Source organism: Triticum urartu, chromosome 2A, assembly GCF_056163025.1.
Source record: "Triticum urartu cultivar PI428250 chromosome 2A, HENAU_Tu73, whole genome shotgun sequence".
Lineage (NCBI taxonomy): Eukaryota > Viridiplantae > Streptophyta > Magnoliopsida > Poales > Poaceae > Triticum > Triticum urartu.
This window is the reverse complement of record NC_141874.1, coordinates 633,854,414-633,926,502: the sequence shown is the minus strand read 5'-3', so window position 1 is coordinate 633,926,502 and position 72,089 is coordinate 633,854,414. Positions and strand designations below refer to the sequence as shown.

Genomic DNA, 72,089 nt, shown 5'->3' with positions numbered 1-72,089 from the left:
TCAACTATGCCAGAGCCCATAATGGCTTGTGGCTGCACACGGAAGTTACTAGCATGAATGATCTTATGATCCCTTTGAGCCTGGGTGGCGGTCCGAAATAAAAACAGGCAAGTCCTGATAGACATCAGGTGCCTCAATCCACCCAGATGTGTGTTGAAGTTGCCACCTTAGGTAAACCATTAAATTATCAATCTCACATCTGTCATGGATATCACTCACCCAATCCACGTCTACTAGCATAGCATGGCATAATAAGCAAGCGTAGAAGCAACTCCCAAAGGTTTCATAATAATACAGGTAATAGGTACTACCTCATCTACTTCCCATCCCACAATTTAATTAGATCCTAATCATGCAATGTGAGAGGATTGATCTAATGCAATAAAACATGGGTTGTAGAAAAGGTATGATCAAAGTGTTACTTGCCTTGCTGAGAATCCGCGAGTCCTAGGGTTTCGAAGTAACAAGCGGCGCAATCCGGGTGATCTATCGCAGACAAACAACAAGCACACAATAAGTACTCATCTAATGCACAGGAAAAACTTGAACAAGAGAACGAACCAGAAAGTTCAACTTAAGAACTCCGGTTGCAAAGAAAGAACGAACCGAACAAAGAAACGGAAAACAAACGGCGGAAGAAAACAACTCGGTTCTAGCAGGTTGAAACTAGGTCAAATTTTATTGTGGAAAAAACTTGTTCAAGTTGATTAGTCGGAACGGCGGTTTCCAAACGAAACTCCAGGCGCTTGAATCACCTGATTCCGATAAACGAGCGAGAAGAAAGACTAGAACGAAGATCAGATCTGAGATCACGATCGCGGAATAAATCCGATGAAAAGAAAGAGACGAATGGTTAAACGAACGGACGTTCGTTAACCAGGAATAATCGGTGATCACGTTCGTTGAGACGAATGGTCCGAAAGAAGAACGAAAACCGATCTAGGGTTTTCGGAAAAGAAACCGAAAGGAAAAACCGGAAAGAAAACGGAAAAGAAACGGAACGGTTCTTTTAAGAAAAACCGAACCGGGGAAAGAAAAAGAGGCGCGGCGCGGGGCTACCTCCGGCGAGGCTCCGGTGAGGGGCTCCGGCGGCGGCGGCGCGGCTATAGGCGGCGGCGGCTATAGGCGGCGGCGGCTAAGGGCTTGGGGTGGTGTGGGGAGAGGGTGGGGGGTTATGGGGGTATTTATATAGGTGGTGGGGGGGTTTCTTGGGGGAGGGGGCAAGCAATAGGAGGGGGGGTTAGAGTCCTACTAGGACTCGGCCTAGGGGCGGCGCAAGGCAGGCGGCGGGGCTGGCGGCTGCGCCTGGTGCACGGGGCGGCTGGGCCCTTGGCCCAGGCGGGCGCTGCGGTCTCCTTTTTTTTAAACGGTTACGCGCGCAGAAAAACAAAAGAAAAGAAAACTAAACGAACTCCGAAAAAATCTAAAGTAAATTTTCCCCGACTCCTAAAATGAGTCGAACAAAATGAGCTTTTCTCCGGGCCAAAAAAATGCAATTTTTGAAAACGCGCATTTTTCCCTATCCAAATAAAAAGCAAACAAAACTCTGGCAAAACCAAAATTTGATTTATTCATTAGATCTTCATTTTTCCTAACTTTGGGAAAGTCATATTATTCCCTCTCTCATTTTTTTGATATTGGAAAAATAATTGAAAATGAAATAAATAAATCAAATGATCCTCTTTTCAAATTTGAGAAAACTCTCACATATGAAAATAACGAAATCTCCAACTCTCTCCGAAGGTCCTTGAGTTGCGTGAAATTTCTAGGATCGACCAAAATGCAAGAAAATATGCTATGCATGATGATCTAGTGTATAACATTCCAAATTGCAAATTTGGGATGTTACATTAGTTATTATTATATTTCCTTGTTCATGATAATCATTTATTATCCATGCTAGAATTGTATTGATAGGAAACTCAGATACATGTGAGGATACATAGACAACACCATGTCCCTAGTAAGCCTCTAGTTGACTAGCTCGTTGATCAATGGATGGTCACGGTTTCCTGACCATGGACATTGGATGTCGTTGATAACAGGATCACATCATTAGGAGAATGATGTGATGGAAAAGACCCAATCCTAAGCCTAGCACAAGATCGTGTAGTTCGTATGCTAAAAGCTTTTCTAATGTCAAGTATCATTTCCTTAGACCATGAGATTGTGCAACTCCCGGATACTGTAGGAATGCTTTGGGTGTACCAAACATCACAACGTAACTGGGTGGATATAAAGGTGCACTGCGGGTATCTCCGAAAGTGTCTGTTGGGTTGGCACGAATCGAGACTGGGATTTGTCACTCCGTGTAAACGGAGAGGTATCTTAGGGCCCACTCGGTAGGACATCATAATAATGTGCACAATGTGACCAAGGAGTTGATCAAGGGATGATCCCTTGATGTGTTACGGAACGAGTAAAGAGACTTGCCGGTAACGAGATTGAACAAGGTATCGGGATACCGACGATCGAATCTCAGGCAAGTATCGTACCGATAGACAAAGGGAATTGTATACGGGATTGATTGAATCCTTGACATCGTGGTTCATCCGATGAGATCATCGTGGAGCATGTGGGAGACAACATGGATATCCAGATCCCGCTGTTGGTTATTGACCGGAGAGTTGTCTCGACCATGTCTGCATGACTCCCGAGCCCGTAGGGTCTACACACTTAAGGTTCGATGACGCTATGGTTATAGGGAAAGTATGTACGCGGTTACCGAATGTGTTCGCAGTCCCGGATGAGATCCCGGATGTCATGAGGAGTTCCAGAATGGTCCGGAGGTAAAGATTTATATACGAGAAGTCCCGTTTTGGTCACCGGAAAAGTTTCGGGTGCTATCAGTAACGTACCGGGACCACCGGGAGGGTCCCGGGGGTCCACCAGGTGGGGCCACCAGCCCCTAAAGGCTGTGTGGGCCAAGTGTGGGAGGGGAACAGCCCCAGGTGGGCTGGTGCGCCCCCCCCCCCCCACCAAGGCCCAAGGCGCGTGGAGAGTGGGAAGGGGGCAAACCCTAGGTCCAGATGGGCCTTAAGGCCCACCCTAGGGTGCCCCCTCTCTTCCCCCCCTTGGCCGCAATCCTAGATGGGTTTTGGGGCTGCCTCCACCCCTAGGGAGGGAACCCTAGATGGGGGCACAGCCCCTCCCCTTCCCCTATATATACTTGAGGTATTGAGGGCTTCCCAACACATGATTTGATCTTCCTCTTGGCGCAGCCCTACCTCTCTCCCTCCTCGTCTCTCGTAGTGCTTGGCGAAGCCCTGCTGGAGTACCGCGCTCCTCCACCATCACCACGCCGCCGTGCTGCTGCTGGATGGAGTCTTCCCCAACCTCTCCCTTTCTCCTTGTTGGATCAAGGCGTGGGAGACGTCACCGGGCTGTACGTGTGTTGAACGCGGAGGTGCCGTCCGTTCGGCGCTAGGATCATCGGTGATTTGGATCATGACGAGTACGACTCCATAAACCCCGTTCTCTTGAACGCTTCCACTTAGCGATCTTCAAGGGTATGAAGATGCACTCCCTCTCTCTCGTTGCTAGATGACTCCATAGATTGATCTTGGTGATGCGTAGAAAATTTTAAATTTCTGCTACGATCCCCAACACATAGCACGGCGGTAAAACCAGTCTCGCATAAGCGTACGCATAATGTCGGTCCGGGCCGCTTCATCCAACAATACCGCCGAACCAAAGTGTGACATGCTGGTAAGCAGTATGACTTATATCGCCCACAACTCACTTGTGTTCTACTCGTGCATAACATCAACGCATAAAACCTGGCTCTAATACCACTGTTGGGGAACGTAGTAATTTCAAAAAAAATTCCTACGCACACGCAAGATCATGGTGATGCATAGCAACAAGAGGGGAGAGTGTTGTCTACGTACCCTCGTTGACCGGCAACGGAATCGTTGACACAACATAGAGTAAGTAGTCGTACGTCTTCCTGATCCGACCGATCCAAGTACCGAACATACGACACCTCCGAGTTCTGCACACGTTCAACTCGGTGACGTCCCTCGAGCTCTGATCCAGCCGAGTTTTGAGGGAGAGTTTCATCAGCACGACAGCGTGATGGCGGTGATGATGTTCTACCGACACAGGGCTTTGCCTAAGCACCGCTACAATACGACCGAGGAGGAATATGGTGGAAGGGGGCACCGCACACGGCTAAGGAACGATCACGAAGATCAACTTGTGTGTCATGGGGTGCCCCCTTGCCCCCGTATATAAAGGAGGGAGGGGGAGGTGCGGCCGGGCCCTAGGGGTGCGCCTGGAGGAGTGCTACTCCCACCGGGAGTAGGACTCCCCCTCTTGCCTTGTTGGAGAAGGAAAGGGGAAGGGGAAAAGAGGAAAGGGGGGCGCCGCCCCCTTCCTTGTCCTATTCGAACTAGGGGGGAGGGGGCGCGCGGCCTGCCTCGGCCGGCCCTCCTCTTCTCCCTTAGGGCCCATGTAGGCCCATTAACCCCCGAGGGGGTTCCGGTAACCCCCCGGTACTCCGGTAAAATCCCGATTTCACCCGGAACGATTCCGATATCCAAATATAGGCTTCCAATATATCAATATTTATGTCTCGACCATTTCGAGACTCCTCGTCATGTCCGTGATCACATCGGGGACTTCGAACAATCTTTGGTACATCAAAACACAACGATCGTCACCAAACTTTAAGCGTGCGGACCCTACGGGTTCGAGAACTATGGAGACATGACCGAGACACGTCTCCGGTCAGTAACCAATAGCGGAACCTGGATGCTCATATTGGTTCCTACATATTCTACGAAGATCTTCATCGGTCAAACCGCATAACAACATACGTTGTTCCCTTTGTCATCGGTATGTTACCTGCCCGAGATTCGATCGTCGGTATTCCAATACCTAGTTCAATCTCGTTACCAGCAAGTCTCTTTACTCGTTCCGTAATACATCATTCCGCAACTAACTCATTAGTTGCAATGCATGCAAGTCTTAAGTGATGTGCATTACCGAGAGGGCCCAGAGATACCTCTCCGACAATCGGAGTGACAAATCCTAATCTCGAAATACGCCAACCCAACAAGTACCTTTGGAGACACCTGTAGAGCACCTTTATAATCACCCAGTTACGTTGTGACGTTTGGTAGCACACAAAGTGTTCCTCTGGTAAACGGGAGTTGCATAATCTCATAGTCATAGGAACATGTATAAGTCATGAAGAAAGCAATAGCAACAAAATAAACGATCAAGTGCTAAGCTAACCGAATGGGTCAAGTCAATCACATCATTCTCCTAATGATGTGATCCCGTTAATCAAATGACAACTCATGTCTATGGTTAGGAAACATAACCATCTTTGATCAACAAGCTAGTCAAGTAGAGGCATACTAGTGACACTCTGTTTGTCTATCTATTCACACATGTATTATGTTTCCAGTTAATACAATTCTAGCATGAATAATAAACATTTACCATGATGTGGCCTGTGAAGCATATTTCCTTCACAGGCCACACCTCTTTAAAAATTAATTTGCGTAAATTAATTATGCAAGGATTTTTGATATATTTATATTATTATTTTTTGGACTGCACCATTTTACACGTGTAGGTAATTGACTTCAACTGCGTCATGCGGTCACTTTGGCAAGCCGATGTCGTTGTCTCAATCGGCATAAATCGGCTTGCGTGATCACCTTGTTGGTCGAATTGCCATACTGACATGTTCGGTTGCCTCGGGGATTTCGGCATCGCTGAGAGAGCTCTACCTCATCGAGTGTTCAGCACACGGGCCATATTTCTTTTATTACTCGCTTTGCATAAATTATTAATTATGCAACGGATTTTTTAAATTTATTATTACTACTATTATCTTCGGCTTGCACTTTTTTCTGTGCATATGTAAATGATCCAGGTTGGCAACACTGTCACCTCGTACGTACCGACGTACCACGCCACCTCGGTTGGACCAGTGGCTTCGTCATCACTTCATTAAACCACGTCGGGGACTTCGGTGTCATATTGCCGGTCTGCTCCGTCGCCTCGGTCGGACTCGGGGTTCGACCTCACCACATTGGTCGTGGTATGTCACCACTTCAGAATGCCGAGCTCTTTGCTCCGCCACCTCGGGACCGGCTTGGGGGCTGAGACCTCGTCCCACCGTACTCTCGGGTTGCGCATCGACACCGAGCTCATTAACCAGCTAAGTCGCTTTCATGCTCAGTTTTTTTAATTCTCGTTCGGTTCAACCAAACTTTATATTTATGTTAAACAAAAAGCTTAGTTTGTTAAAAACGTTATTTGTTTAAAACGCTTCCTTTACCCAAGTTAACTGGGGGCTCTTAAATTTGTACGAGCCGTTCTATAATAATTGTTTTCTTCCTAGTCATTGCAAAGTCTTTTTCTACCACTCCTTTCTCTACTCGAGTGTGTGGTCAATAGCCGGATAGCCTGTTTTCTCTTTGAGGCCGCTTGAGTTTAGTTCGCTAAACTGGCCTAACGAGCAGTACCCCGCCTTCAGGATAGGAGGTTGCAGCCATAGGCTGACCCGCTTGAAGTCTTGAGATCGGATGTGTCATATTAATGCACGACCGAAGCACAAAAATAAGATCAATTTTTGTATTGGCACCAAATGACTTGATTTAGTTCGGGTGTAAAGTTTTTACTGAAGTTTTTGGTTTTCCAAGCCTATTGCACTTTTAAACTATTTGTGTGTTTCCAGCATAAGTCTTGCTGTGCAACGCCGGACACCTTTAGAGATTCGACAAAAACACTCTCGGATATTGCTATATATGCACCGGTTTTGAATTGTGTCTTCGGTCAATAGTTGGGTTGTCCGGCTCCTGTGCTTGCCTCCTACGCTTCACTTTGTTCGGCTAGGTGTGCAAAGGGAGAACCACTGCGATTGCGCTTCCACCTCGAATGGTTAAGCACCTCAGTGGAGAAAGCCGAAAACTGGCTGTCACAATGGGCGTAAACTGGTCAGCGATCCGATGACGGTGTCAAACTATAGATCGATACCGATTACCCCGTGTTAAAGATGGGCCTTTCATAACATTAGCCGAAGTGTTAACGGCTAGACTTCGGTCGGTGCCGAACACTAATCGGGGGCTCGTAGCTAGCTTCCCCAGTTTAAAGCTCCTATGACTAAGTGAAAGTTATAAAGCCCGCATATCTAATTGCCTGGTTTCCTCTAACACAACCGGCTTCGGGCACCGAGACGTCGGCTAAGGGTTGTCTTGTTACTATAGAAACATCCTGCATAGTATCTACAAAGGGGTAGAAGCCGGCGATGGGCCTCTTTCAACTGATAAACAATCGCAACAGTGTCAAAATAAACATATATCATCAGTGTTTGTATTCAGTATACAAGCGTTGCCTTCCGTAATTATTGTTATAAATCCATAAATATGCATTAATTTGACTTAAGATTTTGGCCAAGCTGGGTTGCCTGGCTCCTGTGCTTACCCCTACGTTCTCGATTGTTCGGCTAGGCAGTAACGGGAGCACCTCTGTGATTGTTACTACCGGGTCATCCGAGTTAGTACCTCAGACTGCAGGGGTGGAGCTAGAAAATTTGGCCATTGGGTTCACTCCATGACTCGTTGTGAGAACTTGGTACTAATATGTGACATGCAAAATCTAATTTTAAATTATCCTACAACAAAATTATTGCACCCCAAAAAATATAATGAATAAAAAAATGGTGCATTAAAAACTAAAAAGTGCAAGACATACTGGTTCAATAAAATTATAAAATCACGTATTTACATACTATAAATAGAGTAGTATGAAATAACTTTGTAGCTCCAGCTGTAGCTTATATCTTCCTAGAACATTGGAAAAATGGCAAGTTAGTTTGACAAGTTTGGAATAAATACTATCAAGCAAAAGAATTTTGTAAAGGCACTCACATTTTAGAGTGTCCCCTTCCGATCTTTCATCGCCTTAAAAAGATTAAACACTGCATTATTAGTAATGGTAGAAAATTTATCTTTCTCGACATAGACAATCACTCATGAACTGATCACCCATTTTGTAGCACAACTTTTCTTTTGACAACATCTCGGTAATGTTGAAGTTGCCAATCAATAACATAATTAAGACACTCAATTCGGTAATGTTGAAAGTTCTGTCTTATTGTTTTTTTGGCCACCACCATATTCATCAAACAAATCTCGATTAAATCTCCGTTGATTATCTCCAATCTCCCTTTGTGGGTAATCAAAATTAAACGGTGGCCTGTAAGGTCCCTGTTGAATATCTGCGCCGAATCTCATCTTGCTTCTTTGGATTTCTTGTGTACTTTGAAATTATCTTCCGATCAGCCGGATCATACATAAGGCAACTCATTTTAGTTAATTTATGTATGAATAGTAGCTTTCAGAAGACTAGCTGCGGGGACATTTGATGCACTTAGCCTATGTCTTATGGGTGACCTTGATATGCCTGCATCATTATCTGGATCTAGTGACCGAGATTTCTTCGAAAATACCGATCCATAGCCTAGAACAATCAAAGTCCCTGGAGAATAACAAATCAAAAAATTAGGGCAAAAAAATCACTATCGTACAAGGCTATTAGACTAAATAGAACATACATAAGAGAGAGGGAGAAGATGAGGAAATGTAATCTAATTACCTCAAATTTTGGGGTACAATTGTTGCCGCTGTCGATCTGGCTGTGGCCGGTAGAGGCGGCCTCGCGGCGAGGCACTAGGAACACGAACAGACGAAGGAGAGATCAGATGCGAATTGGAAAAGGGAAAGACGATGAGGCGTACGGGCGTGCGGCTGCATAGGTAACAAATCACGGTGATTGTGTTAAAAAATCACGGTGATTAATTACGGCAAGGAGTCAAGGACCTCTCGTGGGCTGTTCACTTTTGGCCCTTTTACTTAGTCGCTAACGTGACAACCTTTCATTGATGGGGTCAGTCACAAGTTTTTAATGGGTTCACATCAAGTAAACATGCACGTACGGAGCAAAATCTGTTGGGTTCAGTTGAACCCAATGCTTGTATGTTGGCTCCGCCGCTGTCAGACTGGGTGAAGCCGAAAGCTAGCGATCTTAAAGGATATAATTGGTTGGCAATGACGGAAGTGAAAATTTATGTTCACTAAAGACCACATAGTTCGGGAACTTTGCCCAAACTAAATCCTCAATATTTTTCTCCCTCATTGATCGGAGGTGAGGTTTCATGATCATGGTCGGCATGACAACCCAAAGAAAGGAACCGATAGAGAGACTATTTTCTTTGGAAGAAGTTTTTTTACATTACATAGTAATATAACATTCTCTCCGCATACCTTTGTTTATAAAACTGTATGGCCGATTACCTTGTTTGTCGTAAATCTTTGCCCTCATAAAGGCTTTATAAAGTGCGACAAACACTGCCCGGCTACTGGCCAAGGATGTTGAAGCCGATGGTCGGTCAACAAAGTTTTGTACAATGTGGATCCGAGCATTAATAATGTAGAGTACATGGATATGTAGAATCATTACACATAATTTGTGATTTTACTCCGGATATCGATCCTTAATTTGGCCACCCGTGCCCACATTAAGGCTCGGGGGCTACTGGGCTTCGGGCTTATCATTTACTAGTATTAAAGGGGCACATTGATCCCCTGATTTGGTGTTGCCACCCGACCAGTATCTCAGGGGCTACTGCATTGCCTATTCAATACGGAAATTTCAAAGTGCTCAGTGTTCAGCTTGACTGAACTATGGGCAAACGTGTCTTCGAACAACAATAGGTACCATCTGGGACTTAGCTGGCATCAAGCTAATATATTACAGCGACTTCTCAAAACCCTCTCTCAATGGCCCGTTCGCCGATCACTGTATCCTCTAATATATTACACCATGTTTCTATTCCTAAGTATGTTGCCGAGCTGGGAATTGATCCTCGGGCCGATTTCACGAATCGACCCGAGTCTCCGGGGCTACTGGGGTCAGCGTTTGATTTTATCCTTCAGGTGCATCCCCAATATTAGGCCAACATGCACCTTGAGGGCTACTAGCTATACATCCCGGCAGAGAATACATTGCACAAATTGGAATTAAATTCATATAAATTAGCCCATGGCCGAGGTGGTGCACCCGATGTTGGAGCCGGATACGGTCCGGCGTTGGTGCTCGACTGCAAAAGATACCTCAGAAGCAGTCCCGCATAAAGCTCGGTTGCAAGTGGTTGGCTCCATAGAGGGCATCTCCAGCATTAAGCTCGGTTCTACCCTTTTAACTTTTTCAAGACTGAGGTAATCTATGACATTTCGGATACAGTCCGGCATTAGAGCTCGGATACATTCCGACGTTGGAGCTCGGAAGCGGTCCGGCGTTGGTGCTTGGCTGCAAAAGATATCTCGGATGTAGTGTGGCGTTGGAGCTCGGACGCAAGAGGACACTGCCGCACGGGAACAACTTCAAACCCGAGGTGTGGCGTAAAAAAATAACAAGGCATTGCTAAAGGCCGAAAACTTAAAGGGGCTCCTTGGATACCCAATGTGTAGACTCTTCAAATTCACTTTGGCGATCCTCAAGATCGAAGATGAGAAGATTTGTTGAACCAGATTTCAAGACCTACGACCAAAGATGAAGAATAGTTCAGAAGAATCGAGGAGCATCCCCAACTTGAAGACCGGTTCGGGGGGCTAGTGACGGTGTCCTGGACTAGGGGGTACTCACCACGTCGTCTCCCGACAAGATGGATCGGGCCAAGGATCCCCATGAAGGTTCACTTATGGGCCACTTCGGGCAGCCCATGCCGCATACAAGGAGGATTCCATAAGACTTGGTGCCCAAGACAAGGACTCCTCTAAATCCTAGGCCTCTGGTGTGTTATATAAACTGAGGCTAGGCTAGTCAATAGAACATCTCATATTCATTACTACAATCTCATGATAGATACCTATACTATGTACTATCCTCGTATCAATACAATCAAAAGCAGGACGTAGGGTATTATCTCTGCAAGAGAGCCCAAACCTGGGTAAAATCCTGTGTCCATGTTACCATCGCTCCAAGACGCCTAGCTTAGGACCCCTACTACGAGATATGCCGGATATAGAACCGACAATAATCTATGCATAGGGATTGATGCACGTTTTTGTCCTTGTATCTCCGGTAGGAATCTCGGGGCACTATTTGAGGTTCTTTGTGTTGGATTGAATATTATGAATCTGAAGTTGTTTGATGCATATCGTATAATTGACCCACGGATACTTGTGGTTACATTGGAGTATCTAGGTGACATTAGGGTTGATTGATGTGTATCATATGGTGTTATTTTACTACGAACTCTAGGGCTGTTTGTGACACTTATAGGAATAGCTTAATGGATTTATCAAAAATAATAACTTTGAGGCGGTTTTGTACCCTACAAGCAATTTCATCTTATGTTCTCCGCGATAAGAACTTTGGAGTGATTCTTTGTCGCACGTTGAGGGATGATATCGCTTGAAGCTACGTCGGTATTTCCCCAAAGAGGAAGGGATGTTGCAGCACAACGACGATAGGTATTTCCCTCAGATATGAAACCAAGTTTATCGAACTAGTAGGAGAACCAAGCAACACAACATAAACAACACCTGCACACAAATAACAAGTACTTGCAACTCGACGTGTAAAAGGGGTTATCAATCCCTTTCGGGTGACAGTGCCAGAAATTAGCAAAGGACGCGAGAGAGTTGTAAATGTTGATAGATCGAACACCAAATAAAATAAATTGCATAAAGGTATTTTTGTATTTTTGGTTTAGTAGATCTTAACATAAAAGGCAAATAAAATAGATCACGAAGGCAAATAATATGAGAAATAGACCCGGGGGCCGTAGGTTTCACTAGTGGCTTCTCTCGCGAAAAATAGCAAACGGTGGGTAAAAAAATTAGCATTGGGCAATTTATAGAACTTCAAATACTCATGACGATATTCAGGCAATGATCATTATATTGGCATCACGTCCAAGATTACTAGACCGACTCCTGCCTGCATCTACTACTATTACTTCACACATCGACCGCTATCCAACATGCATCTAGTGTATTAAGTTCATGGAGAAACGGAGGAATGCAATAAGAACGATGACATGATGTAGACAAGATCTATCTATGTAGAGATAGACCCCATCATTTTATCCTTAGTAGCAACGATACATACGTGTCGGTTCCCTTTCTGTCACTGGGATCAAGCACCGTAAGATCGAACCCACTACAAAGCACATCTTCCCATTGCAAGATAAATAGATCAAGTTGGACAAACTAAACCCAAATATCGGAGAAGAAATACGAGGCTATAAGAAATCATGCATATAAGAGATCAAAGAAACTCAAATAACTATCATGGATAAAAAAGAGATATATCTGATCATAAACTCAAAGTTCATCGGATCCCAACAAACACACCGCAAAACAATTACATCATATGGATCTCCAAGAGACCATTGTATTGAGAATCAAATGAGAGAGAGGAAGCCATCTAACAACTAACTATGGACCCGAAGGTCTACAAAGAACTACTCACACATCATCGGAGAGGCACCAATGGAAGTGGTGAACCCCTCCGTGATGGTGTCTAGATTGGATCTGGTGGTTCTGAACTCTGCGGCGGCTAGAATTGATTTTCATCGACTCCCATAGGGTTTCTCGAATATTGGGGTATTTCTAGAGCAAAGAGGCGGTCCGGGGGCACCCTAGGTGGGCACAACCCACCAGGGCGCACCTAGGCCTCTAGGCACGCCCTGGTGGGTTGTGCTCCCCTCGGAGCACCCCAGGCGCCGCCTTGGCCCATTGGGTGTCTTCTGGTCCATAAAAAATCTCTGTAAAGTTTCATTGCGTTTGGACTCCGTTTGGTATTGATTTTATGCGATGTAAAAAACATGCAAAAAGCATCAACTGGCACTTGGCACTATGGTAATAGGTTAGTACCAAAAAATGATATAAAATGATTATAAAACATCCAAGACTGATAATATAACAGTACGAAACAATCAAAAATTATAGATACGTTGGAGATGTATCAAGGGATTGCCATATGATTTAATTATGTTATCATTGTTGAGAGACTTTGCACTAGTGAAAGTATGAACCCTAGGCCTTGTTTCCTAGCATTGCAATACCATTTTTGCTCATTTTTACTACTTTCTACCATGCTGTTTTTATATTTTCAGATTACAAAAACATATATCCACCATCCATATTACACTTGTATCATCATCTCTTCGCCGAACTAGTGAACCTATACAATTTACCATTGTATTCGGTGTGTTGGGGACACAAGAGACTCTTTGTTATTTGATTACATTGTTGTTTGAGAGAGACCATCTTCATCCTACGCCTCCCACATATTGATAAACCTTAGGTCATCAACTTGAGGGAAAATTGCTACTGTCCTACACAACTTCATGCTTGGAGGCCCAACACGAGTCTATAAGAAGAAAGGTCGCGTAGTAGACATCAAGCTCTTTTCTGGCGCCGTTGCCGGGGAGGTGAGTGCTCGAAGGTATATCTTTAGATCTTGAAATTGAACATTTTAGTTTATTGGTTTATCACTTGTTTAGTTTATAAAAGAAATTTACAAAAAAATGGAATTGAGGTTGCCTCATATGCTTCATCTTTTTATGTCTTTCGTGAAAATGATAGAAAGGAAAATATTGCTCAAGTGTTAGAAGAAGAAGTCAATAAAATGTTTGGCCCTAAATCTTTGAATGATGAACATGATTGCAATGTTGTTAGTGTGCTTGCTATGAATCTTCATAATACTAATGATGATTGCACTAGTCATGATAAAGAAGTTTCTTATAAGCTTGTCAATTTTTGTGGAGTGAATAGAGTTTGTGAAGACATGCCTTATAGGGATGATAGATTTTGTAGGAAGCATACACATGATGAAACCAACCGGTGGCTTAAGGTGATAGATAAATTTGCTACAAAATTATGCTCTGTTCATGCCATTACTTGTGAACTTTGCAATAGAGTTGGTTGATATGTCTCCAATGTATCTATAATTTTTGATTGTTCAATGTTATTATATTACCAACCTCGGATGTTTTATATGCATTTATATGCTATTTTATATGATTTTTGGGACTAACCTATTAACCTAGAGCCCAGTGCCAGTTTTTGTTTTTTTCCTTGTTTTAGAGTATCGCAGAAAAGGAAAATCAAACGGAGTCCAATTGACCTGTAACTTCACGGAACTTATTTTTGGACCAAAAGAAGTCCACCGAGTATCGGAGATGGACCGGGAGAGTCCCGGGCTGTCCACGAGGGTGGGGGGTGCGCCCATCCCCTGGGCGCGCCCCCTGCCTCGTGGACAGCCTGAAGGTCCACCGACGTACTTCTTCCTCCCATATATACACATATACCCTAAAAACTTCGGGGAGCACAATAGATCGGGAGTTCCGCTGCCAGAAGCCTCCATAGCCACCGAAACTAATCTAGACCCGTTCCGGCACCCTGCCAGAGGGGGAATTCCTCTCCGGTGGCCATCTTCATCATCCCGGTGCTCTCCATGACAAGGATGGAGTAGTTATCCCTCAGGGCTGAGGGTATGTACCAGTAGCTATGTGTTAGATCTCTCTCTCGTGTTCTTGAGGTGGTACGATCTTGATGTATCGCGAGCTTTGCTGTTATATTTGGATCTTATGATGTTTCTCCCCCTCTACTCTCTTGTAGGATTGAGTTTTCCCTTTGAAGTTATCTTATCAGATTGAGTCTTTAAGGATTTGAGAACACTTGATGTATGTCTTGAGTGGGATACCCGTGGTGACAATGGGGTATTCTATTGATCCACTTGATGTATGTTTTGGTGATCAACTTGCGGGTTCCGCCCATGAACCTATGCATAGGGGTTGGCACACGTTTTCGTCTTGACTCTCTGGTAGAAACATTGGGGCACTCTTTGAAGTACTTTGTGTTGGTTGAATAGATGAATCTGAGATTGTGTGATGCATATCGTATAATCATACCCATGGATACTTGAGGCGACATTGGAGTATCTAGGTGACATTAGGGTTTTGGTTGATTTGTGTCTTAAGGTGTTATTTTACTACGAACTCTAGGGTTGTTTGTGACTCTTATAGGAATAGCCTACTGGATTGATCGGAAATAATAACTTTGAGGTGGTTGCATACCCTACCATAATCTCTTCGTTTGTTCTCCGCTATTAGTGACTTTGGAGTGACTCTTTGTTGCATGTTGAGGGATAGTTATGTGATCCAATTATGTTATTATTGTTGGGAGGACTTGCACTAGTGAAAGTATGAACCCTAGGCCTTGTTTCAACGCATTGCAATACCGTTTACGCTCACTATTATCGTTAGTTACCTTGCTGTTTTTATATTTTCAGATTACAAAAACCATTATCTACTATCCATATTGCACTTGTATCACCATCTCGTCGCCGAACTAGTGCACCTATACAATTTACCATTGTATTGGGTGTGTTGGGGACACAAGAGACTCTTTGTTATTTGGTTGCAGGGTTGCTTGAGAGAGACCATCTTCATCCTACGCCTCCTACGGATTGATAAACCTTAGGTCATCCTCTTGAGGGAAATTTGCTACTGTCCTACAAACCTCTGCACTTGGAGGCCCAACAGCGTCTACAAGAAGAAGGTTGTGTAGTAGACATCAAGCTCTTTTCTGGCGCTGTTGCCGGGGAGGTTAGCACTTGAAGGTATATCTTTAGATCTTGCAATCAAATCTTTTTGTTTCTTGTTTAAGCACTAGTTTAGTTTATAAAAGAAAACTACAAAAAAATGGAATTGAGTTTGTCTCATACTCTTCATCTTTTAATATCTTTCGTAAGTATGATGAAAAGGAAAACTGTGCTCAAGTGCTAGAAGAAGAAGTCTATAAAATGTTTGGCACTAAATCTTTGAATGATGAGCATGATTGCAATGTTGTTAGTATGAACTCCTTGAATATCCATAGTACTAATGATGATTGCACTAGTTATGATGAAAATGTCTCCTATAAACATGTCAATTTTTGTGGAGTGCATTGGGTTTGCAAGTACAGACCAAATAGGGAAGATAGATATTGCAAGAGGCATAAGCATTTAGAAACGAAATTGTTGCTAGAAAGGCTAGAAGTTTGTGCTGAAAATTTAAATTTTCTTAGCCGTACTTGTGAACTTTGCAATGAACATGATCATTTCAGTACCCAATGCAAATTGTTTCATGATCGTATCATGTCCAAAAATTGTGATGACTTGATTTCCCTTGCACATCATAATGAACTTAGTTTGCTCTTGGGTTATGAAGAAATGAAACGTATAACTAAGGTTATTCCATAATTTGCCCTTGATAGAGTTCTTCATTTTGATCTAGAGGAAATTTATATGTATTGTGCGGTGAATTGTATTGAAAATCCTTATATTGCCAATTACTTAAAGAAAAGAAAACAAATAGAAGAGGAAGATAATACTAATGAAAGGGAAGAGACCTCCCAATATCCTCTTATTATTTCTTATGATGAATCAGGTAACGAGGAGGATACTTCTATTCAACCAATCTCATTAATAAGGAGCTCCAAAAAGAGGATTGAACCCACACATGATGCGGTGAAGAAGAAGAAAAGAAAAAGGAAGAGAGGTAAAAAGATATCTCTCCCAAATAATGCTGCTCCTATTATTGTTGTGCCTCATGAAAATATAATTGTGGAAGATGATGCACTTGATGATGATCTCGTTATGCCTATTGCTTGTTGTGATGCTTATGATTGTGAAGATAATGATACTTCGTATGATCTTGAAAATCTTTTTGGCACTTGCTTGGAAGAATATGATAATTGCTATACTATTGGTGCTATCCATACTATTAATGATGAGAGTGATTATGCTTATGATATGAAAAGGCCCAAGCTTGGGGATGCTATGTTTCATGACGATGATGTTTTTGAGAATATATTTGCTGCAATTAATGTTTGTCCCAAGCTTGGGGATGCTACGTTTAATAAAGATGTTATTTTTAGTCTCCCAAGTTTTGATATGCAAATTTATAATGATAATAGCATGCCTCCTACTTATGATGATTATGTTGATGAAAGTGGGTTTGGAAGAGTGTCAACTTTATAAAGAAATGATCCCACTATTTTCGAGGATGTTAAATCTTATAATATTTATGAAAGTGGATTTGTAGAGGTCATGACTTTATTTAGTGAGGTATCCACTATTTCAGAAGAGGTTTCAATTGATTATGATGAGAACAAAGTTGCTACTTATGATGATTATTGTGATGAAACTTATGCTATAAAAAGTAGTGATGATTATATTTATAAAACTTTTCATGATTATGATTACCCTTTTCTGAACATTACTCTTTTAATGTGGAAACAATCTATAGCATTCAAGTCTCTTATGATACTCCCACTATCCCGAATGAGAAGAATTTTGCTTATATGGAGAGTAGTAAAATTTCTATGCAAGTAGATCATGAAAAGAATGATTTATGTGATGGTTATATTGTTGAATTCATTCATGATGCTACTCAAAATTATTATGAGGGAGGAATATATGCTTGTAGGAATTGCAATAATACTAAGTTTCCTCTCTATGTGCTTAAAATTTTAAAGTTATGCTTGTTTCGCCTCCCTATGCTAGTTGATTATTGCTCCCATAAGTTGTTTGCTCACAAAATCCCTATGCATAGGAAGTGGGTTAGACTTAAATGTTCTAGTCATATTCTTCATGATGCTCTCTTTATGTTTCAATTCTTATCTCTTATGTGAGCATCATTGGAATCATCATGCCTAGCTAGGGGCGTTAAACGATAGCGCTTGTTGGGAGGCAACCCAATTTTATTTTAGATCCTTGCTTTTTATTACTGTTTAGTAATAAATAATCAATCTATCCTCTGTTTAGATGTGGTTTTATGCTTTTAATTAGTGTTTGTGCCAAGTAGAACCTTTGGGAAGACTTGGGGAAACTCTTTGAGATCTTGCTGTAAAAAACAGAAACTTTAGCGCTCACGAGATTAGCTGCTATTTTTTATTGGAGAGTCCTATTTATTTAATTATTTTTTAAGATTATTAATATATAAATTTCTCACGTCCATAAATTTATTTTAGAATTTTTGGGGTTCCAAACTATACGTTTGATCCAGATTACTACAGACTGTTCTGTTTTTAACAGATTCTGTTTTCTATGTGTTGTTTACTTATTTTGATGAATCTATGGCTAGTAAAAGAGTTTATAAACCATAGAGAAGTTGTAATATAGTAGTTTTAACACCAATATAAATCAATAATGAGTTCATTACAGTACCTTGAAGTGGTGTTTTGTTTTCTTTCACTAACGGAGCTTACGAGTTTTCTGTTAAGTTTTGTGTTGTGAAGTTTTCAAGTTTTGGGTAAAGATTCGATGGACTATGGAATAAGGAGTGGCAAGAGCCTAAGCTTGGGGATGACCAAGGAACCCCAAGGTAAAATTCAAGGACAACCAAAAGCCTAAGCTTGGGGATGCCCCAGAAGGCATCCCCTCTTTCGTCTTCGTTCATCGGTAACTTTACTTGGAGCTATATTTTTATTCGCCACATGATATGTGTTTTGCTTGGAGCGTCATTTTATTTCATTTTGTTTTGATTGCTTTTTGAATAAAATATCAAGATATGGAATTATTAAATGTTAGAGAGTCTTCACATAGTTGCATAATTATTCGACTACTCATTGATCTTCACTTATATCTTTCGGAGTAGTTTGTCATTTTCTCTAGTGCTTCACTTATATCTTTTTAGAGCACGGTGGTAGTTTTATTTTGAAGAAATAATTGATCTCTCATGCTTCACTTATATTATTTTGAGAGTCATTAGAACAGCATGGTAATTTGCTTTGGTTATGAATTTAGTCCTAATATGATGGGCATCCAAGAGGGATATAATAAAAACTTTCATATGAAGTGTATTGAATACTAAGAGAAGTTTGATACTTGATAATTGTTTTGAGATTTGGAGATGGTGATATTAGAGTCGTGCTAGTTGAGTAGTTGTGAATTTGAGAAATGCTTGTGTTGAAGTTTGTGATTCTCGTAACATGCACGTATGGTGAACCGTTATGTTAAGAAGTTGGAGCATGATGTATTTATTGATTGTCCTCCTTATGAGTGGCGGTCGGGGATGAGCGATGGTCTTTTCCTACCAATCTATCCCCCTAGGAGCATGCGCGTAGTACTTTGCTTCGATAAGTATGTGAGTATGTGAGTATGTGAGTTCTTTATGAGTAATGTTGAGTCCATGGATTATACGCACTCTCACCCTTCCACCATTGCTAGCCTCTCTAATACCGCGCACCTTTCGCCGGTATCATATACCCACCATATACCTTCCTCAAAACAGCCACCATACCTACCTATTATGGCATTTCCATAGCCATTCTGAGATATATTGCCATGCAACTTTCCACCGTTCCGTTTACTATGACATGCTCCATCAATGTCATATTGCTTTGCATGATCATGTAGTTGACATTTTAGTTGTGGCAAAGCCACCGTTCATAATTCTTTCATATACCTTCCTCAAAATAGCCACCATACCTACCTATTATGGCATTTCCATAGCCATTCCGAGATATATTGCCATGCAACTCTCCACCGTTCCGTTTACTATGACACGCTCCATCATTGTCATATTGCTTTGCATGATCATGTAGTTGACATTTTAGTTGTGGCAAAGCCACCGTTCATAATTCTTTCATACTTGTCACTCATGAGTCATTGCAAATCCCGGTACACCACCGGAGGCATTCATATAGAGTCATACTTTGTTCTAGTATCGAGTTTTAATCATTGAGTTGTAAACAAATAGAAGTGTGATGATCATCATTAATAGATCATTGTACCAAAAAAAGGCCAAAAAAAGAGAAAGGCCAAATAAAAAAAAGGAAAGGCCAAATAAAAAACAAAAAAACAAAAAAAAATAAAAGGGACAATGCTACTATCCTTTTTTTCCACACGTGTGCTTCAAAGTAGCACCATGATCTTCATGATAGAGAGTCTCTTGTTTTGTCACTTTCATATACTAGTGGGAAATTTTCATTATAGAACTTGGCTTGTATATTCCAACAATGGGCTTCCTCAAATGCCCTAGGTCTTCGTGAGCAAGCAAGTTGGATGCACACCCACTTAGTTCCTTTTGTTGAGCTTTCATATACTTATAACTCTAGTGCATCCGTTGCATGGCAATCCCTACTCACTCACATTGATATCTATTGATGGGCATCTCCATAGCCCGTTGATACGCCTAGTTGATGTGAGACTATCTTCTCCCTTTTTGTCTTCTCCACAACCACCCTTCTATTCCACCTATAGTGCTATGTCCATGTCTCACGCTCATGTATTGCGTGAAGATTGAAAAAGTTTGAGAACATCAAAAGTATGAAACAATTGCTTGGCTTGTCATCGGGGTTGTGCATGATTTAAATATGTTGTGTGGTGAAGATGGAGCATAGCCAGACTATATGATTTTGTAGGGATAGCTTTCTTTGGCCATGTTATTTTGAGAAGACATGATTGCTTTGTTAGTATGCTTGAAGTATTATTATTTTTATGTCAATATTAAACTTTCGTCTTGAATCTTATGGATCTGAATATTCTTGCCACAATAAAGAGAATTACATGGATAAATATGTTAGGTAGCATTCCACATCAAAAATTCTGTTTTTATCATTTACCTACTCGAGGACGAGCAGGAATTAAGCTTGGGGATGCTGATACGTCTCCAATGTATCTATAATTTTTGATTGTTCCATGCTATTATATTATCAACCTTGGATGTTTTATATGCATTTATATGCTATTTTATATGGTTTTTGGGACTAACCTATTAACCTAGAGCCTAGTGCCAGTTTCTGTTTTTTCCTTGTTTTAGAGATCGCAGAAAAGGAAAATCAAACGGAGTCCAATTAACCTAAAACTACACGAAACTTATTTTTGGACCAAAAGAAGCCCACCGAGTATCGGAGATGGACCAGGAGAGTCCCGGGCTGCCCACGAGGGTGGGGGGCACGCCCCCGTGCCTCGTGGACAGCCCGGAGGTCCACCGACGTACTTCTTCCTCCTATATATACCCATATACCCTAAAAACTTCGGGGAGCACAATAGACCGGGAGTTCCGCCGCCAGAAGCCTCCGTAGCCACCAAAAACCAATCTAGACCTGTTCCGGCACCCTACCGGAGGGGGAATCCCTCTCCGGTGGCCATCTTCATCATCCCAGTGCTCTCCATGATGAGGAGGGAGTAGTTCTCCCTCGGTGCTAAGGGTATGTACCAGTAGCTATGTGTTTGATCTCTCTCTCTCTCTCTCTCTCTCTCTCTCGTGTTCTTGAGGTGGTACGATCTTGATGTATCGCGAGCTTTGCTATTATATTTGGATCTTATGATGTTTCTCCCCATCTACTCTCTTGTAATGGATTGAGTTTTCCCTTTGAAGTTATCTTATCAGATTGAGTCTTTAAGGATTTGAGAACACTTGATGTATATCTTGCGTGGGATACGTGTGGTGACAATGGGGTATTTTATTGATCCAGTTGATGTATGTTTTGGTGATCAAATTGCGGGTTCTGCCCATGAACCTATGCATAGGGGTTGGCACACGTTTTCGTCTTGAGTCTCCGGTAGAAACTTTGGGGCACTCTTTGAAGTACTTTGTGTTGGTTGAATAGATGAATCTGAGATTGTGTGATGCATATCGTATAATCATACCCACGGATACTTGAGGTGACGTTGGAGTATCTATGTGAAATTAGGGTTTTGGTTGATTTTGTGTCTTAAGGTGTTATTTTACTACGAACTCTAGGGCTGTTTGTGACACTTATAGGTATAGCCCAATGGATTGATCGGAAAGAATAACTTTGAGGCGGTTTCGTGCCCTACCATAATCTCTTCGTTCGTTCTCCGCTATTAGTGACTTTGGAGTGACTCTTTGTTGCATGTTGAGGGATAGTTATGTTATCCAATTATGTTGCAGAAGGTTTTGTCAATCCTAAAGGTGTTAACAAAGTGTGCAGGCTCCAGCGATCCATCTATGGGCTGGTGCAAGTATCTCGGAGTTGGAATATACACTTTGATGAATTGATCAAAGCATATAGTTTTATACAGACTTGCGGTGAAGCCTGTATTTACAAGAAAGTGAGTGGGAGCACTACAGCCTTTCTAATAAGTATATGTGAATGACATATTGTTGATCGAAAATGATGTATAATTTTCTGGAAAGCATAAAGGAGAATTTGAAAGGAGTTTTTCAAAGAAAGAATTACCTGTAAAGCTCCTTACATATTGGGCATCAAGATCTATAAAGATAGATCAAGACGCTTGATAAGACTTTCGATGAATACATACCTTGATAAGATTTTGAAGGAGTTCAAAATGGATCAGTCAAAGAAGGAGTTCTTGCCTGAGTTGTAAGGTGTGAAATTGAGTAAAGACTCAAAACTTGGCCACGGCAGAAAATAGAAAGAGAATGAAAATTCATTCCCTATGCCGCAGTCATAGGTTCTATAAAGTATGCTATGCTGTGTACCAGACCTATTGTATACCTTAGCATGATTTTGGCAAGGGAGTACAATAGTGATCTAGGAGTAGATCACTGGACAGCGGTCAAAATTATCCTTAGAGGACTAAGGAAATATTTCTCGGTTATGGAGGTGATAAAATAGTTCGTCCTAAAGAGTAACGTCGATGCAATCTTTTTACACCAATCTAGATGACTCTAAGTCTCGATTAGATACATATTGAAAGTGGGAGCAATTAGCTAGAGTAGCTCCGTGCAGAGTATTGTAGACATAGAAATTTGCAAAATACATACAGATCTGAATGTTGCAGACCCGTAGACTAAACTTCTCTCACAAGCAAAACATGATCACTCTTTAGTTGTTAATCACATAGCGATTTGAACTAGATTATTGACTCTAGCAAACCCTTTGGGTATTAGTCACATGAAGTTGTGAACTAATCACATAAAGATGTGAACTATTGGTGTGAAATCACATGACGATGTGAACTAGATTATGGACTCTAGTGCAAGTGGGAGACTGAAGGAAATATGCCCTAGAGGCAATAATAAAGTTGTTATTTTTATTTCCTTATATCTGCTAGAATTGTATTAACCGGAAACTTAGTACATGTGTGAATACATAGACAAATAGAGTGTCCCTAGTATGCCTCTACTTGACTAGCTCGTTAATCAAAGATGGTTACGTTTCCTAGCCATGGACATGTGTTGTCATTTGATGAATGGGATCACATCATTAGTGAATGATGTGGTGGACTAGACCCATCCGTTAGCTTAGCACTATGATCGTTTAGTTTATTGTTATTGCTTTCTTCATGACTTATACGTGTTCCTATGACTATGAGATTATGCAACTCCCGAATACCGGAGGAACACTTCGTGTGCTAGCAAACATCACAAACATAACTGGGTGATTATAAAGATGCTCTACAGGTATGTTCGATGGTGTTTGTTGAGTTGGCATAGATCGAGATTAGCATTTTTCACTCAGATTGTCGGAGAGGTATCTCTGGGCCCTCTCGGTAATGCACATCACTATAAGCCTTGCAAGCAATTTGAATAATGAGTTAGTTGCGGGATGATGCATTACACAATGAGTAAAGACTTGCTGGTGACGAGATTGAACTAGGTATGATCATACGGACAATCGAATCTCGTGCAAGTAACATACCAATGACAAAGGGAACAACGCATGTTGTTATGCGGTTTGACCAATAAAGATCTTCGTAGAATATGTAGGAGCCAATATGAGCATCCAGGTTCCGTTATTGGTTATTGACCGGAGATGTGTCTCGGTCATGTCTACATAGTTCTCGAACCCGTAGGGTCCTCACGCTTAACGTTCGATGATGATTTGTATTATGAGTTATGTGATTTGATGAACAAAGTTTATTCGGAGTCCCGAATGAGATCACGGACATGACGAGGAGTCTCGAAATGGTCGAGAGGTAAAGATTCATATATTGGAAGGCTATGTTCGGACATAGGAAAGGTTCCGAGTGATTCGGGTATTTTTCGAAGAACCGGGGAGTTACGGGTATTCACCGGGGGAATTATTGGGCCTTATTGGGCTTTATTGGAAAGGAGAGAAGGGCCGCAAGGGGAGGCAGTGCCCCCCCCATGGGCTGGTCTGAATTGGACTAGGAGGGGGCGGCGCCCCCCTCTTTCCTTCTCCCTCTCCCTCTCCTTCCTTCTTCTCCTACTTGGACTAGGAGACGGGGAAACCTACTCCTACTAGGAGTAGGAATCCCCCCTTGGTGCGCCCCTTGATATCGGCCCTCCTCCTCCTCCCATCCTTTATATACAGGGGAGGGGGGCACCCCATAGACACACAAGTTGATCTTTTAGCCTTGTGCAGTGCCCCCCTCCATAGATTTCCACCTCAGTCATATTGTCGTAGTCCTTAGGCGAAGCCCTGCGTTGGTAACTTCATCATCACTGTCACCACGCCGTCGTGCTGATGAAACTCTCCCTCGGCCTCAGCTGGATCTAGAGTTCGAGGCACATCACCGATCTGAATGTGTGCAGATCGCGGACGTGTCGTGCGTTCGGTACTTGATCAGTTGGATCGCGAAGACGTTCGACTACATCAACTGCGTTACTTAAAGCTTCCGCTTTCGGTCTACGAGGGTACGTAGACACACTCTTCCCTCTCGTTGCTATGCATCTCCTAGATATATCTTGCATGATCATAGGATTTTTTTTGAAATACCGCGTTCCCCAACAGCTCCCCCCTAGGGCGCGCCCCCCGTACTTGTCGTTGCCTCGTGGCCCCCCCTGACTTGTTCCCGACGCCAACACCTCCTATAAATCCCCAAACCTCCAGAACAGAACCTAGATCAGGAGTTCCCCCGCCGCAAGCCTCTGTAGCCACGAAAAACCAATCGGGAGCCCGTTCCAGCACCCTATCGGAGGGGGAAACCATCGCCATCTTCATCATCTCAGTGCTCTCCATGACGAGGAGGGAGTAGTTCACCCTCGGGGATGAGGGTATGTACCAGTAGCTATGTGTTTGATCTCTCTCTCTCTCTCGTGTTATTGATTTGGCACGATCTTGATGTACCGCAAGCTTTGTTACTATAGTTGGATCTTATGATGTTTCTCCCCATCTACCTTCTTGTAATGGATTGAGTATTCCCTTTGAAGTTATCTTATTGGATTGAGTCTTTAAGGATTTGAGACACTTGATGTATGTCTTGCATGTGCTTATCTGTGGTGACAATGGGATATTCACGTGGTCTACTTGATGTCTGTTTTGGTGATCAACTTGCGGGTTCTGTGTGACCTTGTGAACTTATGGATAGGGGTTGGCACACGTTTTCGTGTTGAATCTCCGGTGGAAACTTTGGGGAACTCTTTGAAGTTTTTTGTGTTGGTTTGAATAGATGAATCTGAGATAGTGTGCTGCATATCGTATAATCAAACCCGTGGATACTTGTGGTGAAATAGGGGTATCTAGGTGATATTAGGGTTTTGGTTGATGTGTGTCTTAAGGTGTTATTTTAGTACGAACTCTAGGGCTGTTTTGTCACTTATAGGAATAGCCCAATAGATCGATCAGAAAGAATAACTTTGAGGTGGTTTCTAACCCTACAATAATCTCTTCGTTTATTCTCCGCTATTAGTGACTTTGGAGTGACTCTTTGTGACGCCCCGAGACCGATGCGCCAAGTGTCTTCCAGTTATTCGCTGACGTTGCCATGTCTTTCGCTTGCGTGTTGCATCTTGTCATGTCATCATGTGCATTGCATTCATCATTGCATCATGTCATCATGCCATCATGTCATTTCTTTTTCTTAACTCAACTAAATAAATGGCATAGATCTTCGATCCATTTAAACCGAGGGAATTCACATGATGATTCTCTTTACAACATATCCTCTCGATATTTAGAGAGCTATAGTAAATATTCCAATTATTTGGATTTACCGCAAACACACTTGCAATTTAAAACTCTCAGGTCTTTTCTGCTTCGAGTTGCTCCTCAAACCTTGCCATATATTCTTTCATCATTTTCCGGAGCTCCACCTAAATTCTCAACATTTATGGACCTTCCTTTTACCTAGTCTTAGTTCAAACACATTTGAATTAAATTCAAATGAGTTTGAATTTATACCTTTCAATCTTGGCCATTTCTATTTTCTTCGAACGAGCATATTTTTGTGAGTCCAAGAAAATTAACCCCATGCCCTAATTCTTCTTCCAACCTTCTCTTGTCTTCTTTCCTTTCTTTTAGTTCTCTGTTAATGGAAAGAGAAGAGAGAGAGAGCACCAGGCCCAGCCAGGGGTCGGCAGCCCAGCCAGGCCAACCGGCCTCCCAGGCCCATATGCCCCTCCTAAGCCCACCATTCCTAACCCTAGGCCGACCGCCCCTTGCCCGATTCCCTTCGCCTCCCTCGATCCCCCTCGTCCTTCCTCCAGCGCCGCCAGCGCTCCTCCCTCCTCTCGATCTCTCCCTCTCCCTCGCTCTTGTCGCCACCCGCAGAGAAAGGGAGAGGAGCTTCTCTGCCTTCTCCCTCCTCGCCGCACCTTGCCGCCGGCCGGCCACCAGCGAGGTTCCGCGCCCGCCTCCCTTCTCCCACGCCCGCCTTAGCCCCTCTGCTCACGGATCCCGTGCCTCCTTGCACCGCTCAAACCAGACCCCCGCGCCGTGGGCTGAAGCCGGCCATGGAGCCGCCATGCTTCTCATCCCCTCTGCTCCGCCCCCTCCTCTGCTTCGCCTCCATCGTGCCAGGCCGAAGTCGTCCACTTCGCCTCTCACCGTCGCTCGACCTCGACCCCGCCAGCTACGCTCTTCGCAGCGACACGACCTCGCGGACTGGTCACCGGAGCAGTCCCGCCGGAGCAGCTCTTCTCCCGCGCGCTTCTCCTGCCGTTTCTCCTTGTCGCCACCAAGTACCTCGCCGCCGGTAGCAGCAGCAGCTACTGCACCCTCTCGACACGCCCCTGGCCCGGCTTCTCCTCCGCACGCCATGGCCTTGGCCCCTCTGCTCCGCCCGTCGCCTCTGCTGCCCTCCTCGACGTCCAGCTCGACCTCTCCGTGGGCCACACATGTGTGATGTAGCCTGCCTTGCTGCTGCCCACCCGAGGCCTCCTTGGTCTGGCTTCAATTTGGTTCTGACCGGCAAGTTCGTCTTCACTGAACGTCCACACGACCGCAACCGGGGCCTTGTTCTGCTACGTTTTGGACACGCCGAGTTCCTCGAAGGCACCGATGCCTAGTGTGTCTCAAGACCCAGTATGTCGACAAGTACCACGACGTCCGGAGCCCTCGGATCCGTCAAGTTCGTCTACCCTCGTGCGTACCACTACCGTCGCCCCGAAGACGTTGGAGTCTTCAAGTGCCTCTCTGAACGAACGTGAATGACTACCATCGCAAGAACGGGACCGGCAAGTCCGAAGACCACAAGTATCACGACATCGATGACATGAACATCTACGGAATATGTACGTCTACGCGTTGTGATGCCAAGTTCGTCTACGAAAACGTGTACCACTACCCCCACCCGAACATCTTCAGAACATGTACCGTCAACCCTCGAAGACCCGTGGACGGCAAGTTCCTTGTTGACCCCAAACACCTACGGAGTGTGAACATCTACGAAGCGAGAACGACTACTTCCACTACCGCCGTCACGAGAACCCTACTTCCCTCTATGAACTTGATCCGTTCCGATAATGCACGCGTCGAAAGGTATAACCTCGAGACGACGCCCATGAACGAAAAAATGCAGTTGTATGAGATGCACCCTTGTTCGCCTCGAGTCCGAACTGTCGGTGCACGTTGCCCCTCTTTTGCCTTGCCACCGACATGTGGGACACCCGGTATCCGGGATCACTCCCCGTCACTCTTGCATGTTTCGCTCACCCACACTTGTTCCTTTGCACTAGCATCTCATTTGAGTTGCCGGATCATCGGAATGTTGCCATGGTAACTTTCCTGTTTCGCCGCCGTGGCACCCCTTTTTCCTTCCGCCATGGCGACAAATGCCTCATATCTTATAATGTCAACTTTTCCATAAAAACTGCATAAAACTTGCACATGTCATCCGCATCATGATAATGACATTAAAAATGTTTAAAAATTGTTGTTGCATTAAATTACTAATGCACATGAGGATTTACCGAAATTGTTCTTTGATGTTTCCGGCCTCATTTAAAATGCCTAACTGTGTATTTTACTCCCGTTTCACCTCTTGCCATGTTTAACAACATTTAATATTGTTGGGTACATAAACGAGAGAGAACTAAATAATTGATGTGGTGTTCCGTCAATATGCAACTCATTGCATATTGAGCTCCACTTAACTTGTAGTTTTGTTTGTGCCCTTTGCCATGCCATGCATATTTAAACCGCACATGCATCATACTTGGGTGTGCATCATGCCATGTGTAGGTGGTGGTTGTTTACTATGTTGTTTGCTTCTTTCCAGTGTTGCTTCTTCGGGTTAGTTCCGATAACGTCGCGTTTGTAAGGATCCGTTCGACTACGTCCGTTTATCTTCTTCATGGACTCGTTCTTCTTCCTTGCGGGATCTCAGGCAAGATGACCATACCCTCGAATCACTTCTATCTTTGCTTGCTAGTTGTTCGCTATATTGCTATGCCGCGATACCTACCACTTGATATATCATGCCTCCCATATTGCCATGTCAAGCCTCTAACCCACCTTGTCCTAGCAAACTGTTGTTTGGCTATGTTACCGCTTTGCTCAGCCCCTCTTATAGCGTTGTTAGTTGCAGGTGAAGATGGAGTTTGTTCCATGTTGGAACATGGGTTTTCTTGGGATATCACAATATCTCTTATTTTAATTAATGCATCTATATACTTGGTAAAGGGTGGAAGGCTCGGCCTTATGCCTGGTGTCTTGTTCCACTCTTGCCGCCCTAGTTTTCGTCATACCGGTGTTATGTTCCTTGATTTTGCGTTCCTTACGCGGTTGGGTTATAATGGGAAACCCTTGACAGTTCGCCTTGAATAAAACTCTTCTAGCAAGGCCCAACCTTGGTTTTACCATTTGCCACCTAAGCCTTTTTCCCTTGGGTTCTGCAGACTCAAGGGTCATCTTTATTTTAAACCCCCGGGCCAGTGCTCCTCTGAGTGTTGGTCCAACCTGTCAGCCGCCGGTGGCCACCAGGGGCAACTCTGGGCTAGCCTACCAAAAGTTTGGACAATCCGGTGTGCCCTGAGAACGAGATATGTGCAGCTCCTATCGGGATTTGTCGGCACATCTGGGAGGCTTTGCTGGTCTTGTTTTACCATTGTCAAAATGTCTTGTAACTGGGATTCCGAGTCTGATCGGGTCTTCCTGGGAGAAGGAATATCCTTCGTTGACCGTGAGAGCTTGTGATGGGATAAGTTGGGACACCCCTGTAGGGTTTTGAACTTTCGAAAGTCGTGCCTGCAGTTATGGGCAGATGGGAATTTGTTAATGTCCGGTTGTAGAAAACTTGACACTTAACTTAATTAAAATGCATCAACCGCGTGTGTAGCCGTGATGGTCTCTTTCCGGTGAAGTCCAGGAAGTGAACACGGTCCTTGTGTTATGCTTGAACGTAAGTAGCTTTCAGGATCACTTCTTGATCACTTCTAGTTCACGACCGAGCTTTGCTTCTCTTCTCGCTCTCATTTGTGTAAGTTAGCCACCATATATGCTAGTGCTTGCTGCAAATCCACTTCACTACCTTTTCCCTACCCATAAGCTTAAATAGTCTTGATCTCGCGGGTGTGAGATTGCTGAGTCCCTGTGACTCACAGATTACTTCCAAAACCAGTTGCAGGTGCCGATGATACCAGTGTAGGTGACGTAACCCATCTCAAGTGGGAGCTTGATGAAGATCGTGTTCGTTGTGTTGTTTCGTTTCCAGTTGATCAGTAGTGGAGCCCAGTCGGGGTGATCGGGGATCTAGCATTAGGGGTGGTCTTCTTTTATTTTGGTTTCGTAGTCGGACCTTGATTGTATTCTGGATGATGTAATGCTATATTTATGTATTGTGTGAAGTGGCGATTGTAAGTCAACTCTTTATCCCTTTCTTATTCAGTACATGGGATGTGCAAAGATTACCCCTCTTGCGACATGCATACTATGCGGTTATGCCTCTAAGTCGTGCTCCGACACGTGGGAGATATAGCCGCATCATGGGTGTGACAAGTTGGTAATCAGAGCCTTCCCCGACTTAGGAGCCCCCTGCTTGATCCAATCGTTGGCGTTGTTGAGTCTAGAAAAATGTTTTGAGTCTTATAGGATTATATATATCGGAGAGTAGGATTCTTTTTACTCCTCAGTCCCTTCGTCGCTCTGGTGAGGTCTCTTGACGTAGAGTTTTGACTCTTCTCTCCTCAAATTTCACTAAAAAAATTTAGGATCACGCGGGTATCTTGGAATCGTTCCGATGGTTTTGTGAAGAGAACATTGTTCTTGGTGCCTCCTGACATTTAGGGGTTCTGGCAGTGTCCTGGGGAGTTGAGCTCCGAGGTGTTGTCGTCACAATTTTATCGTTGCAGTTCTAGAATGCCTGAGTTCGCCGACATCGAAAATCTCTTTTATGCAGTTGTTGGTGAGATAACCTCGACGCCACCCAGTACTAGGGCCGGAGTTCGGGAGTATTGCCATAACTCGTATAATAGATGCTTTTTGAAGGTTGAGGTAAATGATTTCCGAAGGTTTCTTGGTTATGTGTTGAAGGATGGATATAGCTGGATGTAGGATTTGCTAGTTTTGGGTGAGATATTATGCTTCCCCTGTATCCCCAACACCTGATTGCATAACCAGAAAGTTTCGGGAGTTTATAAGTGGGAATTCAAGTAGCTCTTAGGATATCTTTCCGACAGATGCATGATATGAGATTGGGGTTCGACGTCTAGTGGTCCGCCTATCCACGGTTGGTTTTACAGTGGTCTCGTTGTGTCTTAAAGAGTCCTTTGCTATGCTGACTCGGAGACGCTTCGTATGTCATGTGCACTGCCTTGTACATGATGGTGCTGTACGATCGAGCCCGTGTGGGCCCCACCATGAAAACTTCGGACGAAATCTCTATCATATGTTTGTTCCCGGTTATGCTGCAAGCCAATCCTTTGTTTTGTTTTCATTGTGGTATTCGAGTTGCTTCGAAGTCAAATGTGGAATCCATACCTTTCTTAAGCGGTGTTCTCATATTCCTATGTGAATACAAATCCTTCTTGATCATCGAGCTTGTCATCTAAATTTCTTCTCAACCGGTGTGCTCCTCCTCAAGTGGATCCGATCATGTCAACATTCGCAAGACCACCTTTCAGTTCTTCTCAACGGTGTTCGTTTCATCCGTCTCCAAGTTGACTTTGTTTTCCCACCCTCCCACCCTTTTTCTTCAAGGACTCAGATTTCTTATTCAAGTATCCTTTTATTGATGGGAAGTCTCTCCATTCTTTTCTTTCAATGTTCTTATCCGGTGATTCTCATGAAGATTCTAACGGAGCTTCTAGTTTATCATTCTTCGTTCTCTTTTCTTCTCTGGTGGATCCAATTCAAGCTTTGTTGATCATATCCTTTTCCTCGTTTCAAATACCTTCTCATGCCGGTGCACCTCATATTCATTCATTTCTCGCTATTCAATATTTCCGGAGTGCTCAAGATATCTTGAAGATTCGTGTTTCCACTCTGCATTCGTTCAAGATCTTTCGAGGATGTTATCTCATTCAAGCCATTTTATTCAACCGGTGCAATATGTCTTTTCAAGCAATCTTTTCAACGATGTTTCTTTTGAGTGGGCCCTAACCCACAGGTCTTTTCCCAGGATCTTACCTGACTCTTCTAATCTTTCCGGAGTGATTCTCAAATCCTTTTCAAAGTTTGACGTAAGAATGATTCATCATCAGTCAGATGGTTTCTCCCAGATCGGTTAAATTCTTTTCATCATTGGTTCAACCTTTCTAATTTCATTCCGGAGTGCCTCAACAATTCAAGGTGGTGTTTCTTATCATCATTATCAACATGTGAAGACCGAATAAGAGTTTTTTTCCTCCAAATCTTACTCGTTCTCTCAGGGTTCATGGTTCTAGCTTGCTGCCATCCTCTCATAATTGTTTCCGATTGTGAAAATTCTGTTCACCCATCCGGAGCAGTTCAGGAGTCTTTTCAGTTTGATTCTCCGAATGCCGTCATTTCGGGTTTATTCATTCTCAGCTTTCAGCTCTCATTCTCCAAATCTTACCGGTGCATCATTCAAGTATTCTCTAATCAGTTCGCGATCTCTTCGTTCTCTTGCATCTTGATTCACTCAAGTATCTTCGTTCATTTTTAATTCTTACGGTGGTTCATTCAAGAGTTTTCCCTTCCTTGGTTATCATATCAATTCACTCGTTTTTTTTCAATCCTTCCAGCGGTTTGTTATATCTATCTTAATCCTTTCTACGAGAATAAGTAGTATGCCAAATCCGTTGCTTGTCATCAATTTAAATTGGTGAAGGATAAGCATAATGTAATTCTTATTTTTGTTTCATCGAGTAAATTCAATGCCTTATTCCGGAGGTTCATAAAATTCTTGTTTCTCTTTTGTTGATCTTTCTTTTCCGGAGTTCCAGGTCTTCCGCATTATCTCGTCGCGAAGCTCCATCTAAATCATCGCAAGGCTTCACCTTGTGTTTTCAACTTCTCTTTCCTTTCGTTTGATCATTCTTTTATTACCGGGGTTCTTCATGGAGGCTCTACATGATGGTTCATCAAGGATTTAATTCCTTCTCAAAGTGTTCATTGAGATTCTTTTCAGAGGAGCTCAAGTATTCTTCATCTCGCATTCCAAAGCGCAATTCTTTAATATCTCATCTTTTGAGGTGGTGTTATGTCATTGTTGATAATTTCCCTTCGTGTTTCATGATTCACAAGTTTTCAATAGTGACATATCTTAAATCCATCATTTTCAGTTCATTCAGGACATCTTTTCAATACATCAATCTCTTCATTGGAGTATATTGGGTTATATTTCGCCTAAAGCCTTCCATAAGGATTGTCGCTATTTATGGTGCTTATAAATGACCCAAGTTCTTCTTTTATCCTCCCGGTGAAATAAGCTTCTCGTCTCCTTGCTCATATAAAATCCAAGCTGTTGTTTTCGTTAGTGGCAGAATTTCACCTGATAATTTTGAGATGTCTTCCATAAGCCCACATCAAGCTTATCCTTTCGTTGTTGATAATCCAACAACTCCGTTCTAGCATTTGTTGTAAGCGTGCTCTCTCAAGATCTTGTTTCCCTCCGTTCATTCCATTCAATTCTTACATTTGTTCTGGATGCATTGTGATGTTGCTCTTTTTGACCCATCATCTTGTTTTGTCAAGATCATGTTCAAGTCCTTCCATTTACAGTCGGAGTGTTGTCCAAATTATATCATTCTTATTCCTTCTCTATCTTGTTTTAACTGGAGTGTTGTCATAATTGATCTATATCGTTCATTGTAATTCTCGTTTCAACTGGAGTGCTTGCATGTACTTCTTGTACATTGCAACCCATTTTTTTCTTATGTCTTTCAACCTCTCAAGATCTAGTAATGTTCCTTGTTCCTTTTTTCTAACTTAGTGTTTTCAACTTTGTTCATCTCCGTTATACTCTTCTTGCAAATTGTTTAACCTCTCAAGGTTCTTTGGTTTCACTCGTTTGTCAAAGAAGCAACTTAGGTTTACCTCTTCTATTCCTCTTCCGTTTCCCTCCGGTGCCATCCTAGATCTCGAGATGAGATCCTCTCGTAGTGGTGGAGTGTTGTGACGCCCCAAGACCGATGCGCCAGGTGTCTTCCAGTTATTCGCTGACGTTGCCATGTCTTTCGCTTGCGTGTTGCATCTTGTCATGTCATCATGTGCATTGCATTCATCATTGCATCATGCCATCATGTCATTTCTTTTTCTTAACTCAACTAAATAAATGGCATGGATCTTTGATCCATTTAAACCGAGGGAATTCACATGGTGATTCTCTTTACAACATATCCTCTCGATATTTAGAGAGCTATAGTAAATATTCCAATTATTTGGATTTACCGCAAACACACTTGCAATTTAAAACTCTCAGGTCTTTCTACTTCGAGTTGCTTCTCAAACCTTGCCATATATTCTTTCATCATTTTCCGGAGCTCCACCTAAGTTCCCGACATTTATGGACCTTCCTTGTACCGAGTCTTAGTTCAAACACATTTGAATTAAATTCAAATGAGTTTGAATTTATATCTTTCAATCTTGGCCATTTCTGTTTTCTTTGAACGAGTATATTTTTGCGAGTCCAAGAAAATTAACCCCATGCCCTAATTCTTCTTCCAACCTTCTCTTGTCTTCTTTCCTTTCTTTTAGTTCTCTGTTAATGAAAAGAGAAGAGAGAGAGAGAGAGTACCAGGCCCAGCCGGGGGTCGGCAGCACAGCCAGGCCGATCGGCCTCCCAGGCCCATATGCCCCTCCTAAGCCCACCATTCCTAACCCTAGGCCGACCGCCCCTTGCCCGATTCCCTTCGCCTCTCTCGATACCCCTCGTCCTTCCTCCAGCGCCGCCAGCGCTCCTCCCTCCTCTCGATCTCTCCCTCTCCCTCGCTCTTGTCACCACCCGCAGAGAAAGGGAGACGAGCTTCCCTGCCTTCTCCCTCCTCGCCGCACCTTGCCGCCGGCCGGCCACCAGCGAGGTTCCGCGCCCGCCTCCCTTCTCCCACACCCGCCTTAGCCCCTCTGCTCACGGATCCTGTGCCTCCTTGCACCGCTCAAACCAGACCCCCGCGCCGTGGGCTGAAGCCGGCCATGGAGCCGCCATGCTTCTCATCCCCTCTGCTCCGCCCCCTCCTCTGCTTTGCCTCCGTCGTGCCAGGCCGAAGTCGTCCACTTCGCCTCTCAACGTCGCTCGACCTCGACCCCGCCAGCTACGCTCTTCGCAGCGACACGACCTTGCGGACTGGTCACCGGAGCAGTCCCGCCGGAGCAGCTCTTCTCCTGCGCGCTTCTCCTCCCGTTCCTCCTCATCGCCACCAAGTACCTCGCCGCCGGTAGCAGCAGCAGCTACTGCACCCTCTCGACGCGCCCCTGGCCCTACTTCTCCTCCGCACGCCATGGCCTTGGCCCCTCTGCTCCGCCCGTCGCCTCTGCTGCCCTCCTCGACGTCTAGCTCGTCCTCTCCGTGGGCAACAGATGTGTGCTGTAGCATGCCTTGCTGCTGCCCACCCGAGGCCTCCTTGGTCTGGCTTCAATTTGGTTCTGACCGGCAAGTTCGTCTTCACTGAACGTCCACACGACGGTAACCGGGGCCTTGTTCTGCTATGTTTTGGACACGCCGAGTTCCTCAAATGCACCGATGCCTAGTATGTCTCAAGACCCGGATCGACAAGTACCACGACGTCCGGAGCCCTCGGGTCCGTCAAGTTCGTCTACCCTCGTGTGTACCACTACCGTCGCCCCGAAGATGTTGGAGTCATCAAGTACCTCTCCGAACGAACGTGAACGACTACCATCGCAAGAATGGGACCGGCAAGTCCGAAGACCCCAAGTACCACGACACCGATGACATGAACATCTACAGAATACGTACATCTATGCGTTGTGATGTCAAGTTCGTCTACGAAAACGTGTACCACTACCCCCACCCGAATGTCTTCAGAACATGTACCGTCAACCCTCGAAGACCCGTGGACGGCAAGTTCCTTGTTGACCCCAAACACCTACGGAGTGTGAACATCTACGGAGCGAGAACGACTACTTCCACTACCACCGTCGCGAGAACGCCTACTTCCCTCTATGAACTTGATCCGTTCCGATAATGCACGCGTCGAAAGGTATAACCCCATGACGACACCCATGAACGAATAAATGCATGTTGTATGAGGTGCACCCTTGTTCGCCTCGAGTCCGAACTGTCGGTGCACGTTGCCCCTCTTTTGCCTTGCCACCGACATGTGGGACACCCGGTATCCGGGATCACTCCCCGTCACTCTTGCACGTTTCGCGCACCCACACTTGTTCCTTTGCACTAGCATCTCATTTGAGTTGCCGGATCATCGGAATGTTGCCATGATAACATTTCCATTTCGCCGCCGTGGCACCCCTTTTTCCTTCCGCCATGGCGACAAATGCCTCATATCTTATAATGTCAACTTTTCCATAAAAACTGCATAAAACTTGCACATGTCATCCGCATCATGATAATGACATTAAAAATGTTTAAAAATTGTTGTTGCGTTAAATTACTAATGCACATGAGGATTTACCGGAATTGTTCTTTGATGTTTCCGGCCTCATTTAAAATGGCTAACTATGTATTTTACTCATGTTTCACCTCTTGCCATGTTTAACAACATTTAATATTGTTGGGTACATAAATGAGAGAGAACTAAATAATTGATGTGCCCTTTGCCATGCCATGCATATTTAAACCAGACATGCATCATACTTGGTTGTGCATTATGCCATGTGTAGGTGGTGGTTGTTTACTATGTTGTTTGCTTCTTTCCGGTGTTGCTTCTTCGGGTTAGTTCCGATAACGTCGCGTTTGTGAGGATCCGTTCGGCTACGTCCGTTTGTCTTCTTCATGGACTCGTTCTTCTTCCTTGCGGGATCTCAGGCAAGATGACCATACCCTCGAAATCACTTCTATCTTTGCTTGCTAGTTGTTTGCTCTATTGCTATGCCGCGATACCTACCACTTGCTATATCATGCCTCCCATATTGCCATGTCAAGCCTCTAACCCACCTTGTCCTAGTAAACCGTTGTTTGACTATGTTACCGCTTTGCTCAGCCCTCTTATAGCGTTGTTTGTTGCAGGTGAAGATGGAGTTTGTTCCATGTTGGAACATGGGTTTCCTTGGGATATCATAATATCTCTTATTTTAATTAATGCATCTATATACTTGGTAAAGGGTGGAAGGCTCGGCCTTATGCCTGGTATTTTGTTCCACTCTTGCCGCCCTAGTTTCCGTCATACCGGTGTTATGTTCCTTGATTTTACGTTCCTTACGCGGTTGGGTTATAATGGGAACCCCTTGACAGTTCGCCTTGAATAAAACTCCTCCCACAAGGCCCAACCTTGGTTTTACCATTTGCCACCTAAGCCTTTTTCCCTTGGGTTCTGCAGACTCAAGGGTCATCTTTATTTTAAACCCCCGGGCCAGTGCTCCTCTGAGTGTTGGTCCAACCTGTCAGCCGCTGGTGACCACCAGGGGCAACTCTGGGCTAGCCTACCAGAAGTTTGGACAATCCGGTGTGCCCTGAGAACGAGATATGTGCAGCTCCTATCGGGATTTGTCGGCACATCCGGGTGGCTTTGCTGGTCTTGTTTTACCATTGTCAAAATGTCTTGTAACTGGGATTCCGAGTCTGATCGGGTCTTCCTGGGAGAAGGAATATCCTTCATTGACCGTGAGAGCTTGTGATGGGCTAAGTTGGGACTCCCCTGCAGGGTTTTGAACTTTCGAAAGCCGTGCCCGCAGTTATGGGCAGATGGGAATTTGTTAATATCCGGTTGTAGACAACCTGACACTTAACTTAATTAAAATGCATCAACCGCGTGTGTAGCCGTGATGGTATCTTTCCGGTGGAGTCAGGAAAGTGAACACGGTCCTTGTGTTATGCTTGAATGTAAGTAGCTTTCAGGATCACTTCTTGATCACTTCTAGTTCACGACCGAGCTTTGCTTCTCTTCTCGCTCTCATTTGCGTAAGTTAGCCACCATATATGCTAGTGCTTGCTGCAGCTCCACTTCACTACCTTTTCCCTACCCATAAGCTTAAATAGTCCTGATCTCGCGGGTGTGAGATTGCTGAGTCCCCGTGACTCACAGATTACTTCCAAAACCAGTTGCAGGTGCCGATGATACCAGTGCAGGTGACGTAACCCAGCTCAAGTGGGAGCTCGATGAAGATCGTGTTCGTTGTGTTGTTTCGTTTCCAGTTGATCAGTGGTGGAGCCTAGTCGGGGCGATCGGGGATCTAGCATTAGGGGTGGTCTTCTTTTATTTTGGTTCCGTAGTCGGACCTTGATTGTATTCTGGATGATGTAATGCTATATTTATGTATTGTGTGAAGTGGCCATTGTAAGCCAACTCTTTATCCTTTTCTTATTCAGTACATGGGATGTGTAAAGATTACCCCTCTTGCGACATGCCTACTATGCGGTTATGCCTCTAAGTCGTGCTCTGACACGTGGGAGATATAGCCGCATCGTGGGTGTGACACTCTTTGTTGCATGTTGAGGGATTGTTATATGATCCAATTATGTTAGGATTGTCGAGAGAACTTGCACTAGTGAAAGTATGAACCCTAGGCCTTGTTTCCAAGCATTGCAGCACCGTTTTCGCTCACTTTTGCTACTAGTTACCTTGCTGTTTTTATATTTTCAGATTACAAAAACCTATATCTACTATCCATATTGCACTTGTATCACCATCTCTTCACCGAACTAGTGCACCTATACAATTTACAATCGTATTGGGTGTGTTGGGGACACAAGAGACTCTTTGTTATTTGGTTGCAGGGTTGTTTGAGAGAGACCATCTTCATCCTACGCCTCCCACAGATTGATAAACCTTAGGTCATCCACTTGAGGGAAATTTGCTACTGTCCCACAAAACTCTGCGCTTGGAGGCCCAACACGAGTCTACAAGAAGAAGGTTGCGTAGTAGACATCAAGGCCCTTCTTAGAGGGAAGCAAGGATTCGCAGAGGTGCCAGAGCTCGAAGCTTTTAAAACAGAGATGAATATAATTTTGAGAGGCATGCTTTCATTATCAACACAACAACCGAGAGATCTCACTATCCTCCATGTTAGACACATTATAGGCGGTTCCCAAACAGAATGGTAAAGTTTTACCCCCCCTCCACCAACAAACACAATCCACGGGTAGCCGAATCTACGGGTACTGTCCATACCAAGAACAGTCCAGGGGAGTTTTGTTTCATTATTATATTTTGGTTTTGATTTTGATCATGGAACTGACCATCGCAATTACCAGCCACTTTCTCATGAATGAAAAGTGAATAAACACTCATCATGAGAATAACCCACCTAACATGGAAGATACAGACAGTCCGCAGTCGCTACATGAGTGATCCGGGCGTACAAAACAGATTATTATTTGAAGGTTTAGAGTTTGGCTCATGCAAATTTACTTGGAACGCCAGGTAAATACCGCATATAGGTAGGTATAGTGGACTCATATGGGACAACTTTGGGTTTAAGGAAGTGGATGCACAAACAGTATTCATGCTTAGTACAAGTGAAGGCTAGCAAAAACATTGAGGAGCGACCAACTAGAGAGCAACAATGGTCATAAACATGCATTGAGATTAATCAACAACGAATGCAAGTGTAGGATCGAAAGTAGGTCTAGAAGGGGGTGATTAGACTACTTGACCAAATAAAAATCTAGCCTTTTCCCAATTTTAAGTCTTGGCAGATTTTAGCAACTTAGCATAAGTCAAGCAATCAGCCTACACATGCAATTCTAAGAGTGTAGCAGCAGAAAGTAAAACATTGCATATGAAAGTAAAGGGAAGGGTTTGGAGAAGGCAAACTCAATGTAGACACGGTGATTTTTGGCGTGGTTCCGATAGGTGGTGCTATCTGATAATCCACAAGTATAGGGGATCGCAACAGTTTTTGAGGGTAGAGTATTCAACCCAAATTTATAGATACAACACAAGGGGACCCAAATAATATTTTAAGGTATTAGCAGCTGAGTTGTTAATTTAACCACACATGGAGATTAATTATCTGTAGCAAAGCAATTAGTAGCAAAGTAATATGATAGTTCTAATAATAGTAGCAGCGGTAACGCTAACGATAACAGTGATAGCAGTAATTTTGTAGCAAGTGTTATAGTGATGATAGCAGTAGTAACTTAGCAAGAACAATATAAGATAAATTTGTTGGCATTGGATCGGTGACTTTTTGGATGATATTCATCATGAGACAGTTATAACCTAGGGCGATACGGCACTAGCTCCAGTTCGTCAATATAATGTAGGCATGTATTCCGTAAATAGTCATACGTGCTTATGGAAAGAACTTGCATGACATCTTTTGTCCTACCCTCCCGTGGCAATAGGGTCCATATTGGAAAGTAAGGGATATTAAGGCCTCCTTTTAATAGAGAAACAGAACGAAGCATTAACACATAGTGAATACATGAACTCCTCAAACTACGGTCACCACCGGGAGTGGTCCTGACTATTGTCACTCCGGGGTTGCCGGATCATTACACATAGTAGGTGACTATAACTTGCAAGATCGGATCTAAAACATGGATATAATGATGATAACATAAACGGTTCAGATCTGAGTTCATGGCACCCGGGCCCAAAGTGACAAGCATTAAGCATGGCAAAGTCATAGCAACATCAATCTTAGAACATAGTGGATACTAGGGATCAAGCCCTAACAAAACTAACTCGATTACATGATGAATCTCATCCAACTCCTCACCGACCAGCGAGCCTATGAAGAAATTACTCACTCGTGGTGGGGAGCTTCATGGAATTGGCGATGGAGAAGGGTTGGTGATGACGAAGAACGAAGATCCCCCTCTTCGGAGCCCCAAACGGACTCCAGATCTGGCCTCCCGATGGAGAATAGGAGGTGACGGTGGTTCGTCTCGTGGATCGCAATAATTATTTCTCCCTGATTTTTTCTGGAAAAATAGGATTTTATAGCGTCGGTTTAAGGGTCTGCGCGGCCACCAGATGGGGACAACCCACGTGGGCGTGCCAGGAGAGGGGGCGCGCCTTGGTGGGTTTGTGCCCACCCTGGTGCCTGATACGTCTCCAACGTATTTATAATTTTTGATTGTTCCATGCTGTTATATTATCAATCTTGGATGTTTTCTAATCATTTATGGTCATTTTATATCATTTTTTGGTACGAACCTATTGACATAGTTCCAAGTGCCAATTCCTTTTTTCCGTGTTTTTACATCGCAGAAAATCAATATCAGACGGAGTCCAAATGCCACAAAAATTTACGGAGATTTTTTATGGACCAGAAGGAACAAGTTGGGCCCTGGTTGCACCTGGGGGAGTCCCGAGGAGAGGACAACCCACCAGGGCACGCCAGGAGGCCCAGGTGCGCCCTGGTGGGTTGTGCCCACCTGGGTACCCTTAGACCGCCTCTTTGCTCTATAAATACCCCAAAAATACCAGAACCCTAGGGGAATCGACGAAATATTCATGATGTGTTCACCACTAGATCCAATCTAGACACCATCTCGAATGGGGTTCACCACCTCCATTGGTGCCTCTCTCATGATGTGTGAATAGTTCTTTGTAGACCTTCGGGTCCGTAGTTAGTAGCTAGATGACTTCATCTCTCTCTCTCTTGATTCTCAATACAATGATCTTTTGGAGATCCATATGATGTAACTCTTTTTGCAGTGTGTTTGTTCGGACCCGATGAACTTTGAGTTTATGATCAGTCATATCTTTTTATATCCATGAAAGTTATTTGAGTTTCTTTGATCTCTTATATGCATGATCTCTTATAGCCTCGTATTTCTTCTCCGATATTTTGTTTTGTTTGGACAACTTGATCTATTTATCTTGCAATGGGAAGAGGTGCCAGGTAGTGGGTTCGATCTTACGGTGCTTGATCCTAGTGACAGAAAGGGAACCGACACGTATGTATCGTTGCTACTAAGGATAAAAAGACATGATCTATATCTACGCAATAGATAAATGGATCTTGTCTACATCATGTCATCATTCTTATTGCATTACTCCATTTTCCCATGAACTTAATACACTAGATGCATGCTGGATAGCGGTCGATGTGTGGAGTAATAGTAGTAGATGCAGGCAGGAGTCGGTCTACTAATCTTGGACGTGATGCCTATGTAATGATCATTGCCTGGATATCGTCATAATTATTTGAGGTTCTATCAATTGCCCAACAGTAGTTTGTTTACCCACTGTTTGCTATCTTTTCTCGAGAGAAGCCACTAGTGAAACCTACGGCCCCGGGTCTTCTTCCTCATATATTTGCTTGCGATCCACTTTTCCTTTGCATTTTTAGTCAGATCTATTAAGCCAAAAATACAAAAATACTTTGCTGCACTTTATTTATTTACAATCTATTATTTCAATCTACTACAATTTTCTGGCATTGTTACCCGAAAGGGATTTACAACCCCTTTAACACGTCGGGTTGCGAGGTGTTGTTTACGTTGTGTTGCTTAGTTCGCCTACTGGTTCGATAACCTTGGTTTCTTCACTGAGGGAAATACCTATCGTCGTTGTGCTGCATCATCCCTTCCTCTTTGGGGAAATACCGACATAGTCCTAGCAGACATGAGCTTTTCTGGCGCTATAGTCAGAGAGCAATCAAAAGGAATTTCTGGCGCTATTGCCGGGGAGCACCAAGTCGAGATAGTCTCCCGGCCATGCACCATTTCTGGTGCCGTTGCCAAGAAGGATCTTCTTCATAACCAGGTTCCTAATCAAAAATCTCATCTCCTTGCAATTTACATTATTATTACATTATTTGCCATTTGCCTCTCGTTTTCCTCTCCCCCACTTCACAAAAATTTGCCATTTTATTCGCATCTCCTTCTCGTTCGACGTCTTCTTAACAGATCTATTTTTGAGTGCAATCTTTTAGTGCGGTCATCATGACTCAAGAGAACACCAAGTTATGTGATTTCTCAAATACCAACAACAATGATTTTATTGGCACTCCGCTTTCCCCTCCCGCCACTAGTGTGGAGACTTGTGATATTAATACTGCTTTGCTGAATCTTGTTATGAAAGGCCAATTTTCTGGTACTCCTAATGAGGATGCTGCGTCCCATCTTAATACCTTCGTGGAATTATGCGATATGCAAAAGAAAAAAGATGTGGTCAAGATGAAATTATTTCCGTTTTCCTTGCCTGATTCTGCAAAAATTTGGTTCTCTTCTTTGCCTCGCAATACTATCAGTTCTTGGAATAAGTGCAAAGATGCTTTTATCACTAAATATTTTCCTCTCGCGAAAATTATTTCCCTTAGAACCCAGATCATGAATTTCAAGCAACTTGAACATCAGTATGTTGCACAATCTTGGGAAAGGATGAAAATGATGCTAAGGAATTGCCCAACTTATGGGTTAAATCTTTGGATGATCATACAAAATTTTTATGCGGGGTTGAATTTCGTTTCTCATAATCTTTTAGATTCCACCGCGGGTGGTACTTTTATGGAAATTACTTTGGGTTAAGCCACCAAATTGCTTGACAATATCGTGGCAAATTATTCGCAATGGCATACCAAAAGAGCTCCTACTAGTAAAAAGGTTAATTCGATTGAAGAAATTTCTTCTTTGAGTGAAAATGTTAATGCTCTTGTGAAATTGGTTGCTAGTAGAAGTTCTCCTATTGATCTTAATGATATGCCTTTGTATACTTTGATTGAGCAAAATAGTGATGCCATTGTTGTGAATTTTATCTCTCGGAATAATTTCAACAACAATGCTTATGGAGGTAATTTTAATCCTAGGCCTTTTCCTAGTAATTCCTCTAATAATTATGGTAATTCCTATGAAATAAATCTTATAATAATAATAGGAACACCTCCGATCTTGAGAATAATATTAAAGAATTTATCAACACGCAAAAAGTTTTCGACACTTCCATAGAAGAAAAGTTGAATAAGATTGATGATTTGTCTATAACTGTTGATAGAATTGCTCATGATGTGGAAAATCTCAAGATTAAAATTTTTGTGCTTAAGGTTGATGAATCAATTAAAGCTCTTTATGTTTCTATGGATGGAAGTAAGAAAAGAACCGCTATGCTTAGAGCTAAAAGATAATTCTTAGAAAAAGCGTTTACTAGTGATTTCTTTCGCAAAAGTGATGATGATCTTAAAATGATTGGTGGTTCTTATATTGATTCCTTGTTTAGTAAAGTTAATATTGATGAAAAAGGGACTGAAGAGGAGTCAACTTTAGGTAGAAGGCGTCCCAATATTTCAGAGGGTGAAAATCTTGTTGAAAAATTTGATGAAAGTGGGTTTGAAGAGGTCAAAACTTTAACTAGTGATGTGCCCACTCTTTTGGGTTACAAAGACATTAATTATGATAGTTTCTCTTTGATTGATTGTATTTCTTTGTTGCAATCCATGATAAATTCACCCCATGCTTATGAAAAAATAAAGCTTTTACTAAACATATTGTTGATGCTATGATGAAAGATCTTGAAGAAAAATTGGAATTAGAAGTTTGAATTCCTAGAAAATTGCATGATGAATGGGAAACTACTATCAAAGTCAAGATTAAAAATTATGAGTGTTTTGCTTTGTGTGACTTGGGTGCTAGTGTTTCTACAATTCCGAAATCTTTATGTGATGTGCTTGGTCTTACCGATCTTGAATCATGCTCTTTAAATTTGCTCTTGGCGGATTCTACTATTAAAAAGCCTATGGGAAGAATTAATGATGTTCTTATTCTTGCAAATAGAAATTATGTGCCCATAGATTTTTATTGTTCTTGATATTGATGGCAATCCGTCTCGTCCAATTATTCTTGGTAGACCGTTTTTACGCACCATCGGTGCCGTGATTGATATGACAGAAGGCAATATTAAGTTCCAATTTCCTTTGAGGAATGGGTATGGAACACTTTCCTAGACCTAGAATTAGGTCACCTTCTGAATCAATGATGAGGGCACCTTATGGAACTCGAACCAAAGATGACAAAACTTAGATCCTTGCTTTATGCCTAGCTAAGGGCGTAAAACTATAGCGCTTGTTCGGACGCAACCCAATGAATAAAATTTATTTTTGCTTTTTGCTTCCTGTTCTTGTGTGTTAGCACAATTATGCTACTATTGTGATTGTGTTTTTCTATGTTTTAATTAGTGTTTGTGCCAAGTAAAGCCTTTAAGATCTTCTTGGGTGATAGTTGTTTGATCATACTGAAAAAACATAAACTTTTACGCTCACGAAATGAATTTTCATTTTTTACCAGAGTGATAAAATAACCATTCCACCTACAGTAGATCAATATACAAATTTCTCAGGCCCTCCTAATTTTTCAGAATTTTTGGAGTTACATAAGTATTCGAAATAATCAGATTGCTACAGACTATTTTGTTTTGACAGATTCTGTTTTCTTTGTGTTGTGTGCTTATTTTGATGGCTCTATTGTTTTCTTTGATGAGTTTTTGCCATAGAAAAGTTGGAATAAAGTAGATATAATACAAAAACAAAATATGTATTGGTTTGATACAACACTTATAGTAGTGGTTTATTATTCTTATACTAACGGATCTCACGAAGGTTTTGTTGAGTTTTGTGTGATTGAAGTTTTCAAGTTTTGGGTTATCTTATCATGGAGGAATGAAGGATGGAAGAGCCTAATCTTGGGGATGCCCCAGCATCCCACGCTATTATCCAAGAATGAGCAACCAACAAAGCTTGGGGATGCCCCGAGTGGCATCCCCACTTTCTTCGAACAACTATCGGTATTTTACTCGAGACTATATTTTTATTCGTCACATGATATGTGTTTTGCTTGGAGCGTCTTGTATGATATGAGTCTTTGCTTGTTTTATTTTGTGTTTTAAGTCATCAATCCTTGCTGGAAACACCTATTTGAGGGACCCAAAATTTTGTCATGACTTGTTAGAATTGCTCTCTTTGCTTCACTTAAATCTTTTATGAGCTAGGACTTGCTCTAGTGCTTCACTTATATCTTTTTGAGCATGGTGTGCTTAGTATTTTTGAAGAAATTATCTCTGGCTTAACTTAAATTATTTTGAGGGAAAGAAATATTATGCTCATGATCTTCACTTATATTTGTTTGAGCTTTTGAAAAACAACACATGAAAATTAGTCCCAAAGTGATAGATATCCCAGAAGGATAAAGAAAAGGAAAATGTCATGAAGATCATTGGACAAAATAAACTTGATTCTTAGTAATAGTTTTGAGATATGATGATGTGATATGTGAGTTATTTTCATAAGTAGTTGTGCTCTAGCAGGAATATTGGTGTTAAGGTTTGTGATTCCCGAAGCATGCACGTATAGTCTCTTTTATGCTATGATGTTGGAGCATGATTTATTTTTTATTGTCTTCCTTATGAGTGGCGGTTGGGGACGAGCGATGGTCTTTTCCTACCGATCTATCCCCCTAGGGGCATGCGTAGTAGTACTTTGCTTCGTGGGCTAATAAACTTTTGCAATAAGTATATGAGTTCTTTATGACTAATGTGAGTTGATGGATTATACACACTCTTACCTTATCACAAATTGCTAGCCTCTACGGTACCGTGCATTGCCCTTTCTCACATTGAGATGTGGTGCAAACTTCGCAAGTGAATCCAAAACCCCGTGATATGATATGCTCTATCACACATAAGCCTCATTATATCTTCCTCAAAACAGCCACCATACCTACCTATTATGGCTTTTCCATGGCCATTCCGAGATATATTGCCATGCAACCTCCACCGCTTCCGTTTGATGACTTGAGCATTCATTGCCATATTCCTTTGTTTGTGGCTTAGCCACCGTTCATAATTTTTCATACATGTTACGCTAGATCATTGCCAGAGGCATTCATATAGAGTCATACTTGTTATAGGCATCGAGTTATAATTTTTGTTTCTTTTGAGTTATAAGTAAATAGAAGTGTGATGATCATCAATATTCATTTTTAGAGCAGTGCCCCAGTGAGGAAAGGATGATGGAGACTATGATTCCCCCACAAGTCGGGATGAGACTCCGGACAATGAGAGAAAGAAAAGAAAAAAAAGATAAAGAAAGAAAAAGAAAAAAAGAGAAAAAAGAAAAGAAAAATAAACAAAGAGAGAAGGGGCACTCCTAGTATCCTTTACCACACTTGTGCTTCAAAGTAGCACCATGTTTTTCATATGGAGAGTCTCCTATGTTATCACTTTCATATACTAGTGGGAATTTTTCATTATAGGATTAGATTCACACCCACTTAGTTTTCATACTGAGCTTTCATACACTTATAGATCTTAGTGCATTCGTTGCATGGCAATCCCTACTCCTCACATTGATATCGATTGATGGGCATCTCCATAGCCCATTGGTTAGCCGCATCGATGTGAGACTTCATTACTTTTTTGTCTTCTCTATATTTACCCCCATCATCATACTCTATTCCACCCGTAGTGCTATATCCATGGCTTGCGCTCATGTATTGCGTAAGAGTTGAAAAAGTTGAAGCGCGTTAAAAAGTACGAACCAGTTGATTGGCTTGTCATCGGGGTTGTGCATGATAAATACTTTGTGTTAAGAAGACAAAGCATGACAAGACTATATGATTTTGTAGGGATAACTTATTCTAGCATTGATATTTTGAAAGACATGGTTGCTTGTTGATATGCTTGAGTATCTAAATTATTATGTCAACACTAGACTATTGCTTTAAACCACATAAAATTCCAATTTTCCATGATATAAAGAAAACAATATGATATGACATGTTAGACAGCACTCAACATAAAAAATTCTATTTTTATGACTTACCTACTCGAGGACGAGTAGGAGTTAAGCTTGGGGATGCTGATACATCTCCAACGTATCTATAATTTTTTATTGTTCCATGATATTATATTATCAACCTTGGATGTTTTATAATCATTTTATAGTAATTTTATATTATTTTGTGGTACTAACCTATTGACATAGTGCCAAGTGCCAGTTCCTGTTTTTTCCGTGTTTTTTACATCACAGAAAATCAGTATCAGACGGAGTCCAAATGCCACAAAACTTTATGGAGATTTTTGATGGACCAGAAGGAACAAGTTGGGCCCTGGTTGCACCTGGGGGGAGTCCCGAGGAGGGGACAACCCACCAGGGCACGCGAGGAGGCCCAGGCGCGCCCTGGTGGGTTGTGCCCACCTCGGGTACCCCCTGGGGCGCCTCTTTGCTCTAAAGATATCCCAAAAATACCAGAACCCTAGGGGAGTCGACGAAATATTCATCCAACCGCCGCAGAGTCCGGAACCACTAGATCCAATCTAGACACTATCTCGGATGGGGTTCACCACCTCCATTGGTGCCTCTCCGATGATGCATGAGTAGTTCTTTGTAAACCTTTGGGTCCGTAGTTAGTAGCTAGATGGCTTCATCTCTCTCTCTTGATTCTAAATACAATGATCTCTTGGAGATCCATATGATGTAACTCTTTTTGCGGTGTGTTTGTTGGGATCCGATGAACTTTGAGTTTATGATCAGTCATATCTTTTTATATCCATGAAAGTTATTTGAGTTTCTTTGATCCCTTATATGCACGATCTCTTATAGCCTCATATTTCTTCTCCGATATTTGGGTTTTGTTTGGCCAACTTGATCTATTTATCTTCCAATGGGAAGAGGTGCCCGGTAGTGGGTTTGATCTTACGGTGCTTGATCCTAGTGACAGAAAGGGAACCGACACGTATGTATCGTTGCTACTAAGGATAAAAAGATGGGATCTATATCTACGCAATAGATAAATGGATCTTGTCTACATCATGTCATCGTTCTTATTGCATTACTCTGCTTCTCCATGAACTTAATACACAAGATGCATGCTAGATAGCGGTCGATGTGTGGAGTAATAGTAGTTGATGCAGGCAGGAGTCGGTCTACTAATCTTGGATGTGATTCCTATGTAATGATCATTGCCTGGATATCGTCATAATTATTTGAGGTTCTATCAATTGCCCAACAGTAATTTGTTTACCCACCGTTTGCTATCTTTTCTCGAGAGAAGCCACTATTGAAACCTACGGCCCCCGGGTCTTCTTCCTCACATATTTTCTTGCAATCCACTTTTCCTTTGCATTTTTATTCAGATCTATTAAACCAACAATACAAAAATACTTTGCTGCACTTTATTTATTTACGACCTATTATTTCAATCTACTACAATTTTCTGGCATCGTTACCCGAAAGGGATTGACAACCCCTTTAACACGTCGGGTTGCGAGGTGTTGTTATTTGTGTGCAGGTGCTGTTTACGTTGTGTTGCTTGGTTCTCCTAATGGTTTGATAACCTTGGTTTCTTCACTGAGGGAAATACCTACCGTCGCTGTGCTGCATCATCACTTCCTCTTTGGGGAAATACCGACGTAGTCCTAGTAGACAGGAGCTTTTCTGGCGCTATAGTCAGAGAGCAATTAGTGCTCCTCTCCGGTAGGTCTTGGCTCCAGAAATTCTCTTTATTTGTATAAAAATTCCTCTAAAAGTTTTGTTCCATTCCGAGAACTTTTATTTCTGCACAAAAACAACACCATGGTAGTTCTGCTAAAAAAGCGTCAGTCCGGGGTTAGTTTCATTCAAATCATGCAAATTAGAGTCCAAAACAAGAGGAAAAGCGTTAGGAAAAGTATATACGTTGTAGACGTATCACTATCGTACGTCCACGTTGATGGAGACTTCAACCCATGAAGGGTAACGGTTGCACGAGTCCACGGAGGGCTCCACCCGCGAAGGGTCCATGAAGAAGCAACCTTGTCTATCCCGCCATGGCCATCGCCCACGAAGGACTTGCCTCACTCGGGTAGATCTTCACGAAGTAGGCGATCTCCTTGCCATTCCAAACTCCTTGGTTCAACTCCATAATCTTGTCGGAGGCTCCCAAGTGACACCTAACCAATCTAGGAGACACCACTCTCCAAAAGGTAATAGATGGTGTGTTGATGATGAACTCCTTGCTCTTGTGCTTCAAATGATAGTCTCCCCAACACTCAACTCTCTCTCACCTATTTGGCTATGGTGGAAAGATGATTTGAGTGGAAAGCAACTTGGGGGAGGCTAGTGATACGTCTCCGTCGTATCTACTTTTCCAAACACTTTTGCCCTTGTTTTGGACTCTAACTTGCATGATTTGAATGGAACTAACCCGGACTGACGCTGTTTTCAGCAGAATTGCCATGGTGTTATTTTTGTGCAGAAATAAAAGTTCTCGGAATGACCTGAAAAGCAATGGAGAATTATTTTGGAATATATAAAAAATACTGGAAGAAAGATCCACGTCAGGGGGCCCACACCCTGTCCACGAGGGTGGGGGGCGCGCCCTACCCCTGGGCGCGCTCCCTGCCTCGTGGGCCCCTTGATGCTCCACCGACGTCAACCTTGAATCCATATATTCACTTTCGAGGAGGAAAAAAAATCAGAGAGAAGGATTCATCGCTTTTTATGATACGGAGCCGCCGCCAAGCCCTAAACTCTCTCGGGAGGGGTGATCTAGAGTCCGTTCGGGGCTCCGGAGAGGGGAATCCGCCGCCATCATCATCATCATCATCAACCTTCCTCCATCACCAATTTCATGATGCTCACCGCCGTGCATGAGTAATTCCATCATAGGCTTGCTGGACGGTGGTGGGTTGGATGAGATTTATCATGTAATCGAGTTAGTCTTTGTTAGGGTTTAATCCCTAGTATCCACTATGTTCTGAGATTGATGTTGCTATGACTTTGCTATGCTTAATGCTTGTCACTAGGGCCCGAGTGGCATGATTTCAGATCTGAGCCTATTATGTTTTCACCAATATACGAGAGTTCTTGATCCTATCTTGCAAGTCTATAGTCACATATTATGTGTTATGATCCGTTAACCCCGAAGTGACAATAATCGGGATACTTACCAGTGATGACCGTAGTTTGAGGAGTTCATGTATTCACTATGTGTTAATGCTTTGGTTCGGTACTCTATTAAAAGGAGGCCTTAATATCCCTTAGTTTCCAATACGACCCCGCTGCTGAGGGAGGGTAGGACAAAATATGTCATGCAAGTTCTTTTCCATAAGCATGTATGACTATATTCAGAATACATGCCTACATTACATTGATGAACTGGAGCTAGTTCTGTGTCACCCTAGGTTATGACTGTTACATGATCGATCGCATCCGGCATAATTCTCCATCACCAATCCAATGCCTATGAGCTTTTCCTATATTGTTCTTCGCTTATTTACTTTCCCGCTGCTACTGCTACAACCACTATAAAACCCAAAAATTATTTTTTTTGCCCTTACTTTTGCTACCGTTACCACTACTATCATATTACTTTGCTACTAAATACCTTGCTGCAGATATTAAGTTTCCAGGTGTGGTTGAATTGACAACTCAGCTGCTAATACTTGAGAATATTCTTTGGCTCCCCTTGTGTCGAATCAATAAATTTGGGTTGAATACTCTACCCTCGAAAACTATTGCGATCCCCTGTACTTGTGGGTTATCAGCTAGAGATCAAAATTCTTGTGGTTGGATTGGAATATCTTGCTGTCAACACATGAGTAGGTGGTTCTCTCTCAGGAAATGAGTAGTGGAAGTGTAGGCACGTTCTGATGGCTCTCTCTTGAATAGAGAAGGGGTAGATGGGTATATATAGCCTCCACACAAAATCCAACCGTTACACACATTTGATCCAAGTCGGTAAGACAGAATAGAAGAACTCAGTGAGACTGATTTAGTTCAAAATGTGAACGTTAGGAATCTCGGTGGGACCGATATGATCAACTCGATGGAACTGATGTGCTAGGGCTAGGGAAAAACCTCATCTCGGTGTGACCGATTGCATGAACTCAGTGAGACCGATTTCAGCAACTAGTTAACTGAGAGTTGCTCAGGCAAACTCGATGGGACCGATCGCTCATTTCGGTATGACCAAAACATTACGAAGGGAAAAAGAGAGTTTGCATTGCCATCTCGGTGAGACCGAGATCCATATCGGTGGGACTGAATTGTCTAGGGTTTCTGGCAGTGGCTATTTCGAAAGAACTCGGTGGTGCTGGATAGATCAAATCGGTGGGGCCGAGTTTGACTTTAGGTTTTGGACATATTTGGAAATGAGAAAGCCTCATAGCGAGCAATAGACTAGTCTTTTTTTTCACACGCATTGCATCGACACATATCATCTCTCTCCCTCTTTCCCACACACACACCTAGTCTCTCGGGACTTCTCGCACGCACCATCTCTAGCTCCCTAGGTCGATCCCACCCACATACACTTGTACTCTGAGTTTAGTACGTTATACATGAAGAGAAGAGGTGCACGCATGCACTCGTTCTCTCTCACAAACGCATCTGTAGCCACGAATTGTAGTGTTCTCAACCATCTGATTGGCTCTATCATAGGTTCCCGTTGCTCCTTGGGCTTGAGCTTGAGAAGTTTAAAACATGGATGCTAAGCTGAAGGCTCGAGGTTTTGGTTAATGTGTGGACCGCACATGTATAGACACAACCAGGCCCTCCTTGGTATGTGCAGAGAAATTAGGATCAAAGGGAGTACTACTAGTAGTAGTTCTACTTGATGTGTCGCGTCAACTCGCACAAGTATGCAACACTTCCTGAACAAACAAGCATATAAGCTGTTATACTACTTACGCAAAGGATCTTTATATCCAACAGACACAAAATATCCGTTTGACTGTTGGAAATTACTTTAACTGCTCACCTGATGTCGAAGTAAGTACTGCATCGCCACCAAAGCCCACCATCTCTTAAGCTAAAGTAGACCGAGCTAACCCCTATATTAGCATATTACTAAGATAAGAAGAAGACACTGTAGAATCATTTAGGAGGTGAGCTTGTCAATCTGAATGTGAAGGGACACCTGCTGGATCACGGGTTCCGGCAAAACCCTCATGGTTTGAACTCTGGGGTGCGCGCGAAGATCTCCCCCAACCGATCCACGTCCTAGCTTCACTAAGATCTTACGGGCTAACTGTACGAACTCACAACACAAAGGACACAAGATTTATACTGGTTCGGGCCACCGTTGTGGTGTAATACCCTACTCCAGTGTGGTGTGGTGGATTGCCTCTTGGGCTGAGGATGAATAGTACAAGGGGAAGAACAACCTCCTGAGGAGAGGTGTTCTTGTGCTTGGTGAACTTGTGGTTGTCCTGGTCTCTCTCGATCTGACCTCCCCCTAGCTATGGTGGTGGCTAATCCTAATTATAGAGGCCCTAGTCCTCTCCCCAAATATTGAGCGGGAAGCGAGCCAACAATGGCCAATTCAAAAGGGGACAACTAGTACAGCTTATCCTAACAAAAGCAGTCTTCGCCTGCAAAAGGCTCTGGTGGTGACGCCGTCTTGGGCTCCACGGTGACCTCCGTCTTGCCGTCCTTCTGGTCTTGGTCTTGTTGCACTAATATGGAAACCTTTGCTTGACGCCTTGGTACTCCGCGCCTACGCCTGCTTCCTTAGCACCAAAGAGGAAATAAGGACACTGTGTGTGCTGGTGCCCGCCTGACCTCGATCATCATGGCTCATGTCATCGGAACCTCGCGAGGTTTGTCTTGCCTTGAACTCTCTGCCCCTCGCGAGCCAGCCTGGCGAGGCCGCTCCTGAGGAGGTCCTGTGTCGTTTGCCTCATGAGGGTCTTGAGTCCTTGCTGGTGAAGATGGGCCGTACGGGCCCGCTCGCAGAGCCACGCCGTGGGTCGCAGGCAGGCAAGTCTAGGGACCCCCATTCCCAGAATGCCGAGAGTAGCCCCCGGACCCAAGGCGCGCTCGGGCTTGGCTTCGAGGCGAAGCCAAAGAGGCAAGTGCGGAGCGCCGTGGGCCCCAATAGCCTGCGGCCTTGGTCGACGCGTGGCGGTTGATTGGACGTGGGCGTCTCCGCTTCCCCACGATGCCTTGGCAACTGCCCGACTTGACAAGTTCCTGCTGCATGCAACGAAAAACCATCATTATTACCTTAGATGATGGAGGCTGGCGGTTGGCCTCCCTTTGGCTATAAATGGGAGGGGGGCGGAGCCCCCGTCTCCCATCACTTCCCATTCCGCTTGCTTCTTGCTCTTTGCTCCCTCGCCAGTTGCAACACCAATGGCGCTGTCGAAGAGGTTCTTCGCCGCGGAGAAAGGGAAGGCCCCTCGCGCGGGGCCCGGCTCTCCGGCGCCCAAGCGTGGACGTGGCCGTCCCCGCAAACACTCCGCGACCCCCGCCGCGGCCTCGCGCAGCCGTGGCGGTGCTGCTTTGCATGGCAGGGGCCGCTCCGATCGCGGCGGTCCTGTCGATGAAGGGAGACGTGCCGTGGTCGCGCGGCCTCTCCTGCCGCACTTCCACTCGGCGGAGGTGCTGTCGCAGTTCGTCATCTGGTCGGAGAACCCGGCCAGCAACTGGCTTCAGCTCCCGCGTTTCTTCACCGACGAGTTGCCAGCCTCTGGTCCAGGCGGGCTCTGGCTGCAGGTGGACGGTTGCTGCAGGAGGGCTTCCTGGGTCGCGGTCGAGGTCTCCATTGCGGGCAACATGCCCGTGGCTGGAAGACGTTTGCCAGCACGCGGGGCCTGGGCAGACAGTGCACCCTCCACTTCAAGTATGACGGTGACGCGACCCTCTACATGAGGGTGTTTGCGAAAGATGGTCGCCACGCCGGGTGCTGCCCCAAGGTCAATGACGGCGGGGAGGTGCTTGGCCTTGGTGATGGTCGTGATGAGTACGAGGGCGAACCCACCCTTGGCGCCAACCATGTCTCGTCCAACTACGGCGGCTCTTCCTCCAGCGACAGCCCCAACAGCGGCGGTTACGACCAGCCGCCATGCCGCCGCGCCCGCTTTGAGTGTGTAAGTGGGTCGTATCGTCGCCGCGCCTCCGTGAAGCGCGAGAAGGGGTCCGGCTGAGCTCAGGATGACGCCGGGAGCCTGCCCCCATGAACCGCTGTAGGGGCAGACGCCGCTTTTATTTTGTTCTTCCTTTCCTTCCTGCATCAAAAAGAAACCAGAATGGGCCCCAGAGGGGCGTGTATCGAACTATGATCTCAATCACTACGCTATGTTTGTTGCTCCTGTGCTGTGTCGCAACTTCATCGTTTTGCGTAGGGATAACTTAGCTTGACTTGTTCGGAGTAGCCTCCTCCTCACCAGGTGCTTTCTTGCTTCCCGGTGCCTGTCGAGACTTCCTTGACCTGATAGGCGCTTAGGAACTGCGAAAAATTCGTCAAGAGGTTTCCCATTCTCCCGAGGCTTGGTCGCGGGCGCCGCTGGGCTTGACCCAGCACTTCGTATCGCAGTACCCGAGTGGCACGGATTGAGAGAGAGAGGTGCGCTAGCTTGTGGGCTCGAACGAGGGTACCTCGCGAAAAACAGAAGAAGGAAGCTCACGAAGGTACATGTTCAGCCCCCTCGCGAGGAACACGAGAGAGAGTACATGCCGACCAAAGAAATGAAGGCAGAAAGCGAAAGGGCGAGACCAGCAAGAGACACCAGAAAGCAAATTTCAATTAAAGAGGGGCAAGCCAACTTCGGAAAGCAAATGAAAAGCCGCGTCCGCCACCTAGTCCATTCTTCGACATCTTCTCACCAGCGTGGAGCTAAGTGCTGCCACTAAGACGTGGGAGGGAGCCCCCAAGGCCCAAGGGCGGCACTCCTGAGAATTCGGGGCATGTGAAGACCCACTTGTTATTACGTGAGAGTGTCACGGGCGGCGATCTTCACACATGCTGGGCCTTCTTCACAGGCGCTGGGCCTTTCTTCACAGGCGCCGGACCTTTCTTCACAGGCGCCGGGCCTTCTTCACAGGCGCTGGGCCTTTCTTCAGGGGTAGAACTTCCGGAGGTGCTGAATGTTCCAGGCGTTCTGGATGGGTACCCCGTCCTGTGTCTCCAGGCGCGTGGCGCCAGGCCTGGAGACATGGACGACCTTGAACGGGACCTCCCACATGGGTGAGAGCTTATGCAGCCCTTCCCTGGAGAGGACCCACCTCAGGATGAGGTCACCCACCTCGAGCGTCCTGGAGCGGACGCTGCGACAGTGGTACCGCCGCAGCGCCTGCTGGTATCTTGCCGCCCGTAGTGCTGCTTCGCGGTGACGTTCCTCCCCTAGCACGAGGTCCATCCCCCACCTGGCGTCCTGCTACGTTTCATCAAATGCCAGGCCCCGTGCAGAGCGATGCCTGACTTCGTGAGGGAGGACTGCTTCCGCTTCTAGATGAGGAAGAACGGGGTCTTGCCCGTCGGCTTGGTGGCGGTGGTGCGGATGGAGCACAGCACGGACTGAGATCATCATGCCAGCCCTTGCCGCAGGCCTCGAGCTTCTTCTTGAACTTCCTGGTCTTGAGGCCCCTTAGGACCTCCGCGTTGGCATGTTCGGCCTGGCCATTGCTCCTGGGGTGCGCTACTGAAGCGTAGCAGATCTCCGTTCCAAGGTTAGCACAATATGACTTGAAGAGATTGCTAGTGAACTATGAGCCATTATCGGTAATGATGCGGTTGGGGACCTCAAAACGACTCACGAGGCCCTTGACGAACTTGACCGCAGAGCCAGCTGGGATGGTGCGGACGGCTTCAACCTCCGCCCACTTAGTGAACTTGTCGATGGAGACGTAGAGGTATCAATAGCCCCTAGTCGCCCGAGGGTACGGCCCCAGGATATATAGCCCCCACACTGCAAACGGCCACGAGAGTGGAATGGTCTGGAGGCCCTGAGCGGGCTGATGGATCTACTTGGCGTGGAATTGGCAGGCCTCGCAGGACTTCAACAGCTCAGCTGCGTCATTGAGTGTCGTAGGCCAGTAGAATCCATTGCGGAATACCTTGCTGACGAGGGTTCGCGATGACGAATGCTGCCCGCAGTCCCCGTAGTGTATGTCGTCTATCGGCTCTTTCCCCTGCTCCCTGGAGATACAACACAGTGAAACGTCATTTGGTCGCTTCCTGTATAACTCACCGTCTCGGATGCAGTATGTTGTGGCCTGCCGGGCCACGAGCTCCATGTCCTCCTCCTTCTTCGGCAACGTCCCTTGCATCAGGTATTCCTTGAATTCCTTGGTCCAGCATCCCTCCTGGGGCTCGAGCGCCAAGAGTAGGCGCGCTCCCGAGGTCGGGTCACAGGTCGAGGCTCCTGTGGCAGGCGGCTACGGGAGTTCCTCCCGAGGCTGAGCTGTTCTTGAAAGTAGTGGCGTTGCTGATGGCTTGAAGAGCCGCTCCTCGAAGACGCCAGGCTCCTGGGGCTGTCGCTTGGATGCTCTTCTGGCGATGTCGTTAGCTTCCTTGTTGGTGACGCGGGGTACATGCTGCAACTCCAGGCCCAGGAATAGCTTCTCCATCTTGCGCACCTCCGTGAGGTATGCTTCCATGTGCTAGTCCTTCAGCTCGTACACCTTGTTGGAGAAGTTGACGAGGAGCTGCGAGTCACCCCTAACGGTGAGGCGCTTCACCCCCAGAGCTGCCACATCTTTCAGGCCAGCTATGGGGCCTTCGTATTCTGCGATGTTGTTGCAGACCTTCTCGCCCTGCTGAAAGCAGAGTTGTACGACGTAGTAGAACTTGTCCTGAGTGGGTGAGATGAGCACTGCTCCAGCCCCCGCGCCCTGGTGTGCGAAGGCACCATTGAAATACATGACCCAGCCGTCATGCGCCTCGCTTCCCGATGAGAGGGACCGATCGTCACCTACTTCAAGCGCCGGGGCATCTGTCCATTCTGCCACGAAATCAGTGAGTGCGGCTCCCTTGATGACCCAGGTAGTGCTAAACTCCAACTAGAATGCTTGCAACTTGATGTTCCACTCAGCGACCCTTCCAGCAGAGTTGGGGCTCCTGAGCACTCTCTCCAATGGGTAGGCTAAGACGACCTTGATGGGGTGGCCTTGAAAGTAGTGCCGCAACTTTCTTGAGGCTTCTGAGGCATGGGGTACCATGCTCTGGCGTCCCGCAACACCGTGCTGGCGAAGTATACCGGGTGCTCGACGAGGGTAGGCGTGCTGATGAGGCTTGCGTCTTCCGGGAGTTTGGGTGCCTCCTGAGGTGGTGGAGCCCCCAATGCTTGATCGCTTATCGAGGCCTTTGCGGGATCAGGAGCGTCGTTCTACTGAGCTTGCTCTTCTGCTGTTGTTGCGGCGGCCCTTGTGGTGCCCTTCTGGTCTCGTGTTGTCTCTGTTGGGGGTGTAGCTCGGCGCGATGTGCCCTTGGCTTGGCGCTCTTCCTGAACCGCCACTAGAGCCGTGCTGCTGGAGTAGGGAGTGGCGGCAAGATAGAGCACTAGGGGCTCGAAGTGTCGCGGCGCCACCATCACTAAAGGGCTGGTCAGGTACTTCTTGAGGTCTTGAAATGCTCAGTCGGCCTCCGGGGTGCACTCAAACGGGCCTTTCTTCTTCATCATCTTGAAGAAGGGCAGGGCACACTCTCCTAGCTTGGAAATAAAGCGTCCTAACACAGTCACCCGTCTCAAGCTTCTGCATTTCCTTGAGGGTCTGCGGTGGACTCATGTCTTCAATGGCCTTGACCTTCTCCGGGTTGGCCTCCCCTGTGGGACACAAGGAAGCCCAACAGCTTGCCGAAAGGGATGCCAAACACACACTTCTCCGGGTTGAGCCGCAAGTCCACCTGGCGGAGGCTTTCAAAGGTCTCCTCCAGATCTTGGATCAAGGTCCTCGCCTCCCAAGATTTCACCACGATGTCATCGACGTAGGCTTCAACGTTCCTCCCGAGCTGCCAACCCAAGGCGATGTGCATGAGCCGCTGGAAGGTTGCGCCTGCGTTGCGTAGTCCAAAGGGCATGCAAGTGTAGCAGTACACCCCACACGGGGTCAGGAAGGCCGTCTTCTCCACATCTTCTACCGCCATCTTGATCTGGTGATATCCTGAGAATGCATCCAGGAAGCACAGCAAGTCGCACTCAGCAGTGGAGTCGACGATCTGGTCGATGCGCGGAAGCGGGAATGGATCTTGGGGGCAGTCCTTGTTGAGGTTGGTGAAGTCGACACACATCCGCTCCTTCCCGCCTTTCTTGGGGACGACGACGGGGTTTGCCAGCCACTCTGGGTACCGAACCTCACGAATGACACCCACAGCCTCCAGCTTGCGGGTTTCTTGGACGATGAAAGCTTGCTTCTCCGTGGACTGCCGCCTCGCCTTCTACTTCACGGGGCGTACGTTGGGGCACACCTTCAGGTGGTGCTCTATCACCTCTCTTGGCACCCCCACCAGCTGATCGGGCTCCCAAGCGAACATTTCCTTGTTTGCACGCAAGAACTTCACCAACGCCTCCTCCAGATCAAACTCGAGGTTGGCGCCTATGTTAAAGGTTGCCCTTGAGGACACGTCCTCCTCGACTGGCACTCGCTTGGTTTCTGCCTTGTCCTGAGTGAAAAACTGCTTCTTCTTGGTTGGTACGGCTCCCTTGGCCTTGGAGGTGTCCGAGTCGGAGGGCTGCGCTGCTGCGGCGGTCTTGAAGGCGAGCTTGAGCGTCATCAAGGCTTCCTTGGCGCCCCCCTTGATGGTGAGGACACCCTCGCTCCCCGCCATCTTCATGAGGTTGTCAGCCGGATGGGTCACTGCCATGAACTGGGCTAGAGCTGGTTACCCGAGGATGGCGTTGTACGGGAGGCCGATGTGGGCGATGTCGAAGTCGATGACCTCGGTGCGGTAGTTGTCGCATGTGCCGAAGGTCACGGGGAGGCGGATCTGCCCCAGGGAGCGGGCGGAGCCTCCACCGACCCCCGAGAAAGGCTTGCTAGGGCGGAGCCGCTCGAGCGGTACGTGAAGAAGGCTGAAGGCCTCGACGGAGAGCACGTTGAGGTCGGCGTCGCCGTTGATGAGCGTCTTGGTGATGGATACGTGGCTGATGGTGGGCGTGCAAAGCATTGGGAGCGCACCCGAGCCGACGGTGGAGGCGGGATGATCCCCTGAGTCGAAGGTGAGGTCAGCCTCGGGCACGGCTCAGCCTGGCGGAGCCCCCAGGTGCTTGGAAGCGGCACCGATTTGGCGAAAGAACGACTTGACGTGACGATCCGAGGGTGGTGCTTGCGAGCCGCCAAGGAGGGCCGCAACCTCGTGGTGCGCCGGTGCCCTGTAGCGCGCAATGAAGAGGCCGCGAAACTCCTCCCAGGACGCCACCGTGGATCCGGGGAGGTTGAGCAGCCAAGCGCACGGTGCACCAGTGAGGGCCATGGGAAGCTAGTTGGCCATGACCTTGTCGTCGCCCCGGCCTTAAGGATGGCTTCCTCATACGCCAGCAGGATAGTCGATGGGTCCGCCGCGCCGTCGTAGCGTGGCGGCATTTCCGGCTTGAACTTGGGTGGCCACTTCACCTGTCGCAGGGTGGGAGCAAGGGCTCGGAGCCCTCGAGCGCCACTGTGGGCACCCGTAGATCCAGCCGGCGGGGCGACGCCAGCCATGGAGAATGGGCACAAAGATGGTGGAGCACGAATCGACGGAAAAAAAGACTCCGGTGCACCCCTACCTGGCGCGCCAAATGTCGGATCACGGGTTCCGGCAAAACTCTCAAGGTTCGAACTCTCAAGTGCGCGCGAAGATCTCCCCCTACCGATCCACGTCCTAGCTTCACTAAGATCTTACGGGCTAACTCAACGAACTGACAACACAAAGGACACAAGATTTATACTGGTTCAGGCCACCATTGTGGTGTAATACTCTACTCCAGTGTGGTGTGGTGGATTGCCTCTTGGGCTGAGGATGAATAGTACAAGGGGAAGAACAACCTCCTGAGGAGAGGCGTTCTTGTGCTTGGTGAACTTGTGGTTGTCCTGGTCTCTCTCGATCTGACCTCCCCCTAGTTATAGTGGTGGCTAGTCCTATTTATAGAGGCCCTGGTCCACTCCCCAAATATTGAGCAGGAAGGGAGCCAACAACAGCCAATTCAAAAGGGGAAAGCTAGTACAGCTGATCCTGTCAAAAGCAGTCTTCGCCTGCAAAAGGCTCTGGTGGTGACGCCGTCTTGGGCTCTACGGTGATCTCCGTCTTGCCGTCCTTCTGGTCTTGGTCTTGTTTCACTGATATGGAAACCTTTGCTTGACGCCTCGGTACTCCGCGCCTGCGCCTGCTTCCTTAGCACCAAAGAGGAAACAAGGACATTGTGTGCCTGGCGCCCGCCTGGCACTCACCTGACCTTGATCGTCATGGCTCACGTCATCGGAACCTCGCGAGGTTTGTCTTGCCTTGAACTCTCCACCCCCCCGTGATCCAGCCTGGCAAGGCCGCTCCTCAGGAGGTCTTGTGTCATTCGCCTCGCGAGGCTTGACCCCTCACGAGGGTCTTGAGTCCTTGCTAGTGAAGATGGGTCGTACGGGCCCGCTCGCAGAGCCACGCCGTGGGCCGCAGATAGGCAAGTCTGGGGACTCCCATTCCTAGAACGCCGACAACACCGTCCTCGACAACCCAGCCCCGGCCAGTAGCTTGGGCGGAACTGTGAAGAAGGTCAGCTCCTGCACGGCGACGTCATCGGGATCCTTGCTGCTTGTCACCTCCATTTCCACCTTGATGGTGGTAGTCCTGCCTTTGGGCTCCCTCGGCGGGCCATTCGCCCACAGCTTGGCCACATAGTGCGGCAGTGGGGACGCCCCCGTTCTGATGCAGACGACCGACATGGTGATAGATGCGACGATGTCGAGCATGCCACCGACCAAGAAAAACGCGTGACCGTCCTCCTCCGCGAACAAAAAGAGTCGTGGCTCCGATAGTGGAACTTGCAGGTAGAGCACCTTGCCATGCTGGATGCTGTGCACGGGCATGGGATGCACGATGCTGATGTGGTGGGAGAGCACTGGCAGCGAGCCTTTGTAGCCGCAGACGGGCACGTGACATTTGCAGGGCACGTGCGGACACACGCTCTGGTGATCGGCGAGCTTGTGGTATGTGACGTAGAGCCCACAGCCTTCGTGCGGGCACTCCACCCTCACCGAGGACAGGACGACGTCCATCACCATTGAGGGAGTCCTGGATTAGGGGGTCTCCGGACTATATCCTTTGGCCGGACTGTTGGACTATGAAGATAAAAGATTGAAGACTTCGTCCCGTGTCCGGATGGGACTCTACTTGGCGTGGAAGGCAAGCTAGGCAATACGGATATGCATATCTCCTCCCTTGTAACCGACCTTGTGTAACCCTAGCCTCCTCCGGTGTCTATATAAACCGGAGGGTTTAGTCCATAGGACAACATACAATCATACCATAGGCTAGCTTCTAGGGTTTAGCCTCTACGATCTCGTGGTAGATCAACTCTTGTAATACTCATATCATCAAGAACAATCAAGCAGGAGGTAGGGTATTACCTCCATCAAGAGGGCCCGAACCTAGGTAAAACATCGTGTCCCCTGCTTCCTGTTACCATCCGCCTTAGACGCACAGTTCGGGACCCCCTACCCGAGATCCGCCGGTTTTGACACCGACATTGGTGCTTTCATTGAGAGTTCCACTGTGTCGTTGCCATAAGGCTTGATGGCTCCTTCGATCATTGGTAGCGATGCGGTCCAGGGTGAGGTTTTCCTCCCTGGACAGATCTTTGTATTCGGTGGCTTCGCACTTAGGGCCAATTCGCTTGGCCATCTGGAGCAGATCGAGAGCTACGCCCCTGGCCATCAGGTCAGATTCGGAAACTTGAACTACACGGCCGATATCTGCGGAGACTCGATCTTCGACAGATTCGAGCCCATGTCAGCTGTGCCGCGCAGTCACGACGAGCATAACATAACTCTGCCGTCGGACAGTATTCGGGAGATCGCATCTGCAACTACTCCGGCCATCAATTCGGAGCAAATCACGCCATCCGAGAACGGAGGGATAGACCCCGCCACGGAGGCCGCGCTCTTAGCGGTGATAGAGCCAGACGCTGACTTCACCCCTTACGAGAGCCGTCTTGCTAAACCACTGGATTCACCCCCGACCACGGACTCCGAGCCGCTTATATCCATGCCCGTCGAACCCGATTGGGCGCCGATCATGGAGTTCACCTCCGTGGATATCTTTCAGCACTCGCCTTTCGGCGATGTGCTAAATTCATTAAGGTCTGTCTCCCTGTCAGGAGAACCTTGGCCGAACTATGTTCGGCTAGAATGGGATGCGGACAATGATGAAATTCGCTGCCCACTCACCACCCACTTGGTAGCCACTTTCGACGACTTAACCGACATGCTTAACTTCGACTCTGAAGACATCGACGGCATGAACGAAGATGCAGGAGACGAACAGGAACCAGCGCCCACAGGGCGCCGGACAACCACTTCATCACATAACATATACATGGTGGATACACCCAAAGAGGGCAATGGCGAAGAGACAGCGGAGGATGCCCCCTCCAAGCAACCCAAGCGCCGACGTCAGCGGCGCCGCTCTAAGTCCCGCCATAGCAAAAACAGCGATAACATCGCAAGAGGAAATAACAGTCCAGTCGACTCTAGAAGAAACGATGATTGAGCCGCCCCGGTGGCAGAGCACGATCAAGATGCAAACGGCGAACATAGTGCGGATCCGACGTCCGGACACGGCGACACCAAGGATAAACCTCATCAAACCCCGTCTGGGGAAGAAAATAGTCTGGACGAAGATGTACACATCACCCCGAACACGCACTTGGAGCAAGAGAACCTCCGCAGAATGCTTATTGCCACAGCGAGGAGCCTGAAGAAGCAGAAGCAAAGGCTTAAGGCCGCAGAAGATACGCTCAACAGCAGGTGGAACAAAGTGCTCGACAACGAAACTAGGTATGGTGCAAGTTACCACACAAATAGCTATCCATAGCGCAAGCTATTATATGAATTCAACGATGAGGCCTTAGAGCCCACACAGCCGAAAAATGATACGGCCAACCGCCCGGATCCACCAGCTTGTGACCGCGATAGAGCGGGTAACAAAGTCGCACATAATCAACACACGATCTACGTGAGAACTTGCGCCAAAAATCCGGCGCGACCAGATCCATCTATGGATCTAGGAAGCGTGCTCCGGCACAAAATCAAAACCGAATACTACAACCGTTTGAACACCATGGCATATCCCAATACAGGGGTGCCGCACACCCCCTATGTTTCACCGATGAGATGCTGGATCACGAATTCCTAGAAGGATTCAAACCAGTGAACATAGAGGCGTACGACGGGACCACAAACCCTAGAGTCTGGATCGAGGACTTTATCCTCCATATTCATATGGCTCGCGGAGACGATCTCCACGCTATTAAATACTTGCCCCTCAAGCTTAAAGGTCCAGCTCGACACTGGCTAAAAAGCCTCCCCGAAAACTCAATTGGAAGTTGGGAGGAGCTCGAGGACGCTTTTCGGGCTAATTTTCAAGGGACTTATGTCCGACCTCCGGATGCAGACGATTTAAGTCATATAACCCAACAGTCCGGAGAGTCCGCCCGAAAGCTTTGGAGCAGGTTCCTCACCAAGAAGAACCAAATTGTCGACTGTCCGGACGCCGAAGCCTTAGCAGCTTTTAAACACAGTGTCTGAGATGAATGGATCTCCAGACACCTCGGCCAAGAAAAACCAAGAACAATGGCAGCCCTAACAAGCCTCATGACCCGGTTTTGCGCGGGCGAAGACAGTTGGTTGGCCCGTAGCAGCACCAGCGACCCAAGCACATCCGAAGTCAGGGATGGCAATGGAAAACCACGACGCAACAAAAACAAGCGTCGAAATAAAGAAGGTAGCCCAGATAATACAACAGTAAACGCCGGATTCAGGGGCTCTCGACCAGGTCAGCGGAAAAAGCCTTTCCAAGGCAGCAGAGAAGGACCATCTGGCCTAAACAAGATTCTTGACAAGCACTGTCAGATTCAAGGCACCCCCGACAAACCTGCAAATCACACCCACAGAGAATGTTGGGTCTTCAAGCATGCCGGTAAGCTAAACGCCGAACACAAAGGGGAAGAGACACCAAGCGAAGACGAGGATGAACCTCGCCAGCAAAGCACCGAAGGCCAGAAAAAGTTCCCACCAGAGGTTAAAATGGTAAACGTGATCCATGTGACAAAGAGGAGAAGCAAGCATGCATTCCGAGACACACGCGCCATAGAGCCTGTCACCCTAGGTTCAACCCCTGGTTGGCCTGCCCGATAACTTTTGATCATAGGGACCACGCGACAAGTACCCGGCATGAAGGACTAGCGGCCTTGGTGTTAGACCCAATAATAAACGGGTACCATTTCACACGAGTAATCATGGATGGCGGCAGTGATCTAAATCTGATATATCAGGACACAGTCCGCAAAATGGGGATAGACCCGACACAAATAAGCCACAGTAATACTACCTTCAAGGGAGTAATACCAGGACAAGAGGCCCGCTGTACGGGCTCTCTACTTCTAGAGGTTGTATTTGCTTCTCCCGATAACTTCCAAAGCGAAAGGTTAACTTTCCACGTCGCTCCATTTTGAAGTGGTTATCAAGCACTACTCGGAAGAACGGCTTTCGCTTGTTTTTATTGAAATACCGCATTATCCTTTTCTCAAGCTTAAGATGCCTGGTCCACGTGGCATCATCACTGTTAGCGGAAATACCGAATGTTTTTTACACGCGGAAGAGGATGCGGCTTAACAGCAGCGAACTAGACGGCCTCACCAACCAGAAAAAATGACAGGTCGTCAAGACCACGGACACGGTTAGACGTGTCCGGCGCTCCACCACATATGCATGAGATTGGTATGATGATCAAACCCTCATAGACAATACCAGGGGCTTCCCGCGTGTAATCAAGGCCAGCCCGGTTCAACTTGACTTCTCTTGAATTTTGATAGTTCATTGATAATAACCAATTCCTTTTTTTGGCATGGCAACTTTCACCTAAGTTCTTTCCTTTTACAGATGACAATCGTGCTACACACGTCCAGGACATGGCACGACGGAGATACAGGCGCAGACGTGCAGCAGGGACCCGCCCAAAGGTTTCTTTTTAGATTAAGACCCTACGTCAACCTTTTTTACTGTCTCTTGTTGCTCACATCCTCCGGATACTCCACACAACCGAGAAGGATGCTGACGTTATTGGCATGTGGCCACGCCAGGATATTGCACGTACCTAGACACATGGGGTTTATTATTAAGGGCATTGTTTAGCCCGGTATATGTTATAAAGACCGAACACCTTAGGGAGTGTTCAGCGTCGCGAGTTTGGCCCTATATGCATCAGCTCCGAATCATGTCTTTGGTCAAATGTTGGGTTTACCCGGCTCCCACGTTTTGGTACCTTATGTTCCGTTATATCGGCTAAGGTAGCACTGGGAGAACTACTGCGATTGTGCCCTGGTTCATCCGGATGAGCACCTCAGTAGAGAAAGCCGAAAACTGACTATCATGATATAGCGAGAGACTGGTCAACCACTCGATGACTCAGCGGAATCTTCGGGATTCCTCCGCATTAACGAAGGACCGTTTCCCGGTCATGTACATACGCGCCCTGTATTCGGACGAGCGCAGAAGTACCAGGGGTTATATAGTAGCCCCACCGTCAAACTCCTATGGCTAAGTGAAAGTGTTAAAGCAATATAGTCCAATTGCCTCGTTCGCTGCGCTACCACCTCCTTAATGGACCAAGACGTTGGATCAAGTGTGGATTCGCGTTTTCTGCGAACACCCCCGCATTATATGCGTGGGGGCGGAAGCCGACGACTGCAAACTTTCAGGTTATATACATATATACATAAACAGCCGCACAAGAGGCATCATAATACTTTCAGGCAAAAGTATAAATACAGCCTTGATAACTCAATAAAACATAGTTTTTACAATGGAAGTACATGTCACTAGAACATAATATTCTTCGAGCACTGAGCCTCTATCGAACGAGCGCCTTCAAGAACTTCTTCAAAGTAGTACTCGGCAGCCACTCGGCCTACGGCCGAACCCTGTGTCGCAACAATGGTGGCCTCCATCTCCGCCCAGTATGTCTTGACAAGGGCAAAGGCCTTCCGCGCACCCTCTATGCACGCCGATCTCTTCATAGCATCGATGCGCGGCACAACACCAAGGAATTGTTGCACTAAACTAAAATAGCTATTCGACCTTGGCCCTCCCAGCCACAGATGACTCCCGGCCACAGATGATCCACAATGGACCTCATGGAAAGTCCGGACAACCTATGGAGCTCGGCCCAGTCGGCCATTCGCTCATTCAACAGTAGCGGACGGACTGGAGCACGAAACTGTGACCAGAACAACTTTTCCACTTCGTGATCTTTCTGATGCTTGAAGTACTCGGCCGCATCAGCGGCACTTGTAGCCAAATCCACGTATGCGTCCGCAGAACTCCATAGTCGGTCAAGAGGAGCATACTTCGGATCTCCGAATTTAGTCCGCAACAAGAAGGGCTTCCCAGACACGATATCTGCAGCTTGATGCAGCTCCTCCTTCATCGCTCTAATTTTGGAGCGGGCTTCCTTGGCAGCTACCAGGGCCTTCTCCAGGTCCGTCGCCCTCGCTCGGCTTTCTTCTTCAAGAAGCTGGTAACGGTCAGCGGCATCTTTTAACTCTACAACCATTTTGGCCATTCTTTCCTTGCTCTCGCAATGCGCGGCCTGTTCGGCCCTCAACTCTTCGGACGCCTTTAGCGCGGCCGCATTGCTACTCCTTGCTTGTTCCTTGGCTCGGGCAAGCTCCGCCCGAAGGGTGTCCATGATGGCAGCTCCATCTGCAGTCACAACATATTAAAGATTTTGGCATCATGCTCCTCTTATTATGTGACGATCACCAGAGAAACTACTTACCCTGTGCCTCGTCAAGCCGCTGGTTGACAAGCATGATATCGGCATCGGCCGCATCAAGTTGCCGCTTTAGCTTGGTAAACCCATCAGTTCGGCTAGCCACTGAAGCCTCAGCCGCCTGCACATAAAGGCAGTCGGGTTATTACCTGTGAATATGATCGTCGGGTTGCCGCTGTTCTCGACGACAACCAGAGTCTCAGGGGCTACTATCTGCATAGGGCACACCTAACGTGTGCGTTACTATCAAAGACATACACTATTTCACGTACCTCAAAGCCTTTCAGCAGACTCATAAAGTCTTCGTGCAATCCGCTTTCAGCAGACGAAATCCTTTCAATTACCGTACCCATCAACGTACGATGCGCTTCCGAGACAGCCGCTTGCCCCAGAAGATCCTTCAGTGCGTATGACCGCACACTGTATGGTTCCGGACTCTTGCTGCCACTTTCCTTAGGAGCCGGATACTGGGGATTCCGGGTAGCCAAAGGCTTATCCTCTGGCCTCGGTGGATCTGGAGATACCCTCCGCGACGACACTTCTGGGTCGCCCACCTCATGAGGCGGGGTGTCAGGGGGAGGCGTTTCACTCTCCATCATCTCCGGAAGAAGATCCCCCGAAGACGAACTGTGTCAAGAAGGGCTACAATCCGGACTACAATTTATAAGCATCGGTTATTGTCTTCGGAAGTAAGGTAGGATATTTTCACTATTAAGTGCCTTTTGATTACTTACAGCTCGGTAGAGGGCTGATCCCCGCGCAGACATTGTGTGGCAAGAATACCCTCCGAGGCAGGACCCTCTGGCGAAGATTTCTTCTCCCGTTTGGAAACCTTAGTTTCCGGATCTTCAGAGGTAGTCCTCTTCCTTCCCCGGGGAGAGAGAATGTCAGATTATTCCCCCTGGTTATCCTCCCTCGAGGAGGCGCTCATTCCCCCTGTTGGAATAAGTAGCGAGTGAGGCCCCCTTCATCTTCCTTTGAGGGCACTAGATAAGGCACCGGCTCGAGCATCTTCTCCAGTACCGGATTCTCCAAGACCTCAGGAAGGGGGGCCGAACACCTGATCATCTTCGCCTTTGTTATCCAGTCCTGGTCAAAGAGTGACTCTTTAGAATGATGCCATGATAAACAAAAGGACAGCGGGTTCATCCATGGGATCACTTACTTGGGTAGCAGGGCGGTTGCAGCTCAAACCCACATCCTCGGTGGTGTCCGGACACTCTATTTGGGGTCCGAAGAACGATTTGTACATCTCTTCGAGCGTCATGCCGAGGAAATGCTGAATAGCTCGCGGTCCTTCCGGGTTGAATTCCCACATACGGAGGGGCCGACGTTTGCAAGGCTGGACTCGACGAACTAGCATAACTTGCATTACCATAACCAGACTGAAATCTCTCTCAAAGAGATCTCGGATACGGCTCTGCAATATTGGTACGTCCTTTGCTGGACCCCAGCTCAGCCCCCTGCTGATCCATGACATCAGTTGCGATGGGGGGGGGGCGAGTGAAAGGTGGGGGTGGCTACCAACTTGGCACTTCGAGGAGCTGTGATGTAAAACCACTCCCGCTACCACAATCTGGACACCTCTGGGAAGGAACCCTCTGGCCATGGAGCATCAGCGATTTGGCTTATTAAGGCACCTCCGCACTCTGCGTGCCGCCCCTCGATCATCTTCGGCTTCACATCGAAGGTCTTGAGCCACATGCCGAAGTGAGGGGTAATGCGGAGGAAGGCCTCACATACGACAATAAATGATGAGATGTGAAGAAGGGAATCCGGGGCCAGATCATGGAAATCCAGCCCATAATGGAACATAAGACCCCTAACAAAGGGATCCAGAGCAAGGCCTAGTCCTCGGAGCAATTGGGAGATTAACACGACACTCTCGGTGGGTTCGGGAGTAGGGATGACCTGCCCTCGGACAGGCAGCCTATGCGAAATTTCGGCGGTAGATATCTGGCCTCTCCCAGCTTCTTGATGTCCTCCTCTGTGACAGAGGAAGGCATCCACCGACCTTGAAGGTTGGATCCGGACATAGTTGAAGGTCCGAAGCGCCTGACCTGAGCTTTGGGTGTTAGAACTCGAGGCGGGGGAAGGATTCGATTGAGCATGAGAGGGAAAAAAGGACAGGCCTCACCTTCTTTATAAAAGAGGTGAATATCAAGCGTCCTCCTTGTGGCCGGTTGGGACTTACCTAAGATCTAGGAGTCATACCAACAGGCATGATTGGATTACCCACGCCCGTATGGATGAGAATCCCGTAATAAGGTGGACACGATCTCTGCTTTGACGAGACGTGTCAGGAAAACTGCCTCACAATATGCGCAACACCGGTTGAGAAAAAACGGTTCAGATAAAGACCGGGCCATGACGTGATGCCGTGCTGTCAAAATGTGACAATAGATTAGATTTATGGAAATATTATTCTCTCTACGGGGGTGTGTGGAACTTGTTTTGCAGAGCTGGACACTATCCTTGAGTTCAAAATTTTCTATGGAGTATTCGGAGGAGGAACCCACCTTGCAATGCCAAATACAATACTGCATGTCGGACTCATCGTCATTGAAGCCTGGTTCAGGGGCTACTGAGGGAGTCCTAGATTAGGGGGTCTCCGGACAGCCGGACTATATCCTTTGGCCGGACTATTGGACTATGAAGATACAAGATTGAAGACTTCGTCCCGTGTCCGTATGGGACTCTACTTGGCGTGGAAGGCAAGCTAGAGAATACGGATATGTATATCTCCTCCCTTGTAACCGACCTTGTGTAACCCTAGACTCCTCCGTTGTCTATATAAACCGAAGGGTTTAATCCGTAGGACAACAAACAATCATACCATAGGCTAGCTTCTAGGGTTTAGCCTCTACGATCGCGTGGTAGATCAACTCTTGTAATACTCATATCATCAAGAACAATCAAGCAGGACGTAGGGTATTACCTCCATCAAGAGGGCCCGAACCTGGGTAAAACATTGTGTCCCATGCTTCCTATTACCATCCGCCTTAGACACACAGTTCGGGACCCCCTACCCGAGATCCGCCGGTTTTGACACCGAAAACCGTGTTCCGCACATCAAAGCTGCCGCCGCACTCGCACTTCTGGCACTGCCGTTGGTTCCTGGGGCGCTCGCCATGGCTGTCCGCGTAGGCCAGGTGCCCTCCCTTGCACTACATAAATCAATCAAACAACACGTCAATCAAGAAACCTGCACCTTGCTCGATCAGCCGAAAGGACGAGGTGTATTCGAACCTCATACAATGAGGCTTCAAGGGGCGGAGGCACAAGGGGCAGTGGAGCAAGGTGAGGTCCATAAAGACCATAGAGAGCTCCATCGTTGGGTCCTGTTCCGTCGGCATGATATCGCTCTCCTCGTGCACAACCATCTCTCAGTTTAGGGCTGGGGCATTACAAAAGTTTTACCATCACATATTCATAATACTTCAAGGTGCATTAAATCAACACATGCAAGTATCAAAAGGAAAGTCACGGTATGCATGCATGCATTGTAATTAATGCATCGGTAAACGTAAGTTATTGAAATGTATCGAGTGCACTGCTTTGATGTGTCGCGTCAACTCGTACAACAAGGAGAAGTTTGATTACAACGCCCTCTCCCTCGCCCATGAGCATGGTCGCTCATAGGACTAGGAGAAGCTTTCGCTACACGTTCTCCCTCCCGCATGCGGTGGACATGTAGCAGTTCATTCGGTGTCAGATGGCCAAAAACATATTGTATTACTCCACTGCAGTAGTACCATCATTGTTCGACATCCCGAAGAGGCAAAGAGCCAAGCGCAATCCGAACGCTCGTGTGGCGGTTTCATGTGTAGGGGAGGTACAGTGACATAGTCTAGGACACCGTGTACCGTGCCTCTAAGCTTAAAATCATTGGAGTCTGTAGGATCGAGAAGAGGTGTCTAGAGGGGGTGATTAGACCCTCAAGAAAGAAAAGTAGCAGTTTTTAATTGCCTTAAGTTAAGATGGAGTTTTAGCACAAGTTTAAACATTCACAATACGTTTCAAGCAAGCATGGCAACATTATATGAGCAGCAGAAGTAAAGCATGCAACTTGCAAGAAAGTAAAGGGATGGGATTGGAGTGTGCAAACGCAATTGGAGACACGGAGATTTTTGGCGTGGTTCCGATAGGTGGTGCTATCGTACATCTACGTTGATGGAGACTTCAACCCACGAAGGGTAACGGTTGCACGAGTCCATGGAGGGCTCAACCCACGAAGGGTCCATGAAGAAGCAACCTTGTCTATCCGACCATGGCCATCGCCCATGAAGGACTTGCATCACTTCGGTAGATCTTCACTAAGTAGGCGATCTCCTTGCCCTTACAAACTCCTTGGTTCAACTCCACAATCTTGACAGAGGCTCCCAAGTGACACCTAACCAATCTAGGAGACACCACTCTCCAAAAGGTAATAGATGGTGTGTTGATGATGAACTCCTTGCTCTTGTGCTTCAAATGATAGTCTCCCCAACACTCAACTCTCTCTCACAAATTTGGATATGGTGGAAAGATGATTTGAGTGGAAAGCAACTTGGGGAAGGCTAGAGATCAAGATTCTTGTGGTTGGATTGGAATATCTTGGTCTCAACACATGAGTAGGTGGTTCTCTCTCAAAAAATGAATGCTGAAAGTGTAGGCGCGTTCTGATGGCTCTCTCTCCGAATGCAGGATGGGTGGAGGGGTATATATAGCCTCCACACAAAATCTAGCCGTTACAGACAATTCACCAAACTCGATGGGAC

At 46.0% G+C, this 72,089-nt stretch overlaps 1 protein-coding gene across 1 annotated transcript; it reads right to left on the bottom strand.

Moving 5' to 3' along the window:
- Positions 1–60,983: 60,983 nt before the first annotated feature.
- LOC147986324 (E3 ubiquitin-protein ligase SINA-like 10) lies at positions 60,984–61,562 on the bottom strand. The gene has a single exon (XM_087541965.1). The coding sequence runs from the start codon at positions 61,560–61,562 to the stop codon at positions 60,984–60,986; it is 579 nt and encodes a 192-aa protein (XP_087398091.1).
- Between the last annotated feature and the right edge of the window lie 10,527 nt (positions 61,563–72,089).

Coding starts and splice junctions, on each gene's coding strand:
- LOC147986324 (XM_087541965.1), bottom strand. CDS start 61,562: ATGGTGATGGACGTCGTCCTGTCCTCGGTGAGGGTGGAGTGCCCGCAC.